Source organism: Cricetulus griseus, chromosome 5, assembly GCF_003668045.3.
Source record: "Cricetulus griseus strain 17A/GY chromosome 5, alternate assembly CriGri-PICRH-1.0, whole genome shotgun sequence".
Classification (NCBI taxonomy): domain Eukaryota; kingdom Metazoa; phylum Chordata; class Mammalia; order Rodentia; family Cricetidae; genus Cricetulus; species Cricetulus griseus.
The window spans coordinates 130,471,892-130,543,980 of record NC_048598.1 but is presented as its reverse complement, the minus strand read 5'-3'; the positions used below and the strand labels follow the sequence as shown (position 1 = coordinate 130,543,980).

The 72,089-nt window shown below is 37.4% G+C and overlaps 1 protein-coding gene across 1 annotated transcript; it reads right to left on the bottom strand.

Annotated features, from left to right (window-relative positions):
• Nucleotides 1-34,103: 34,103 nt before the first annotated feature.
• On the bottom strand, nucleotides 34,104-67,598 carry CUNH14orf39 (chromosome unknown C14orf39 homolog). Its single transcript, XM_027418664.2, has 17 exons — nucleotides 67,550-67,598; nucleotides 67,395-67,451; nucleotides 65,986-66,112; nucleotides 63,395-63,484; nucleotides 59,894-60,081; nucleotides 59,760-59,802; nucleotides 58,223-58,343; nucleotides 56,908-56,999; nucleotides 55,119-55,243; nucleotides 54,034-54,110; nucleotides 50,214-50,299; nucleotides 49,781-49,827; nucleotides 46,596-46,657; nucleotides 45,052-45,236; nucleotides 42,669-42,804; nucleotides 38,521-38,578; nucleotides 34,104-34,303 (listed from the first exon to the last, which is right to left on the bottom strand). The coding sequence occupies exons 1-17, from the start codon at nucleotides 67,596-67,598 to the stop codon at nucleotides 34,104-34,106; spliced, it is 1,743 nt and encodes a 580-aa protein (XP_027274465.1).
• Between the last annotated feature and the right edge of the window lie 4,491 nt (nucleotides 67,599-72,089).

Below are 72,089 nucleotides of genomic sequence, written 5' to 3'. Positions count from 1 at the left end.
TTTGAGAATTGTTAATTGATTTTAGTAAGGCATTATTGTAGAAGAAAAAGTGGGTGTTTGGAGAGACTAGTGGCCTGAAATTATACTTTCTTGTATTGAAAAAGGTTAATTAGGAATTGAGCTCAAAGTTAATTTTTTGAAGGTCAGCTGCTGTGCTATTGGGTCCCGTGACCCTGTCTCAAGCAATCACAGCACTAACGTGCAAGTTATGGCTTTCCTTTCACTAGATGACATAATCTCTTTAATTGGTGTAGGAAAGCCTGCCTGTGAAAGAGCCCTGGAAAACACCTAGAGACTGTAATTTTACCCTCCCCATTCACAGGGTAAAAAGAAACAAGCCTTAAGAATGTACTGGAGACTCATTACAACCCCTAGGTTGTCAACACAAAGTCCTCATGTTTCAACCAAGAGTTTTAGGAATGGTCAATTTTGCTTAGTTCTAACTTTGCCTGGTGAACTATTAACCTTTTTGGAAAAACTGGTGAATGCTTCATGTCAGAGACTCTTGGTGAGAAAGCTGAGAGGGTGGATAATGGGGCTTAAGTGACTGAACATAATTGTGAGAAAGTAATATTTGCAAAATTATTGTATGTTCTCTGAAAGAGACTCTTCACTCGAGACCTTCTACGCTTTATTTCCACAGTGCTTTATGTAACTCTCACTCCCTGTGGATCATCAGGCAGACTTAGTCTTTCCCCACCAGCGTTGTTTTTTTGTTTTTGTTTTTCAAAATGTGAACTCAGTCAGTCATCTAATTAAAATGGCAATTCACAATAGGGAATTGGCATCTCTTTGTTTCCCAGAACGTCTTCTTAGGAAGAGAATATAGAAGTCATCAAGAATTACCTGCTACTGCCATTGCAAAGAGAGTTGTTCCAGAGTAAGGCCTGTCAGTTTCCACAATCCCTTTAAGGCTAAATACCTCTCCAAAATTCAACAAGTAATCCTATCTTCTGGGACTGCTGTCTGTCACTTGAAACACCACGACTCTCCCTTTCAAAAATGTAGTGCTCTCTCAGCCAAGAATTTCTCTTTCTCCAGGACAATCACTAACCACATCCTCTTTGGGCAGGGACTGGGTTGCTCTCTTCTTTCTGCAGACATGTGGACTAACCACGTCTCCCACCAGGCTGCACGTTACTCTAGTCCAGCGGTTCTTAACCTTCCTAACGCTGCTGCGATGCTTTAATACAGTTCCTCGTGTTGTGGTGAGACCCCCCCCAACCATAGAATTATTTTCATTGATACTTCATAACTGTAATTTTGCTACTGTTATGAATCACAATGTGAATATCTGTTTCCCGATGGCCTTAGGCATCCCTGTCAAAGGGTCGTTCGACCTCCCCAAAAGAGCTGTGACCACAGGTTGAGAGCCACTGCTCTAGGCTCTCTCTCATTCCCCCATGCAATCTCTATGCCAGCAACTTCCGCTCCTCTTCGGAGGATTAACGCTATTCCATCCCTGCATCCTTGGCTTCTAGAACGGGACCTGGCAATGCTGAGTGTTGAATACAGGCTCCCTTAGAAGAAAGAGTTCATTTGTTTTTGAAAGTCACTTTGTATGATAAAATCCTTGAAATCTAGAAACCCCCAAATAAATATTAATGTCTCCTAATCTAAGGATAGATTCAACATTATTTAAAAATGAATGATGTAAACGAACTGCTGCCGCGCTGTGCCAGCCGCCACAAAGACCCTGCCTGACCTCGTCCTTTTGATGGGAAATCAACCAGTGGCTTTGCGTCGCCAGATTGAGACGACCAGTTTACCTTCTCCTTGTCGCTCTTGCTTCTTCTCGGCCAGGGGAAGATTTTAACGGGTGTTTAAAGCCATGTATTTTAAATGCGGGCTGAGTTTTGTCCAGCAATGTACTATCTCCCCACAGAGGACACAATCAAGACATCGAAATTCCCTGCCAGTTCCGTCCAGTTGTTGTGCAAATCAATGTGCACGCATAGCCCGTCAGCAAAGCTAGCGTTCGTGACAGCAACTCTGAATAGAAGTTTTCCTGTTTACCTTCTTAGCACTTGTTTAAGTTCTAAGGAGAGAGACCTGGCTATTTTGTTACAGAATGGGTGTTTTCAATGTAAAAGGGGGAAAAAAAATCACAGTTTTGAGTTTTTACAATGTTTGCCCCTTTTCCCAGCAGGGATGTGTTTTGAGTGCCAGGAGACAAAAAGTGTGGCCTCAACAAGCAGAATTTTAAAAAAGAACATCATTTTCATTATGTAGTCAATCTCAATTACAAGCAAATGTTTTCTCTGTGGAGACTCTCCTCCTTTCAGGGCATTATGTGGGCCTCTTTTGTGGATTGAGAGAAAGGATCAGTGGTCAATAGGGAGCAGAGTGCTGTGTTCAGTGGATTTTTGTATCCCTCCGTCTCCTACATAATGCGTTTTGTCAGGAGAACAGCCCGCCATCCTGAGCAGATTTGCTGAATTAAAGAGCGCAGCGGGGATAGGAAACTTGTTGCTAGGTGACTGGCCGCCACTGCTTGGCGGCTCCGGGCCGAAGGTGACTCCGCTTTTCTTCCACTACTTAATCTTGCCTTTTAATCTGCATCTACAATTAACTCTGTTAATGCCACACATCCATTTGTTTCTTCTTTACTGCACTTCAGGCAACCAATTTATTATTATTTAGTCTTTACACTCAAATAACAAAACTATTTTTTCTCCATTAGCGTCACATGAGGCGAAACATTCTTCCATGCAAAGGAGAGAGGTAGTGGCTCAGTAGCTACTGCCTCACTTCCTGCAAGGGTTCAGGGATTCTTTAGCTAATCTGGGGGGAAAAAAAAGAAAAAAAAAACTCAAAAAAACAAAAAACCAACACACACACACACACACACACACACACACACACACAGATCCTCGAGGAAACTCTTGCTTTTCATTATCTCTGCATTTTGAGAGTTTTGGGCTAATTGAAATGTCCTTGGTGACTTTAAATTCCTCTTGGTGGCATATATCAACATTTAAAAAATGCCTTTTTTTTTTCCTTAGAGGCCTATTCAATTGTTTAGCCTAAAACAAATGCATTGTTTACATTAAGTTCTGTGATCATCAGCTATGGAGGCTGAACTTGGGGTACAGATGAGTAAGGACTGTGCAAAAATGATTCTAGTAGCTTCCAAAAGGCAGCTTGGTTTCAGTGGATATTCGTCCAGTGGGAGCTAAAGGAGCTTCCAGGTCAGGCCTGTGCTCCCCTCCAACACTACTCCTGATTAAGTGGCTCCATCCCTGGCTCTGACCTTCCTGGACATTGTGTGTGCTAAGACATGGTTTAAGAACCCTTACTGACAGTTCTGTGTTCATACGGTCTGGGTAGTGGTTAAAAGATGTGATGTGAAGATAAACTCACAGTGCATGTATTCAAATCCCACACAAGCCATCTGCGTGTTGCTGGACCTGAAGCCCTTTATTTAATCTCCCTTTGGCCTCTTCCTCATTAAAACAGAGATAATGGTATCTGTCTCAGTGTGCTTTTATGCCTCATACAGGATTAAATGACCTAACATATGCAGAGCAGTTACAATTAGTGTTTATCAGCTGTTCCATTGATGACACAATGATATACTCATCACTGCACATTAAAACAAAACTGTATGCCCTCAGGGTTTCTGTAACAGTGTGGTCACTTGTTCTCCATCCTGGACTTCTTCAGTTTTGCAAATTCTGTCTGGTTACTTTACCGAATATAGCTTAAAGACACTTTGGGGGTGGGTGGGTAAGAGTGTATGTTTTGTGTGTTCAGTAAGGTTATATTAAAGTTTTGTTTTAAAAAAGTGCTCAATCTCATCCTTTTAAAATTAAGGCAAGGCATTTACGTGGGCTTTTATGCCAGGCATATTTGGAGAGCATTAGGCTATAATTAAACTAACTGGGGCTAGTTGGAGGTTGTGATGGCTGTGCTTCAGCAGTGCATAAAAGCTCCGTGCGCACAGAGAGTTAGGAAGCTGGAGTAAGGACCATTAGGATGTCATTTACTACATTTTCATTTGATCAATTTATATTCTTTAATGTGATGGCCTGGTTTGCATCCTTTATGCAGGTGTTAATTCTTTGCCTTTGACTCTTTAATACATGCCAGTGAATGTGCTGCACGTCTGCTCGTGAGTGGTGATGGAGGTGAGATCACATGGTTGGGTAAGTCGGTCCTGTCTATTGTTCCTGTCAGTGCTGCACACAATGGGGCAGCTAGGAAACATTCTAACATTGGTCCCAGATGAAGCTAAGCTGTGTTGGGCATGAAGAGCACCACAGTGAGGTTGGCTTTGATTTTATTTGAGGATATTGCTTTACTGTTGGCAGCAAAAGCAAACACAACAGCTAACAGTGTTTGAAGCAAATGGTTCAACTGAGGGCTTGTGTGTGATCTCGCTTATTCTAAAGGTCTTCCTGGATAGTAAAGAATGCTCATGTTTGAGTGAGACAATGGACACCCCGTGGTTCTTGCTGCCTGAGTGTTTGAGTCCAGGTCAGGAGTGAGTGGAATACGGACTGCTTCCCTAAGATCCTGCTCCCTGCTGCCCAGTCCCAGTTCCCAAAATCCCAGTAACTATATACTACAATAACAAGATCACTATGCTCAGGGTAAGGGGGTGGGGGTGGGCTGAGGGGTCACCTTAACTGGACTTGTGGAATTCTATTACATTTAGACTTTTGCAAAGGAGTTTGTTTCTAAATATCAAAACAAAACACTCAGATGTGTCTTTTTTGGTTCCCAGCTAAAGATCATGAGACTGAAGTTCATGAGCTCAGGGGTTGAACCTTTGGAGTCTACCAGTAGAAGTTTATCATGGTGAACAGTCAACTAGTGAATGAATTCATTATTCAATGTGCTTAAAAGGGGAAGCAGTCACCCATCCTAGTTTCCTAAAATTCATCCATTTCCAGCTGTTGTTACTTATTCTCTCACCAATCTACACACATACATGTATATTATGTATTTCTGTCATTTCCCATCTGCTATCTCCTCCCACTTCTGACTTTCCCTCAACAAATTCCTCTCCTATATTCATGTCTTGTGTGTATGTGTGTGCGTGCATGCATGTATGTTCTATCTCATTTAGTTAGGGTTGCTTCTATTGGCATGGATGAAGGGTTATTTTCTTGGGCAAGGGTAATTTGCCAGTGGCTGCATGACTGAGGAGTGCCAGGATATTGGTGGGCCCAAACTTGAGCAGGTCTTTAGGTAATTATCGCTTCTGTAGTTCCTGGGTCAGAAGAAAACATTTCTCAAGGCTCCTCCTTGCCCTCCCCCTCTCACATTCTTTCTGCCTCTTCTTCCACTATGTTCCCTGAGTCTTGGAGTGACACAAATGTCCCATTTTCAGTAATTCTTAAAAAGGGTTCAAATGTTGGGGCCTGGAGAAATGGCTCAGTGGTTAAGAGCACTGGCTGCTCTTCCAGAGGACCCAGGTCAATTCTAGCACCTACATGGCAGCTCACAACTATCTAATTGCAGTTCCAGGGGATCCAACACCCATGGCAAAACGCCAATGTACACGAAATAAAAATAAATTTAAAAAATGAAGAAAAGTAGGAGATTAAAAAGGATTAAAACAAAAAAGAAGTCAAGGTATTTAAAAAAAAGTGATCAAAAGTTAATCTTAAATTTGAAGGGCTACTAGAAACTTGACTTTTAATTTTCTCATATGTTACCAGTGAGTTTGTAGCTTCCCAGGGGACCCTAGAAACTGTGGTCATTGGCTTGTCACCATGGAGTCAAGTGAGATCATTGGTGCCATCTTCTCAGGTGGATTCCTCTGTATCTATCTGCAGCTGGATGGACAACATTAAGGCAGGGAATGCTAGAGCCTTTGTATATCACTTCTTCTTGAGGAAAAGTAACTCCAAAGTTTTTTCTCTCTCAGACAGTGTCTCTGTGTAGCCCTGGCTGTTCTGAAACTTACTTTGTAGACCAGACTGGCCTCAAACTCAATGATCTGCCGGCTTCTGCCTCTGAGTGCTGGGATTAAAGTCATGCACCACCACTGCCTGACTCAAAAGCTTTAAGTATTTAAAAAAATTCATCTTATTCTCTAATGTTTAGGTGAGTATAATAATTAAAAATACATAAAAAACTAAAACTTGAAGTTTAAGCTTGGAAGTGCAGCAAGTCTATTTCTTTTCTAGTCTACTGTATCTTTTTAAGGAAATGTAGCAGTTATATTTGTGTTCTAAGAACCTCTACTCAATTAGTTTTGTCATTCTAATATAATTTGAGAAATCAGCATCGAATAAAGCTCATTAATAAACACTAATAATTGGTGGTTGGTTGTCTTTTACAGCAGGGAGAAAGTGTAATTTTCATTTATTCATAAAACCCCCTCAAAACCACCTTTTAGTTAACAAGTGCTGCTAATTGACATCCATATGTATAATGAGAGCTAGGCATGGACAGTATTATATTTATATTCCTTTTACATTTATTAAAAAACTAACAGCATTAATTATTGATCATTTCCCCATAATAGTCATTTTCAACTTTTTCAGAGATTAGTGGATCTTTATTTGGATAAAAGCTTCTGTTTTGCTAGATGCAGAGACCCACAGCCAACATTAGGCAGAATTCCAGAAATCCTGGGGAAGACGGGTTGTAGGGGCCAGAGGGGTTAAGGACACCTCAAGAAAACCCACAGAATCAACTAACGAGGGCTCACAGGGGCTCCCAGAGACTGAAGTGACAGCTGGGGAGCCTGCATGGAATGGACCTAGGCACTCTGCATATATGTTACAGTTGTGTAGCTTGGTCTTCTTGTGGGACTCCTAACAGTGGGAGCAGGGGCTGTCTCTGATTCCTTTGCGGGTTTCTGGGACCCTACTCCTCATCCTGGGTTGCCTTGTCCAGCCTTAATAAGAGGGGAAGTGCCTGCTCTCACTGCAATTTGATATGGCATGTTTTGTTGATATCCATGGGAGGCCTGCCTTTTTCTGAATAGAAACAGAGGAGGAGTGGGCGGGGTGGGGGGTGGAGGGGAAGGACTATGAGGAGAGGAGGAAGGAGAAACTTCAGTCGTATGTAAATAATAATAATAATAATAATATCATTTAAAGAAGTTTCTGGCTTGCTATTTTGGCCATATTTATGTCTGTTGCATACTAATAAATTTATTACTTTTAGAATAATTTCATGTATAATAGAAAGATTAGATTCAAGAAATGCAAATAGAAGGATGTTTTACTATAATGGTCATCTATGTAAAAAAAAGGAATACATCCTATAATTTTATCCATCTTGCTTTAAAATATGAATCATGGGGTAGGTCAGGGATGGGGGGGAGAAATGGGAGTGAGGGGAGGGAGATGGAGAAGGGATTGATATGTGAAACAAGCTTGTTCCTAATTTGAACTAATAAAAAATAAAAAAAATATGAATCATTAGCCACTAGGGTCTCAGTAAAATGCAATATAATTCTGAACATATTTGTTGTATTATTGAACAAACTGGATTACACAAGTGATATTCCAATTCAAAAGAATGCTCCCAGCTTTAAGTAGCCTCCTGGTGCTGCATAGTGAATAGAATGACAGGGTTATTTGGTCTACTGTCTTAATACGTAATGCTGGCCTTAATTAAGTTCGGTTTCCACTGCCAGGTTTCTGTGTCACGTGCACACGAGTGCAGGAGCCCATGGAGGTCAGAGCAGTGTCTGATCCCGATCCCTCCGGTGAAGCTAGAGTTGTAGGCTGTTTTAAACCGTCCAGCACCGGTGCTGGGAACTGAACTGAGAGGTCCCTGCAGGAGCAGTGTGTGCTCTTAACCACTGAGCCATCTCTCTAACCCTCAAGGAAAGTCATTATGATCGCGTTTTGAAACAAGGTCTCACTATGTAGCCCAGGCTGGCCTCAGACTCGAAGAGATCCACCACCATCACCTGCTGCTTTCTGAGTGCTGGGACTAACTGTGCTCACCGCCCCTCCCCCCCAACCCGGAAAGCAGCTATTTCTAAAAGACACAGTTTTCTGTTTTCTTTCTTTTGTGTTTGTTTGTGATGCTGTTCCATGGTTAGGAAACGTCAGTAACTTCTCAGGATCACTTCTCTTGGAAATGTTTGTATGCTAATCTTCAGGCGCGAACACCTCAAGTACACTCACTTGATGACTGGTTTGCTTACTCTTCAGGGTCTGAGACAAGCATTCTGGACAAAGCGTAACGCTGATGACGCATCCACTGCGGGATAAAGCAGACTGAGCCCCGAAAATTCTCTAATTCTAATGGGGGCGATTGTTTGGGAGAAGGGTGAGAGAGTAGGGTAGAAAAGGGGTTTGGGAGATGGATAGTTAAGGGTGTTTAAAAAACATATGGATATCTACTATTTCATAAACTCCCTAAAATATACATATTAAAAATTAATTGGAGTCTCCCTATGTGGAGGGATAATGCTCCTCTCAGAAGCCATAGGTTATCAAAAACAAAAGCAGTACTAGGTGTGAGATACTGCTGTGCAGCTGTTCATAGAGAGGGTTCCAGAGAACCCCAGACAGTACATGATATTGCTGTTGCTCTTGGTTATCCACTAGAACGTCATGGTGAGACACTGTTGCTGAATATACCACACTTTGGTCACAGGACACAGAGAAATCAAGCTGGCATCGACCTGGAAGATTCTTCTCTGATGGCTAGCTCTTACGGTGCCAGATGCTCTGCAGGCTGCTGTAGTGGAAAAGGTATCAGCGGTCTTACCCGGCTGTTAACCCTGAGCACTACAGCCTGGAAAGATAAGTCCAATGGGACAGTAGTGGTATGGATGCAACCAACAACCTTCTTTTATTCTTAATTAAAGCTAAATTTTTCGAGATTGTAATATATCATTTCTCTCTCCAAACCCTTCCATATAACCGCCCTAGCTCTCTTGCAAATTCATGGCTTCTTTTTTCATTAGTTGTTGTTACATACATGAGTGTATATTTTATTTACAGAATACATAAATACAACCTGCTCAGTCTGTATATGTTACCTGTATGCGTATGTTTTCAAGATTGAGCATTTGGTACTGGATAACCAATTGGTGTGCTCTTCCCATGGGGAAGACTATTTCTCCTGTTCTCAGCATCCCTTCCTCAATTGGTTATAATAAAATTTATTGGTAGATTGTCAAGTTTATTTTCCTTTACTCTTTAAAAACTAGGCAAGAAAATGAAGATTTAGTTAAAATAAGAAAACAAATGAAAACCATGTAGAAATTTTCAAAAGCTGAATTTTTACCACAAAATGTAGAAAACAAAATTTTAAGCTTAATTACCTGAAAGTCTTCAATAATATAACCCAAATTGCTGTATTTTTAAAAATTATGTGTGAGTATGTATTACCATTCTTCTGTTGTTGTTCTTTTATTTGAAAACCTCATCCAAGGGGACATTTTGCTCTGCCCTGGACTTTCTATTGGGAATTATAGCTGACTGCCTTAAAGGAACTTCCCAATCAATTTCTGCTGGATGTTTTGAGTGCCTGATTTTGTATACTCTCTCTCTCTCTAGTCTTCTGTTTTGGCTTGCCATATGCTTAATATATTCACTTATTTAAAACCAAAAGTATGATTATTCTAGGTCATTTTCTGAACTATACTGAACACTAGCACTGTGTACGAGACCAGTAGATCCTTGGGGCTTGTTGTCCAGTCAATCTAGACAAATCAGTATTTAGTGAGAGACTCTACCTAAAAAAAAATTGGGGAGTGACTTACAAATATCAACTTTGGCCTCCATCTGTATATATGCATGTATGAACACACTCATATACTATGTATATGTATGTACACACGCAGAGATTCACGTGTGTTTTATGAAAACATTATTATGAAATCTAGTACTATATCCAATGAAAATAATCCAATAGATTTTGTTCTTTAAAGGTTCCATTCAACCCAGAGAATTTTATAGTAAGGCAGCCTGCTTCAGCAGAGTGTGTGAAGAGGGAACAGGCAGCAAGATGAAGTTACTGTCCCTTTGGTGCCTAGTTGTTGGGCAAGTCCTTCTGTTTACGTTTGTCTTATTGGTTGTTGAATAAAGTACTATTGGCCAATAAAGAAGCAAGTTAGGCAGAACTAGAAGTCAAGGAGGATTCTGGGAAATGTAGTAAAGAAGGTGATCCAGGCAGGAAGTAACATAGCAGGCAGACTCAGAATATAAGCAGGGACAAGGAGGAAGTCGCCCTCTTGCTCTTCCTCCTGCTCTCTGCTCTGCAATCGCCATGTGACCGCCAGGAAGACAAGACGCATTCCCCCTGTGTCCTCCATAAGATAAGTCTTATGATTATGGGTGATAATTAAGACTAAGCTAGCAGATAAGAAATCCTAGTCTTTGGCTAAGCAGCATTTGTACCTACTATAAGTCTCTGTATATTATTTGGGGCCCTAACATGGCTGGCAGAACTTGGGTGGAACTCAGGTGGCTGGAGGAAAGATTTATCATTACCCCTAGTCACAGAAGTGACACAGAAGTGAAGCACATTTGGAAGTGTGCTTCAGTCTCACCCACACTCAAAGGGAAGGCAGCATGCTTAGGAACTGTGCTTAAACTGCCTGTCAGTGCAGGAGACAATGCATATGGTTGTGGGGACTCTGGCCTTGCACCCACTGGCTCATAGCTGAGCAGCACCAGGAGCACAGGAAAAGCCAACTTGACATCTATAGATGCCTTGCATAGATATACAAACACTGTAAGCCACCAAAACACAGCCCACAGTATCCAAGGAAAATGTACCTTCACCTGACTCACCCCTTATCTTGGATCCACTCCAGCTCACCTTACATAACTAGCCCTAACAATAAACATTTGTTGAACTGAGTAACTACAGTATAGAATTTTCAAAACTAAAAGACTGTACTTTCTTTGGTACAGAGGGAAATTATACATGGAAAACCTACCATGATTCTATTATATGGACTCCATTTCTACCTTTAAAGGAGATGTTATCATTAGAGAGCAAGGATAATTGATAGTGACTCCAGAACTGACACATTACACTTGCTTCCCATACATTAGGTATTGTTCTAAGTGTTCACATATGTTAATTCATTTAATATGTCCATGGATTCTCTAAATCTGAAGGACAGAGAAACTAAAGAAATTACCGAGGATCACATAGGTTTTTTGAATCCATCTGTTACTGAATTTTTTTTAAACTAGTGATAAAAATTTAGAGCATGCACTATGCTTACTACATACTATCCTGACTAGTTTATGTCAACTTGACACAAGCTAGTGTCATTTGGGAAGAGGGACTCTCAGTTGAGAAAAATGCTCCATAAGATTGGGCTGTAGGCAAGCCTGTAGTGAATTGTCTTAATTACTGATTGATGGGGAGGGCCCAGCCATTGTGGGTGGTGACAGTCCTGGGCTAGTGATCCTGGATTCTAAAAGAAAGCCGGTTGAGCAGGACATTATGAAGTGAGCCAGTAAGTAGTGTTTCTCTATGTTCTCTGCATCAGCTCCTGCCTCCAGGTTCCTGCCTTGACTTCCTGCCCTGACTTCTCTCAGTGATGGCATGTTACATGAAAATTGTAAGCTAAAATAAATCCTTTCCTCTCCAAATTGCTTTTGGTCATGGTGTTTTATCACAGCAATAGAAACCCTAGCTAAGACACATACATATATTCATATATATATATATATATATATATATATATATATATATATATATATTGAGCATTTATTCACTAATATGCAGGCATGCACATGTCAAAGCCTATCAGAGGAAAACCTTTCATTGATTCTTTTCCACCATGTGGGTTCTGGGCGTTGAACTTGGGCAGTCAGTCTTAGCAGCAAGTGCTTTTATCTGCTGAGCCCTCTTGCTGGCCCTCAAGCTGTGTATATTTAAAAAGACAAACATACCTGAGATATCTCTTCCGCATTCAAATGTCCAAAAGAAACATGAAGCTCAGGGAGTGATAGCAGCAGCTGGTGACTATGAACACCCCAGTGAGAACTCCAGAGACATGGTGAGAAGCTACTGAACTCAAGCCAATAGAAAAAGAGATTCCAGGAAAAGGGGGAAGAAAACTCAGGAGTTTGGCTAACCCACATAGTCCAGCTCCCTGTGGGGACCCCACATGTGGAGTCTGCCTTCAGAACAACACAGGTATCATAAGCATCCAATGTTCTAATATCTGGCTACTGATGAAATAATGGTTTTCTGTCTTGCCTGCCAGATCAGAGCTATAACAAAGAAGCCAAGACATGAATACTTACCTAACACATATGAAAGAAGCCAAGGCATGAATACTTCCCTAACATGTATGAGGCACTGAGCTTGGTTCAGCACTACAAAAATCTCATTTATTTTTTACCTATTTATTTTGGAGACAGGGTCTCACTATACAGGCTTGGCTGTCTTGGAAATCATTGCATAGATTGGCATGACCTTAAACTCACAGAGGTCCACCTGCCTCTGCCTTCTCAGGTTTTTTTTTGTTTTAAGATTTACTTTCATTATTTTTTGATTATGTGTTCGTGTGTGGGTGTGTGCATGTGCAGACGCCTACAGAGGCCAGATGAGTCGGATCCCCCAGGAGCTGCAAGTAGATGGAGGTGTGAGCTACCCAACATGGATGCTGGAAACTGAACTTGGGTCCTCTGAAAGAGCACTATGCACTATTAGCCACTGACCCATCTTTCCAGCCCATGTTTTTTTAAATAAAGGGAAATGTAGACTTTACAGGTAAACAAAAGCCAACGGAGTTCATTCACTAGAGTGGTTCTGTAGTGAATGGTAAGGAGGGTCCTGCAAATTGAAAAGAGAGGAAAGTAAACAGCTACCCAGGGCCAAACCCTCATAAACATAGAGGTCAGAAGAGGGTATGGGATGCCTCAGAACTGGAATTCTACACACTGTGAGCCATGTGGGTGATGGGATCTAAACCCCATCCTCTGCAAGAGTAGCAAGTGTTGTTAACTGCTGCACGTCTCTCCAGCCCTGCTCAGGGTGCTTTATCTAGCAATAGAAACTCAACTAAGACACTTAGAAAAACTGTCCAAAAATGAAGAAGAAATTAAAAAGCTTTCCCAGAAAAACAGAAGCTGGGGGAATTCATCACCTATCTGACAGGTTCTCAAGTGAACACTAAGTTGAAATGAAAGGATCCCACAGGGGAAAATAATGCAATAGAAAACATTAAATTCACTGCTATGTAAACATACATGGACACAGGGCACTGTAACACTGGAATTGTAGTGGGGAGATAACAAATTCTTGAATGAAAGTCTTAAAAAGAGTACTAAACATTACTGTAAGTATATTTAAAGATATACAGTATGATTAGGTATAGACTGTAATAATACAGAGAAGAAAAGCTAAAGTGCAAAGCTTTTGTGTTTAACGTTAAGGTTTTTGTGTTCAACTTGCTATTTGCTTAAAATAAATAGAGCTATAAGATATTTTAGTTATGTTTTAAAGTAAGTAATGAAACACCTATGTAACTTCAACAAACAGGGAAAGAGAACAAAATAAAAACATGCCGATTAAAGAACTCAACAAAACAAAGAGGTGGGGTGGGCGGGGAAGGAAAGACAGAAAAGAGCTATAAGACTAACAACCACACAATAGCAATAGTTACTATTTTCCTATTAATGATTTCTTTAAGTTTAAATGAATTAAATGACCAGGTCAAAAGACAGAAATTGGTCAAATGGATTTTAACAATATGATCTAAACATATGCAGTCTAAAAAGACACATGTGAAAAAGATTAATAACAAAATGATAAAAAGGACAGTCCATGCATATCAGAACCAATAGAGAGCAGAGGCAGCAATGCTAATATCAGGAAAACCAGACTTCAATGTTACAACAAAAGGAGTACTCACACCAGGAGTGTTGGCTCAGCAATTAAGCAATCACTTGTCATTCAGAGAACCCAAGTTTGTTTCCCAGAATTCACAGGGAGATTCAACCATGTAACTCCAGTTCCACAGGATCTGACAAACCTCTTCTGACTATGGAGGGCAGCAGACATGCATGTGACACACTTGTATATACACTTATACAATAAATAATAATAATAATAAAATAAATCTTTATCAGAAGTCAATACACATGACAGAGTGCTTATAACAACACATGCAACCAATACAAGTACTTTAACATGGAGAGCAAACACTGATACACCCAAGGGGAGAAATTCATGGCAAAATATAATAGTTAAGGAAACTTAATTGCCACATATATTCAATAGTAAGTGGAACATCCAGCTATGAGATCAATAAGGGAACAGAGGACTTGAACACGATAGACTTTTTTTTTCCCCCGAGACAGGGTTTCTTTGTGACTTTGGAGGCTGTCCTGGAACTAGCTCTTGTAGACCAGGCTGGTCTCGAACTCACAGAGATCCGCCTGCCCCTGCCTCCCTAGTGCTGGGATTAAAGGCATGCGCCACCAACGCCCAGCTGAACACGATAGACTAAAGGAGCCTAGCAGACACACATGGAACATTCAACAACAACACACACACCTCTCAAGAGTGCACCGAACTTTCTCAATGATAAATCACAGAAGCAGCCCAACATTTAAGAAAACTGGTATCATACCAAGTGTCTTTGCTGACCACAAAAAGCAAAGCTGGATAGGACTATCATTTTTTCACTTTTCCTTTTAGAGCCAGAAATTAAAGTCTAGGGCATTCAGAGGAAGAGCATGTGCACCTGTTTACCCATTTGAAACTGCACACATACACACGCACTCTCACACACAAACAGATGGAGCAACACAATAAACCCACAGACAGATACAAGTGCTCTACCTAGCACTTGTATATATAAAACATCATGTATGTTCTTCCTCAAGTATACATGGGATACTTTTCAGAATAAAGCAGTTGTTATCACACAAATCAAGTCTCAATATATTTGAAAATACAGATACCATCCAAAGTTTTTTCTCTTACAGGTATATGAAGTTAGAAATCAATGCCTGGAAAATTTATATACTCTTAAAAACAAATGGATCACCAATAATATTTTAAAAATAGCTAGATAAAATGAAAATAAAAACACCATGAGAAAGTTATGGACCAGAGAAGACAGTGCAAAAGGAAAATTGATAGCAAAAATGCTTACATTAAGAAGATGAGGGCTGGAGAGACAGCTCAGTGGTTAAGAGCATTGCTGCTCTTCCAGAGGATCTGAGGTCCATTTCCAGTATCTACATGGCAGCTTCACAACCGTCTGTAACTCCAGTCCCAGAGGATCTGACACCCTCTTCTGGCCTCTAAAGCACGGATGTGTATGTGATGCACTGCTGGGGAATATTATTTTAAAGTATATTACTTTTGTTTATGTTGCATTTGTTTAATTCTGTGAAGCTGTGTTACCGTGCCTGTCTAAAACACCTGATGGTCTAATAAAGCTGAACGGCCAATATCGAGACAGAAGAGAGGAATAGGTGGGGCTGGCAGACAGAGAGGATAAGTGTGAGGAAAGGAGCTGAGGAGCAGGCAACAAGAGAGGAGGAGGATTTCATGGGCCAGCCACCCAGTCAGCCACCCAGCCACCCAGCCCACCCAGCCACCCAGCCCACCCAGCCACCCAGCCACCCAGCCACCCAGCTACACAGCCAGACACGGAGTGAGAAGGAAAGAAAAGGTATACAGGAATAGAGAAAGATAAAAGCCCTGAGGCCAAAGATAGATAGGATTATTTAAGTTAAGAAAAGCTGGCAAGAAACTAGTCAAGCTAAGGCTGGGCGTTCATAACTAAGAATAAGCTTCCTTGAGTGATTTATTTGGGTGCTGGGTGGAGGGCCCCCAAAAGAGCCAAAAGAGTAAAACATTGCACTACAATGCACAGACTTTTATGCTTTCAGAATACCCATACACACAAAATAATGAAAAGATGTCACCTCGATTTTATAATGTTATATATTAGAAAAAGAAATAAAAAATCCAAAGTTAGCATAAGGAAAAAGTAATAAAGATTGGAGTAGGAGTCAATGAAGTAAGGAAAAGACAGGCAATAGGCAAAAACCAATTATACCAAAAGGAAATTCCAACTGAAAAACACTTAACTGTGTAAACTGAGAAAAAAAGAGAGAAGGTGCCTTTACTATGATTCAAATGAAAACCAGGTTTTGCTGTTAAATGTTAGAGCATTGATTATAATACAATAAAATGATTGCATGACAATGAAAGGATCTTGAGGCTGTGTTATGAACAGTATTTTGCTAACAAGAAAAGGACAATTCCAGCTGGGCATTGGTGGTGCACGCCTTTAATCCCAGCACTGGGGAGGCAGAGGCAGGCGGATCTCTGTGAGTTCGAGGCCAGCCTGGTCTCCAGAGTGAGTGCCAGGATAAGCTCCAAAGCTACACAGAGAAACCCTGTCTCAAAAAAGAAAAGAAAAGAAAAGAAAAGAAAATGAGAGAAAAGAAAAGAAAAGGACAATTCCTAGAAACATAGAATTTATAGGGATTGAATGATAAAGAGATGGACAGTCTGAACAGACCTGGGAATAGCAAGGAGAATGAATCAGTAGTCAGGCTCCCAACAAATTACAGTCCTGGCTGTAATGGTCTCACAGCTGAATTATATGAAATGTTTAAAGAATGAGGAAGTGAGCGTTTTTTTTTTTTTCAAACTTGGCCATGCAAAAGAAAAAGAAGAGACTAATATCTAACCTAGACACCAAAGCCAGACAAAAATACTATTGACCAATATCGTCTACAAACATGAATGTAAGAACAACAACAAATTACTATCAAACCAAAGCAATATATTAAGTAGACTACACCACAGCCAAGTGGGATTTATTCCTAGAATACAAAGATGGTTCAACATAACGAAAAAAAATCAATCAACACAACATTTCACATTAACAGCGTGAAGGCCAAAAGCTACAGAAGCCTCTCAACTCATGCAGAAAAGGTATTTGATAGATTGTAACACTCCCTTGTGATTGGAAAAAAATTGAATGAACGAGGAATAACATGAATCAACTTCAACATAATACAAGGTACCATGAAAAGCCCACCAGTGGCAAACTGGTGGCATTTCCTCTGAGATAAAAAACCAAGTGGGGATGCCTATTTTCACCACTGTCAGCTGTGTTTCTCTACACTACCAGGGAATATTCCAAAGGGGAAGTAAGAAGACAATTTCCCCTCTAATAGCAACAAAAAAGAAAATGCTTAAGGATAAACCTAGTCAAAAAGGGTCTACAGATGTGTTTACTGGCAACTGTAAAATGTCACTGAAAGAAATCAAAGAAGACATACAGAGATGGGAACCAATCCCGAATCCATGATCTAAAGGCTGAACACTAAGATGCCAACACTATCCAAAGTGACGTACAGACCCGGTGCAATCCCTATTGAGTCTCAGTGGGAATTCTGTGCACAAGCAGACAAGCCTAACATAGAATTCCAAAATGCAGTGGATTGCAGAGAATCAAAACAGTCTTGAAAGAGAACAATGCTGGGAGATTCACACTACCTGGTTTCAAAATTTGCTACAAAAGTAAAGTGACTGAGCCACAAGAGGTAGGAAAAGCCACCATCAGAGGGATGGATCCACAAAAGGTGATGCACATATAGTCGAGGACTATTTGGGCTCCATATGGGAGCAGATCATGGCAAATACTACCACAAGGAACCTCAAGGACATTAAGCTAAGTCAAATAACCTTTCTAGTCACAAAATGGCATCCACTTACAAAGGAACTCAGAGTGGACAAAATTTACAGAGACAGAAAATGGAATTGCTACTGGACAGAGGCTCGAGAAAGATGAAATGGAGAGTTGTTTAGTGGGGATAGAATTTCAGTTGTAGCATAGAGAAGGTCACATAGTACTACAAAGGAATTACCTCAGATGGAAATACTGCTGAGAAATACTTCCCATGACACCCTGAATAGCCTGAAACATGTTTTTCTCCCCTGTACATAATCAAGATATAACTTAAGTCATAAATTAGGCACATGAAGAGATTAACAGCAACAGTAACAAAATGGAAGAATTGTAATTATGTATTGTAATATTGTGTGGCTGCCAGCCATCTCTCCCTAAGAAAATAAAGGGACTATGATAGTGTGCCTAGAGTGGATATGCGGGACAAGGAATGACTGACTCTTGGTGAGGCAGAGACAGGTGAGGTGACATCCCAGCTGCTCAGAACAGGGCTCTGCCACTTAAAGCTTACTGGCTGCTTATTTATGGAATTCACATTTAATATTTTAAGCTATGGTTGACTGAAAACATGAAAAATGAATCCCACAGATAAGAAAGGACTAAAGTGGTCAAGATGGTAAATTATACTTTGTGTACATTTTACCACAGTAAAAAATTATTGGAAGGAGTTAAAGTTTTTTTTAAAGTAATTATATTTCCTATTGAAAACATTCTTTTATATAATATAATACAGAAATGTAGTATGGATGCAAGAACAGTAAGATTTCATTTATATTTTAAAGTTAAACACAGAAATAAAATAAAAAGTAACCCAGTGACACAGTGTTTGCCTAGTATGAGTGATTACATTAAAATAAATAAATAAAAACAGTAACATTACAGAGAGTGATTTATTGTTAACACTTTTCATTTGGATCTTTGTATGAACGTGAGTTATACATAAGCATGCATGCTTTTAATTGTTTTAGATAATAGGGTGAGTGGTTCTGTGAGAGCATTAAGCATGCCTTACAAAAAGATGATGTTCTAGAAGGAACTGCTGAGCTGAGGACGACGTGGCTGTGAGTCAGAGGCTATTAGGACAAGGCTTGTCCACCATGAATACAGATTTGATTACATGTGACTCGTGTCAACTTTGGAGAAATCAGGAGCAAAATGTAAAGCGAGGCTATGGAAAGGTTTCTAAATGAGCCGTTGAGCCTCTGAGGCAGGTCACATGGCGGCAACTGAAATCCAAAGGGAAAGCATCAACATGCCAGCTTTACTGTCTTTTAGGTACATATCACTGTTCATCCATTCCTTCAAAAGGTCAGAAAGTTTACCGGGAGTGGTGGCATATGCCTGAAATCCCTCCTCAGGAAGCAGAGGGAGAAGAATTACAAGTTCGAGGCACCTCGAAGTACACAGTGAGACTGCTTAAAAACAACCAGGAGGACAGAAGCCACGTTATAAAAAGGGCTGGGCATGGAGGTGTGCACTTGCAATGTCAGCACCGTAGAGTTGCAACCAGGCTCAGTGGCCAGTGAGCCTAGCCTTCTTGGTGAACTTCAGGGCATCAAGAGACCCTGTCTAAAAAAAGAAAAAAAAGGAAAGCGGGAAGGGGGAATGGACCAACCTGAGGAACAACACACGAGGTTCTGAGGTCGTCCTCTGGTTTCCATATACACATGCATGCATGCTCACACATACACCTAATCATACCTCTAGCACTTGAAATCCTAATACCTCTTCAACTGAAATAAATAATAACCTTATATTTTCCACTCATCAAAAGGATTTGCAGTGGGGTAGTAGAGGCTTAGCTTTTGGCAATGTGGAGCCACACATCCCAAGCTACCCTGTCAATAGCATTTACATCTCATTTCCTGAATCAGCGAAGTGCGCTGACGCTACAATACACAAGCAGATCTTACTTCCAAGCTTTAAAGCGATACGATTTACACTGCTTAAAAATCTAGCCAGATACTGATTCAGTTAAATAGTGAATTGCCTTATACTCTTACGGAATCAAGGGCTCAACGACAATTGAGGTCTCTGCACCTTTAGTGACCATGATGCGGTTTGGGAACTCTAAAGAAAGTTCATCCAATTTAAGTAAACATACTCCAGTGTAAGAGTTGCAACCTCCTGCCTACATTTTAATGTCAAAGATAGATATTTCTAGAGATCAAGCATCCAGGAGAGTACAGAAGAAAGAAGCCATAGTGAACGTTCAACTTTTCTACTAAACACAACTCCAAGTCCACTTCAGTGAAGCCTGGTTCCAGGCTAATTTGGCAACCCCACGCTTTATTCCAGACTCCAGGGGTCGGAGCTACAGACCTACCCCAACACCAGCCAATTGGGGCTGCCTCGGGCTCATTCTTTTGGATCCAGTATGCATATTCTCCCCAGTACCAGGCCAGTGCTCACAATCCCAGGCTCCAGATCATCCAAGGCTGCTCCAATCTGACTATTACCAAAAGACAAAAGATAACAGTGTTAGCAAAGGTGTGGAGAACTTGTGTCCACGTTGGTGTGAAAGTAGGGTGGTATGAACATTATGAACAATAGTAAGAAAGCACTTTTAAAAATTAAAAATAAGCTGGGGGTGGTGGTGGCACATGCCTTTAATCTCAGCACTCAGGAGGCAGAGTCAGGTGGATCTCTGTGAGTTCAAGGCCAACGTGGACTACAGAGAGAGTTCCAGGACAGCCTCCAAAGCTACAGAGAAACCTTGTCTCAAAACAAACAAACAAACAAACAAATTAAAAGTAAAACTACACACAAGAAATGTCACATATATGTGTAAGGAAAATAAAATCAGTATTGAAAATATATCGGCAGAAAACGTTGATTGTAGCACTTCCAACAATAGACAAGACGTGAACACTATGTGTTCAATAATTTGAATGGATAAAGCAAGCATGACACACACAGTGGGATGCTTAACTTTTCATAGAAGGTTGAAGAAAAAAAATCAAAAAGTCATAGAAGTTGAATGCAATGGTGGTTGTCAAGGAGGAACAAAGTGGGGGAAATGAAGAGATGCTGGCTAAAGGGTACAAAGTTTCAGTTAAATAGGAGGAAGTGTAGCAAGAATTCTAATAGGTCATAATAATAAAAACCTGGAATCAGATACTGGGGGTGGGGGGGGGATGGGGGAGAAAGCTGAAAGATCAGAGAAGCAAAGTGGCCAGCCACTAGAAAGTTCTTACCTCTACCAATGCTCAGACAAAAGGGGGCGATCTTGTCCTCATACTGCATCCTCAGACTGCATCTCCCTCTTGTCTCCGCCAGCCTTATGTTTTTCTCTCTGCCTAGCCATATCCCTTCTGTCTCCACCTCCCAAGTGCTGGGATTAAAGGAGTATGATCCCAACTTCTGGGATCACCATTGTGTGAGCTGGTTCCCTTTTAGATAGATTCAATCTATTGTAACCCAGGGTGGCCTTGAACTCACAGAGATCCATCTGCCTCTGTCTCCAGAGTGCTGGGATTAAAGGTATGCACCACCACTGCCTGGCCTCTATGGCTAACTAGTATGGCTAGCTTTGCATTCTAATCTACAGACTTTATTTGCTAGATCATAAACAAAAATATCACCACAAGAAATCAGCTATTTAGTACAACATGGTAACTACAGTCAATAATACCTTGCTACACACTGGAAATTGCTAACAAGACAGATCTTGCCAAATACCTAACAAGCAAATATCAGAATCAGTTATGACACAGACATTGGAATCGTTAAGAAAATTAAAGATGCAATGATTAGTATGCTAGGACTATCATTTAAAATACAGACAACACACAAGATCAGATCGACCACTTCAGAGAAGAAACAGAAGCCTTTGGAAAGACTCCAGGAAAGTGTTAAGAAGGGTAGAACACAGTAACAAAGAAGAAAACTGCTTCTGATGGGCTCAGCAGGGGGCTTTGCACGTCAGTTGGTATAATTTCTGCAGTTGTCTTCAAGGTCATTGGCCTATTATTCTGGTGGCTGACTTTATAATGTGATATACTTTTTTTCTACCCTCCATTTAAAAATTATCTATCTATCTATCTATCTATCTATCTATCTATCTATCTATCTATCTATCTATGTATCTTGGATACAGAATCTCATTTTGTAGCCTTGGCAGGTCTGGCACTCACTGTGTAGACCAGGCTAGCCTCAAACTCACAGAGATCCTCCTGCCTCTGCTTCCTTTTTATTTTTAATTCTTTAATTACTACTCATATTTACATATCCATCCCCCCATTGCCTTGTCCTCCCATCCTCCCATGTTCCCTCCTAACCCCCTGCAACCCACCCCCCAATTCCTCCCCAGGGGACCTTTAAAGTCCGTTGTATCATTTGGGGGAGGGCCTAGGCCTTCCTTGCTGTATCTGGGCTGCAATAGTAACCCTCCATAGGGAATGGGCTCCCAAAGTCCATTTGTGCTCTAGGGATCAAGACTGGCTCCACTGTTAGAGGTCCCATGGACTGTAATAGAGGAAAGGATTACCAGTCTATAATCCACACTGCAGAGGAGCTAGGAAACAAGGAAGACCCCCAGAGAAGATTGCATAGTCCCCCGAAGAAGGGGATAGGGACCAAAACCCCTGACCAAAGTGGGAGGGGGGAGATAGAGGGGGTAAGAACGGAATAAGGGGAGGGGAGAGGAGAACAAGAGGACTGAGACAGGGGAGGAATAGAGGAGGGCAAGAAAGGAAATGCCTTGATAGAGGGAGACAGTACAGGTTTGGAGAGAGGTCTGGCACAGGGAAAATGTTAGGGATTCACTAAGAAGCCAGACAGTGGTGGAGAGGATGCCATTGATGTCCTTCCCCTATAATGAGAGTGATGCCTACCTTGGTTACTATTCCTAGCGCTTCATCCAGTAGCTGTTTGAAGCAGAAACAGGCACCTACAGCTAAGCACCAAACCATACTACTGGAGTCCAGTTGTGGAGAGGGTGGAGGGATGAGCAAATGAGCCAAGACGGGGCTGGAGAAACCTGTAGAAACAGTGGACCTGATCTAGTAAGAGCATGGAGACCCTAGTCATAAAGCTGAGGAACCAGCATTGGACCAAACCAAGCCCTCTGAATGTGGTTGCTAGCTAGGAGGCCAAGGCTGCCTCTGCTTCTTGAGTGCTGGGATTAAAGTATGCAACACCACACCCAAGGACTTTCTTCTTAAGTGTACCTGCTACACTCACCAATACACTCTATATGCTGGACTATAAAATGATCCTTAACAAATATCAAAAGAAACAAGTCATACAAAGTATTCTTTGGGTCATAAAGAATTTAAACTTGAAACCAGTGACAGAAGGATCTCTGAAAAATCTCCCAATCATATGAAAATAACCAATAACTCTTTAAATAATTTGAGAGTCATGGGTGGTCCCAAAGGAAATGTAAGCCTACTTTAACTATTATTTTTATTTTACTTATTTTATGTGTATGGGTGTTTTGCCTGCATATAGGTGCCCATGGGTATGCCTGGTGTCTGTGAGACCAGAAGAGGATGTCAGATCCCCTGGAACTGGAGTTACAGATGATAGATGCTGGGAATTGAAGTTAGATCCACTGGAAGAACAGCCAGTGCTCTTAGCTACTGAGCCATCCACTTAGCCATCTTAGCTACTCTAGCCCTTAGACACTTTTATATGAAAATAAGAATACTAAAACTTGATAAAGTAGTACTTAAAATACATAGAGTGATATATAGATATAGTTAAAGTAGTACCAAAAAGAAAATCTATAGCACAATGTAGTAGAGAATACACTAACAATTATTCAATTATTAGAACTAGAGAATGCTCTCTAACAATTAGCTTCCTATAAGATTTTTAAGACACAGGCAGATCTCTGTGAGTTCCAGGAGAGCCTGGCCTACATAATGAGTTCTAGGTGAGCCAGGGCTGCCTAGTGAGACCCTTTATCAAAACAAAAATTATAAGAAATTAAAGCAAGAGAGAAAATTAAACCTAAAACAAAAAAGAGAAGGTAGGAAATGGTGAGTATAAATTTATGAAATTAAAATTAGAAAATAGACTAAACCAGAGTCTAAATTTACATGGGATAACAATAATAAACTCATAATGCCCTCAACATTAAAAAGAAATCAATGTCAGCTAGGCTTGGAAGGCAGGGGCAGGTGGATTTCTGCGAGTTCAAGGCCAGCCTGGTCTACATATCAAGTTACTGGACAGCAGGACTATGACAGACAGCCCATATCTTAAAAAAAAAAGTCAATGTCACCATTGATAAAATATTTTAAAAAGGGGGGTGGAGGGATTGGATTGATAAAAAAAAAGAAACTTCAAAGTCATTCAAAATAAAAGTTCTCAGCAAACTACATCTTGAAGTTTGTATGTAACCCAGGCTGGCCTGAAGCACATGACCTTGCTGCTTCACTTTCAAACTCCGCATGCATCGCCACATCTAGTCAAACAGCATTGAAAGCACTTAAAGCTGATAATACTAAGTGCTGTCAAGGCTGGAATGCCCACACAGTGCTGGCGGGAACACAAAATGATACGATCACTTTAGAGGACACCCCTGGGCACTTGGATGTGAAAGAAACACTCATTGCTTAGAAGGCTTACATCCCTGTAAATTCCACAGACTGACATCTCAACCCCAGAGGTGATAGGAAATGAGGGCTCTCATCAGATTAGAGTCCTTCTGAAGGAGACAGACCTTCCCTACCATGTGATGGCATAGCTAAAATGGATCACACATGACTAGAGGGCCAACCTCCACCAGACGCCAAATCTCCCTATGGGTTGGACATGGTCTTCCCAACCTCCAAGGCTATGAGAAACAAGTATCTGTTTATAAGCTTTCTAGCTGATGGTGAGCTTCCAGAAACAAGTATCTGTTCATATGTTGCCCAGTGAGATGGTCAGTTTCTAGCACACATACCCTAAGCTATCAACAGAAATCCTAACAAGAATATTTATAGAAGCTTTATTTATAATTATTGATAGTTACACCTTCAATCCCAGCACTCGGGAGGCAGAGGCAGGCAGAGCTCTCTGAGTCTGAGGCCAGCCTGGTTTATAAATCTACAAGAGAAACCCTGTCTTGAGAGAGAGAGAGAGAATGAGAGAGAGAGAGAGAGAGAGAGAGAGAGAGAGAGAGAGAGAGAGAGACTCCCCCTGTGCTACAAGTGACCCTGCTCAGACACCCCTTGGGGGAGGGGGTGAGAAGACAGAGCACCTATGACTCTATGACTCAGGCACTGGGAATCAGTGTGTAGCAGAGCACGCTGCAGACTCTAAGGAAGTTAGGCCTGCCTTTATATCTCTGCTGCACTGTCCCTTCCTCACTGGCATCTCTGGTCAGGTGTCTCTTCATTAGCAGTCTCTAGCACAGAGGTAGGCCTGGCTCAGGGAGGAAGTGCCTGCACATGTGGGCTGGCCTGGGCTCCTGGGCAGGGCGACTGCGGCATGGGTAGGATGGCCACAGTTTTTCCTATACCCCTCTCCCCTATCAATAGATAAACATAAAGTGGACTATATCTAGCAATAAAAATGAACTATAATAGATAGTATTATATTGCATAGTAATAATATGCAATACCATAGCTAAAGTGTGAATAGCATTTTCCTATATGAAAGAAGCCAGACCCCAAAGGATACTGATTCTATATTTCTATTATATGACATTCTGGAAAAGACAAAACTAAAGAAACAGAAAACAGATCTGTGGTTTCCAGGCATCAGAAGTAGAAAGAGGACTTGACTAAAAAGGACTAGGGAATTTGGGGGTGATGGAACTGTTTTGTGTGGTACTGTGGGAGTAGATAGAGGGTTCTTTGTCAAAATCCATGAAACTATACCCCAAAAAGAACGTTTACTGAATATAAAATTATAAAATGGACTGGCCAGATGGCTCAGTGGTTAAGAGCAGTTGTTCTTTCAGAGGACCAGGTTGGGCTCCCAGTACTTCATGGCAGCTCACAACTGTCTGTAACTGCAGTTCTAGGGGATCCAATGATCTCTCCGGCCTCCACAGGCACACATGAGGCACACACACACACACATACATGCAAACAAAATATTAATAGGGATAAAATAAAAATAAATCTTAGAAAATGGGACTGGAAAGTTGGCTCATTTATTAAAGACTAAGGCTCACAAGCAGAATGACAAAAATATATATAAAAAAACTTAAAATCAAGCAGGAAATTGGGTAGCCAAAGGTGGAATGTAAACAAATCCATCCATCCATAAGTCAATGATGTACTCATGCTTAAAATGTAATGGAGACAAGGATCCAACTAAAGACAGTGGAAAACATTTATTTGGACAAGACTGAGGATCAAAAGATATTGTGACCTAGGCTGAAAACTGGGGCCCTCCAAGAAATATATATAACCTATTTCCTGGAATCTGTGAATGTTACTGAATATGGCAGTATCATTAAGTTGGGGATCTTGAGCTGGGGTGATAGTCTAAATCATTATCAAACAGATCTTATAACAGGGAAGCAAAGGAGATTTCATATACAGAAAGGAAACGTGTAGGCAGAACAGAGAGAAATCTGGGGATGCCAGCTGTGTTCAGTGATTTTATTAACTGGATATGGTAACCAATGAGCAAATACCTCTCTAGTTTTTTTTTTGTGTGTGTGAAGATATTTTTTAAATATAAGTAGCTTTTTTTAAAAGAGAGGATTTCATTATGTAGCCCAGCCAGCCAGGAACTCACTATGTAAGCCAGGCTGGCCTTGAACTCAAAGAGAGAGCCTATCTTCACCTCTGCCTCTGTAGTGCCCAGAGTACTGGGATTAAAGGTGTGTGACACTACCACCATTTAAGTGATCAGTCCTGCTATGTTACCCAGGCTCCTCCTAAACTGCTAGGTTCTAAAGTGATCCTCCAGCCATTGAGAAATTGGAACTGCAAGTATGATCCACCAAGCTGGTTTGTGATGAATGTTGAAATCAATAGACTTTGCATAAAGCAAATTAGCATCCACAGTGTGAGTGGGCCTTATCCAATCAATTGTAGACCTTAAAAGAAAAATCCAGGGTTTCCCAAAGGAGAGAGAATGTATCTTCAAGAGCTCAACATAGAAAACCCTGCTTGAGTTTCCTGCCTGTCCTGTCCTGTGTAACTCAATAAATAAAAGACACAGAGACAGATATTGGGGTTCAAGCTTCAAGCTGAAGATCAGAGAAGCAAAGTAGCTGGACACTAGCTCTCACTCTACCTCAGATTGAAAGGCCATCGTGGCTCCACCAAACCTTAGACTGCTGCCTCTCCTCACCGTGGCTGGAGAATCCTGAGACTTCAATGTCTATCTTCAATGTGGCTGGAGAATGAATCCCTGATACTGACTACTGAAGACTCTGCTCTTATCTTTTATACCTCTCTAGTGCTTGGATTAAAGGTTTGTGATCCCTGGTGCTGAGATCATCTTTGTGTGAGATGTTTCTCTTTAGGGCTACATCAATCTTGTGTAGATCTGGGTTGGCCTACAGAGATATGTCTACCTCTTAATACTGAGTCCTAGGATTAAAACTGTGAACCACTCCTACCTTCTGGCTGGGCTGGGATTAAAGGTGTGTATCACCACCTAATCTCTATAGCTTGAGGTTGACTTTGCTTTCTGAATCCTCAGGCAAGCTTTAATAAATCATAAACAACATATCATCACAGTCCTATAGGTTTTAGACTTGACTTCAGTATCAAATTTTACCAGAATGTTCAGTCTGCCAGCTCACTTTGCAATATCAATCTTCCACCTCCACATCCTGACCTTTAATTCTTTAACACAAATCTAGATGGATGGGTGGATGGACATGTGCTACTGCTTCTGTCTCTTTGGAGTGATGCTCCACAAGCCAAATGTCAGCAGCTATCAGAAGATGAAGGCACAGAACAGGTTTTCCTTCAAAGCCTCAAGAGAAAGCAGATCCTGCTGACATCTTGATTCCAGCCTACTAAAACCAACTTTTGTACAGACCAGAATGTTGTCCAATTAAAAATTACTGGGATAATTTACTATAGGAGCCACAGGAAACTAATATGCTCTGGTAGACAAATTCATAACATTTTATACATTAAACTACGTATTAAGATTGAACAAGACAATATTTATACATGGTAGACAATGACATCCAAGTTTCTGACTAGCATAAAAAGCAGTTACAAATAAAAGAAAAACAATCAGGTGTTTCTTGCCACTCAGAATACCTGAAACATCTCACTCAGAAGGAGGAGGTTACGAGCTCATTTTAGAAGTTCCAAGATCAAGCTCAGACACGTAAGAGAATTGTTTCATTCTCTGGTGAGGGAAGCAGATGGGCACACCATTCAGGAGGACATGTTAATACAATGGTCATATCTTCCTTCCTTCCTTCCTTCCTTCCTTCCTCTACCTTCCTTCCACTTCCTTCCTTCCTTCCTTCCCTTCCTCCTTCCCTCCGTCCCTCAGCCCCTCCTTTCCTCCTTTCCTCCTTTCCTCCGTCCCTCCATCCCTCCCTCCCTCCCTTCATCCCTCCCTCCCTCCCTCCTTCCTTCTCCTTCCTTGTTTTTGTTTTTCGAGACAGGGTTTCTCTGTGTAGCTTTGGAGCCTGTCCTGGCACTCACTCTGTAGACCAGGCTGGCCTCAAACTTACCTAGATCCACCTGTCTCTGCCTCCCAAGTGCTAGGATTAAAGGTGTACACCACCACTGACCAGCTGCAAATGGTCATATTTGATCAAAAGCATGGAGTTGGGGTAGCAGAGTCCTACAATCCTTTATGCCACAATGACCCAATAACTTCCTACTCATAAAGCTTGTATCACCTTCTATAGTGGCTTCCTGGAGACTGAGCCTTCATTATACGGACCCACAGGATTTAACACGAGAACAGTGTCCAAACCATACCCATAAAATGAAGCATGTTGCTGAATTACTTGTATAAACTTATGTTTCATTTTTAACAAACATGCACACTGGTAGAGGTGTGTGTATTCCTCCAGCAGTGCTATCACAGAAGCTTCTGTATGCTTAGATACACATGGGCTTTGAAAATGTGAGTCTTGACTCCTTTTGGAGTAGTACTCTTTATACTATAAAATCTTTCCTAGGCAGAGACAAGATTAGCCTAATGTGGTTTGAAGGAAAATGGCCCCCAAAGGAAGTTGCACTATTAGGAGGTGTGGCTTTGTTGAGGAAGGTGTGCTTTTGTTAGAGGAAGTGTATCACTGTGTGGGTGGCTTTGAGGCCTCCTACACTCAAGCTAATCTCAGTGAAACTATCCACTTCCTGTTGCCTGAAAGATGCAACACTCTCAGGTCTAATACCATGTCTCCCAGCATGCTAACATATCCCAGCATGATGACAATGAACTGAACCCCTAACATTGTAAGTGAGCCATCCTACTTAAATGTCTTCCTTTATAAGGGTTACCACTGTCATGGTGTCTCTTCACAGTAACAGAAACCCTAGGGCACCTGTTTCTATTAAAATAGTTTTTTTACCTTACACAAAATGAGATAGCTGGGCAGTGGTAGTGCACGCCTTTAATTCCAGCACGTGGGAGGCAGAGACAGGCAGATCTCTGAGTTTGAGGCCAGCCTGGTCTACAGAGCGATTTCCAGCCAGGGCTAGACAGAGAAACCCTGTCTTGAAAAAAAAAAAGATGCAGAAGCAGAAAAGAAAAAATTAGATATACAGTGATTATTTTCTTCTAAATGTATTAATGGACTCTGGAATTTGTACCCATGTCTCTGAAATTTTACTGACTAAAAATGGGGACAGTCATTGGAAGAGGTGACCCTATGTTCTCAGTATTTGGGAGTTGGAAATAGGAAGATCAGGAGTTCAAGATCATCCTTGGCTAAATACCAAATTCAAGGCCAACCTGGGCTAAGTAAGACTCAATCTCAAAAAAGAAATGGAAGCAAGTTTGTAATTTGAAGACAACAGCAGCTTTATCTCAAGGAATTTTCAGAAAGGAATACTTTCCTTTCTGAAATCTATCTTATGTGGACAGTGATTGGGGAAGACACCTAATGCTAAGCTCTGGCTTCCACGGTATCTGCATATATGAGCATGCACACCTGCACACACCGTCATTTTCCATTAGAAATACTGCACATGCTCCTGCTATGTATGAATGGCCTGATACGTAAATGGAACACAACCTGCAAAAGGAAGTTCTTTTCTCCTTTTTACCTTATACCAGGATGGCATTTAGTCAAATGTATTTTTTTACAGTAAGAGAGTTTTCTAATTTTGGCGCCAATGGAATTAAATCACAGGACAATTAGTTATTATGCCCATGCACCTGGACAATTGCAACTGCATTCTAAGTGGTTTATCCCTAGGTTCTCTCAACACTGACTACATGGCCAGTTTAACTTCCTTGGTTATTCCTTTTTGTGAGTGTGTGTATCCAAATGTGAGTAAGAGGTCAAGCCTAGATATTGTTCTTCAGACACCATTCACTTTTTTTGTTTTTATTGTTTGTTTTGAGGTGGGATCTATTCCTTCTCCAGAACTTACACATTATGCTAGACTGGCTGGCCAATGAGCTTCAGGGATTCCCATCTCTGTCTCCCTGGTGCTGGGCTTATAAGCACTAGGAGTTTCATGTGTACTCTGAGGATTAAACTCAGTCACGCTTGCATGGCAAACACTGATGGACTATTGTCTTCAGCTCTGGACACTTGCTTTCTAGTATTTAAAATACAGGTTCTTTATTGTCCTCAATTTCAAATCCATCATGACCTACATAATATGAGTTTTACCATTTCTATTAAACTTAATTTCCTGTTTTTCTTTAGTCCAGTAAGACTATTTCTTTTCCTTCATACACAGTAGTATTTTTTCCTTTATTGATTGTTTTCTCCTTACATAGATTGCTTTCATTCTCTCCTTTTCCAATTTAGTTCAATTCTATTAATCTAGCACTTATTAAAAGCCTGTTAAATATCAGCCATGAGAGTTGGCCAACAACAAATTCAATGCCCAAATGCCATCAATTGGGACCTGGGGAATGGCTCAGTGGCTAAGAGCATTTGCTATGCAAGCAGGGGGATGGATGTAAGCTCAAACTCCCAGCACCATGTAAAAAGCTGGGTGTGGCTGCATGTGCTTGTAACTCTAGCATTTCAGGGAGAAGACAAAGAGGATCCTGGGAGCTCAGTAGCCAGCCAGCCAGCCTAGCCAAAACAACAGCTCCAGGTTCAGTCAGAGATGAGGAAGTCTTCTGCACATGCATGGCCATACACACCTGAACACTCACATTTATGTATCACACACACGACCCACTCAATACAACAGATAGGTAAACAAATATAAAAATAAACAAATAAATGTCATTAACTCAGAGCTGTAGGTACAGTTTAGCAGTAGGCAAGACTCTGGACCCAATTCCAGAAGAGTTAATGATAGAAAGGTCTCAGATGGACTGAGAAACTCCGGACAGAAACGTTAACTTGACTGATAACACTGTGCAAGCTTCTGACAAGGAGATCCACAACCAAACCCCACTTCAAGACTGGAGGGAAACTGACCTGCTGATGGAATCTTCCATCCCCCTTTCCCTTCTGTAAACCCCCAAACTCCTTGGTAGTAAATGCACACAGTCTACTCTTGCAGAGAGATGTGGTCCTTCAGCTGTTCTGATAAAAGGACAATTCTGCTTCTGGAGAAGCCTGTCGGCTTTCTATTATTTCCAAGTTGCCTCCATCAGTCGTGATCTAACAAGAATCCTGTGTTCAATTAACTAAAAATGCATCCTTAGCAGCATCAACTTACTCTTGAACATTTTATAATTTACATACCTTAGTCCTAATTAAAAACCCATTTCTTCAATGAATCATTCCTTAGGTTTTCCAGTCCATACCTTAATTCTATTTTTTTTAAGAAACTAGTGTCTTTTCTGTATCAGCACAGTCTATGAAAACAAAAGATAACTATTTTATTGTAGTATTCTTTTGTTAGTTCCGGTGTTTTGTCTTTTCAATCACCTTACATGTTCTTGAGTGTAAAACTAAACTATATGTTCTCAAGATGACGTATGCACTTAGATATTTTTAAAACACCATTTTATTTTGCTTCATTTATTGACTTAAAATAAATTTAACCATACCACTGTACTACATATTATTAAAATAAAAATAAACTATGAGATTTCCACTCAAGGCTAAGACAAATTTTGAGTCTCTTAAAACAATCTAATTCCAACTCTTTTTTTCTTTCTCATACAGTCAGTATCTTTATCATACCAAATCTATGTCGTATCATAAAAAAGTATCTGATACCAAAACAAAAACTCTGGATTTTTAAAGTATATATGAATTACACAAATGAGTATGACATTTTCATCTGTGGATATAGTGTGCTTTGATCATAGTCACATTCACACCAATTACCCTGTCTTGAAAAACTTTTATTTTTTTTCCCCAAGACAGGGTTTCTTTGTGTAACAGTCCTGACTGTTCTGGAACTTGCTTTGTAGACCTGCCTGGCCTTGAACTCACTGAGATCTGCCTGCCTCTGCCTCCTGAGTGCTGGGATTAATGGCATGCACCACCACTCCTGGTGAAAAACTCTAATTTCTAAAAAATATTTTTAGAAAAAATGGATTTCCATTCATGACTGGTTAGTTTTGTACTTAGTCAAAGAATGTTATATAACTATACAACCCTACATTTTAAATTAAGTATATAGTTTAGGTCTGCATAGACAGCACGGTGGTTGAGGTCACTGGTTGCTCTTTCAGAGGACCTGGGTTCAATTTCCAGCACCCACATGATGGCTCACAACCATCTGTAACTCCAGTCCCAGGGAAATCTGACACCCTCTTCTAACTTTTGCAGGCACCATACATAGTACACATAGTGACATATATGCCAGCAAACATTCATACAAAATAAATATTTTGAAATACATAGTCTAAAGTGGTCTTAAATTCTATCATTAGTTAGACCAACCTCCTGAAGTCTAAACTGTGACATGCCATGGACCAGACAGACTTTTACTCAAATTTTGTCATGTATGTTGAGAATAATTCCATACACATGCACCAAAATATAGATTTTTTTCCAGACAGGGTTTCTCTGTGGCTTTGGAGGCCGTCCTGGAACTAGCTCTTGTAGACCAGGCTGGTCTCGAACTCACAGAGATCCACCTGCCTCTGCCTCCCGAGTGCTGGGATTAAAGGCGTGTGCCACCAATGCCTGGCTTAAGAAACAATTTTTTGCTCATATAACAGGGACTTTTTGGGGGGCAGTGGTGTCCAAGCTTGAAACATCTTGCAAATGGCTTTAGAAAGCATTTGAGTTTTAAATAATGACTAGTGGTGAGGATTCCCACAAAGACTTCTTGTTGGCAGCAAGAAGAAACCAAGCGGGTATTCTCTGAAGTTTGATCAGATATATGGAAAAAAGTGAAGGCTTAAAAATATGTCAGCAATTACAAATCAAAATACAGAATAATACTCTTTATTACTGGATAACTCAATTAAAAAAGCACATAAAGATATTAAGCAACGCATATAATTTCATCAAACTTTATATAGCTTAATTAAGCTATATCTAATTGACAAATATGGAATATAAAGTAAAACATGAAGTACAAATATGAAACAAATATAAATATAAAAACTAAACATGTTAATATGAAATGTTCCTTGTTGAAGATGGAAAACAGAATTTTTTTATTCTTCAAAAAAGGTTTAACCGAAGCCAGGACAACCAGAGCTATAACAATACAATTTTCAGATATTAGTCTTTCTTTCACTTTTCCCTTTTTTTTTTTTTTTTTGGTTTTTTTCAAGACAGGTTTCTCTGTATTGTTTTGGAGGTTGTCCTGGAACTCACTCTGTAGACCAAGTTGGCCACGAACTCACAGAGATCTACTTGCCTCTGTCTCTCGAGTTCTGGGTTTAAAGGCATGTGCCAGCAACACTTGGCTGACTTTTCACTTTCTTAAAGACATAGTAACATAATTAACAAAATTAGAATTTTACTGTTGTTGCATTTAGAAGAAAATAACATAAATTTTTACTGTCATTGACATTAATTTTTTAAGATTACTATCAGAATTCCATTCTGCATCTTGTAACAATGAAGCATTTATAAAACCCAGTGATTCCAAGACTTTTAATTACTAAATATTAATTTTGCACAGTTATCATTAAAAGGTCTTCTGATCATTTGGAGGCATTCTTGTTATTATCGAAATAACTAAAATACTACCAAACTAAAACATAAATCCCAGGGATAAATGGACTTAATATTATAAAAAAATTAATGGAAAAAGTACCTAAGTCTCTAAGATAGAAGGACTGTCTGATAGGCTTACAAAATCAAAAATCAAAATAAATAATGATTAGTTAATGTCACAAACAAAAATAAAATATTCAATACTTACATAACTTCAATCAAATAATTCAACTGTAGTAACCAATTTCTAGATTAATGGATAATACAGATTTTAATGATAATATAGATTTTTCTCTATTATTAAAGAACATTAAGTAGTTCAAAAATAATAATTCAAAAAAACATAAATTGTGTTTTATCTTGTGAGGATGAAAAATCTTTTGAGGAAGAGGAAGTTACTGTATTTTGATCCTGTTCAAAAGAAAATGGAAAACTAAAGTCATCTTTTCCAGCTCCAAATGTTTGAGTTGAAGAGTCTGAGGGAAAGGAAAATGTGAAGGTATCTTCTCCTTCTGATTTCCCAAATAAGTTTCCTGAAGAATATAAATATTAAAATATTGTATTCATGTTATATAAAAGTTAATCTACTAGATTACAGAGTACTGCATACAATAAACAGATGAACATTGAATCACTTCTCTATTTAGCAGATACTTAAATGTATTCTTCATACACACAAGACATTGTCTTTGGTACTATGGAAAGGTACACTCTCACTTAAGCCCTACTTACAAATAATTTAATTCAAGTGTGTAAATAACTATACATAACAGGAAGTAGGGGAAGACATCTCAAAAAGAGAATAGAACATAGGCTCAGAAACAGGTGTGCATAGGAAATAGTAGGGTAACGTAAATCTATTCAACTTAGCAGGATGTCCAAAAAGTTAATAAAGTATTAAATAAGAATTAATGAAGATGAGTTTGCAGAGACTACTGAATGCCTCACTGTAGAATGTAGGAATAAATACATAACAAGAAACCATTAAGTATTTTCGAGTACAGATAGAACATAACTTAAACTGCTTTATAAAGTTACTTTGGAAAACATGTACAGAATGGTTATAAAGGAGCATCTAGAAGTAGGGATAACTAAAGGGGAAAATATATTATCAAGCTATTATTTATTAAGTAATTATACAATATTTTTATAGCAGTGTTCAAAACCTTTGACAAATCTGTGAAAAGTTTTCCACAGCTTTGAAAGAAAATTTATAAATCAAACTTCATGTATAGATTTGCTTTATTTCAATTTCCATTCATTATTCATTATTTAAAAGTGAAAGCAAAAATATTTTTCAGTATTTTTAAAATCAAATATTATTCAACAATTCAAAATCTCAGCAATACAGAGGCTTATTTGAAACAAGTGGCATAAAGCAACCAATGTCAAATGTGCTGGCTAGCAGGGTGAACTGATTAGCAGATATTTGTGCTCCCCACTCCCCTTTTCTATTTTATTCTTTACTAACTATACTTTTCATTTCATAACATTAAGACTTAGACAAGAATATACAAACTCAGAAAGAAATAAAGCCTGGAATTTCTCTTTCACAAATGAGTTTTATTTTCTTTTTAATTTAAGAAGTTCCTATGAAGTCTTCATAAAATTTCTAAGCATTCTATAAATAAAAGTCTATCACTGTATAAGGCAGTATTTTAGGTGCTCTGAGAAATTCAAAGGTAAATATAAAAAACCCTTGCCTTCAAAGTTCCAAAGGATGTTTTATATCCATTCATAGATACTTAATGATATTATGTAGAATATAAACATTGTTTTAAAAATAAGAGGTTCAGAAAACCGAAGGAGAGATTTTTTTGGGGGGTATGAAAGGTAGAAGGTGGAAATAGAGGTTTTATGAAAAAGAAATCAGTCTTTAAACATAAAGATGGAAGTTGAAGGTTGTAAGAAACAAGCAGGTAAAAATGTCTGGGTATATTTGAGATATGCTCTTCAGTCTAACCAAAGTAAATTAAAAATTTAAAATTTAAAGCTCTTTTTAAAGAGCTTCAATGTTACACTGGAGTTAAAATTTAGAAAAGTAGGAAGATGACACATAAATGACAGTCAATGAGAGCCACTTCCACTTATGTATCTGACTATGGCAGATGGTATAGTCAACATTATGCATAGAGAACATGAAGCTGTGATCTATAGGTAAGCTGAGAAGAAGAAAAGATCAATTAAGATTTCACTGTAATATCCCATGTAAATGGCTATAAATCAGAAACACAATGCTCTCAGAAAAAAAATAGAAACAGTAGTATTTTTTCAAAAAAAAGAACTGATAAAACTTGATGACTAGTTGAGTTTAGTCATAACAACAGAGAAAAGCTAAAATTATCAATGATGCTCTGAATCTTGACAAGCAGAAAAATGGAGATACCATTAGGGATATCAGAAGAATAGCTTTTATTTCAGATATACTGTTTTTAATGTCAAAAGATACCTTACTTAAAAAGAGCTTATCACTAGCCAGTCAGAAATAAGGGCCCAGAGTTTGGGAAAAAAGTTGGAGCAACCACCAGTTTTCATTTGAATTATTTTAATCATACTAATGATTATTTATTAATTATTTAATGCATGCTAATTATCTCCCTGCATGCATTTATACAGTGTTTTCTCCATATATCAATTCGCACTAATCCATCAAACAAACAAACAAAAAAGCCTGTCTGATGGGGGAAGTGCTTCGGTGTATGTTTGTTTTATTCTGGTAACTGTATGGAGGTGTGGGTTCGTATCTCACTTCTGACACCATTCTGTAACAATAAATCTTTACTCCATCCGCTTGAGCCCTGCCACCATGTGGGCGATTTCTGCCAGGCCACCCGAGTTATACCCACTGCCATGTTAAGGTTCCAAATAACACACAGAGACTTATATTAGGTACAAATGCTGCTTGGCCAATGACTAGGATTGCTCATCTGCTAGCTCAGTCTTAATTATCATAAATCTATATATTTTGTAAGAATTATCTTATCTAGGATGCCTTCTGCTGGCGCCCTCGCTTGCCGGTGGATCACATGGCAACTCTAGAGCAGAGACCAGGAGGAAGAGAGAAGGGGATGACTTCCTTCTTGCCCTTGCTTATATATGTGTCTCCCTGCTATGTCACTTCCTGCCTGGATCACCACTTCTTTACTACATTTCCCAGAATCCTCGTTGACTCCTAGTCCCTTGCTGCCTCATTAGCTAAACAGTATTTTATCATCCAATAAGACAAACATACATAGAAGCACTTCCCCCATCACCTGTCAGATCATTTCAGTCAGTTGCTCAAAACCCTCTGGCAGCTTCTTATTTCAATTACAAGACAATCCAAAGATTTTAATGATCAAAAGGTTGCACATGACTTGTTCCTTCTTATACTTCTGATTTATTTTTCTGCACTATTCTCCTTTCTCTCCATTTTAATTGTACAATTTACCTGCATTTCACTGAACATACCAAGCATGTTACCCTGTCAAGACATTTCACTCTTTGCCTAGAATACTTTTTCCAGCAGCTACTACCTCCATCTCCTTCATGTCTGTGTTAAAATGTCTTTCCATGATGTGTTTCTGAATGCCCTTGTGGCACAGCAACCATTTTTGTAAATCAAGAATTTCCTAGACTTCTTATTCTGGTTTATTTTCCGTCCTAGTATTTGTGATCAATAATAAGGGTTAACTCAAGACATGGCTGAGTCAGGCCCACATGAAAGGATGACTTAAGAGATTTACTTCTCACGATACCATATTCTTAGAAAATACAGGATCAGGGCAATGTAGACTGTTGTACCAGCCAACAGTGTTGTGTAAAAATACACCTCAATTAGAGAAGCTATGATTTAGCATACAGGTCTTCAGTCTCATGACTAGAGTGGGATAAATGACTGGTGGGACACAAATAGTGTAGCTTTTGTGTATCAAGATCACCTGCATGCATGTGTCTTGTCCATAGCAGCATGACATGTTCCATGTGGATGAGGCAGAAAAAGAAATCTTATTACTTGAGTAGCTGGCAGGCTTTCAATCAGACAAAAGACACTGTATGTACTGTTATCTCTTATTTAGCATCCTTCTACAAAGTAGCTATATTAAAATTATAATATGAATCTGACTACTACTTCAAGCCTACAAATTATTTGGTGCATTAATATAGTGTACATTGATATTTGTCTGTCTTCTGTCTTTCCCAACAGAACACAAGTCCTATAAGCATCTTGAATTCTTGTCTACTGTTCTTTAACCAAAGCAAAAAGCAGTCCCTTTAACAAATGGAATACACATACATATACAAATACGACTAATCAAAGAATAAAAGAAGAAAGGCTACCCAATAAAAAATATGCACCAGAAAGATAGAAGATAATTTTTTTCCAAAAAGATTGGAATAGTTAATATTAAGTTATTAAAATGGACTAAATATGATAACAAATGCAAGACACACATGATGTTTGGTAACTGAGAAGTCAGTAGTAATACAGGAGGAGACAAGTGTTGGCAAGTTGTGAAAGATGTTTAAGTGCAGAAAAAGTGAAAAAGGAAGAGGGAGAAAGGGCAGGAGGATGGGAAAGAAGATCAGAACAGTCACTGACTGCTTTCTGTGTGATGAGATTGCAGCACTATCTCCTAGTTAACGCTGTCTAGAAATAAGTAGTTTTAAATAAATACAAAATTTGTCTAAAAAATCAATTGGAGGTAAACCAAGCACCATGGAGAAGAAATAACATGTATTTATATGTAGAAAATTTCAAATCACTTACCAATTTCTTCTTGTGATGAAGGCGGATTTAGGTTTCCTGCAGAGTAATGTTCATTAAACTGGAAAACAATGTCCATTAACTATTACTTGTGAAATCAAAAGAACAATGCATAAAGCATTTATATTTGACACTACAGTCTGTACTTTTAGCATATAATATTAGAATAGATATGACAGTAACTTTCTACATAATATATGACAAGACTCTGGGCTCGGGATGTAGCTCAGTTAGAGCCCTTATTTATCATACATGAGGTTCTTGGTTCAATCTCTAGCACTGGATGGATAAATTTGTCATTTAATTATATTGAAACAAGGATTGGTCTGGAGGGCAATACTCAGTGGTAGAGTGCCTTGTCTATAGCATTCCTGAGGCCTAGGGTTGGATTCCTAGCACTGCAATAAATAAATAAATAAATAAATAAATAAATAAATAAAGCTTAAAACTTGATTATAGCAATATATAAAATATTTACACTCAGAGAATCATCCCACTATTTCTTCTGAACACTTCATGGTTAATCTCTAAATTCAATTTAATTCATCTGTTAAGTTTTATTGGTGTAATGTAGTATAAGTTCCTAATTTATTCTTAAAGCTAATGGTTCCAACTTTATCAAATTCTAAATTCTTGGTTTCAAGATTTTCTAGCCTATACCACTGATTATTGGATCAATCCTTATACCTTTATAATACCATTTGAATGCACTCAAGTTTATATAGTCCTATGCATTTAGTTATTATATGTGTGCATGTGTAGGTGCACATGTGCCATGTCGTGTATGTGGAGATCAGAGAACAACTTGTGGGAATAGGGTCTCTCTTTCCACCATGTGGGCCCCAGGTCAAAGAAAGCATCAGGCTTTAAATTCATTGTTGAGCCATTTCACCCACTATTTTAATGTGTAGAATGAGTTTGTTTCACCAATTTATTTTACAATACTTATGACTTATATCCTCTTAATTTCTAATAGAGGTAAGTGGTCTTTTTTTTTTCTTTTTTCTTTTTGACAGTCTACTTACGAGTTGGTTAGTCTTGTTAATCATTTTCAAAGACATAACTTTGGCTTTCTTAATTTTCTGGATTTTTTCAGCTCACTGATTTCTAGTGTTTCTTATTTCTTCATTCACTTAGTATTTGCTTTGCTTTGTTGTTCTTTTTATATCTTTTCAAAAGAAAACCAAAGATCATTAATTTTAGACCATTCTTTTTCTATTATTTATCTTAATAACTGAATTATTTAACTACCTTCTTTGCTCTGGTTGTGTTATCATTCTACAATTTTGAATGCTGAATTCTCATAGTAAGCAATTTCAAAATCTTTTCTGATTTCTCTCATAATTATTTTCATGCCTCACAGCCTAAATGTTTAGGATTTTTCTACGTATCTTACAAGTTCCAATTTAATTTCACTGTGGTCAGAGAACACACTCTGATTCCAATACTTTTATATTTATAAAGATTCATTTAATGAACCAAAACACAGTCTACCTTATAATTATACCATCAGAGATTGAGAACTTAAGAGTTTTGGACATGGTGTTCATCAAGGTCAATGAGACCAAAGAGACTGATTATATCATTCAGATCTTACATGTTTATTATGTTGTCTAATTTTAACAACTGCTGAGAAAAGGGAGTATAAAACCTCCATAGTTGGGTATCTATTTACCCCCTATGCAAATTTGATTACTCAATTTATCTAATTAACTAATTAATTTCATTATGTGGAATTGAACCCAAGGCATTGTAAAGGCTAGGCAAACACTCCACCACTAAGCTCAGTAACATAGCTCTATGTTACATGTTGTAAATCTGTCACTAGACATAAAACCATATTTGTGAATGTTGTATCTTCCTTATAAGTTGAACTTTTTAAAATAAATTATTTACTTCTAGCAATGTCTTTATCATGAAGGTACACAAGTGATATGGCCTTCTTAGACTTAGAATTTTCATGAAATATAGTTTTACATCTATTAATTTTCAACCTATCATCACCTTATATTGACATATGTCTCTCTCTCTTTTTTTTTTCTTTTCTTCAGTTTTTCAAGACAGAGTTTCTCTGTGTAGCCCTGGCTGTCCTGGAACTCATTCTATAGACCAAACTGTCCTCAAGCTCAGAGATCCTCCTGCCTCTGCTTCTGAGTGCTGGGATTAAAGATATGTACCACCACCACAGCCTTTATGCTTTCTTATTCAATTCCTTCTTTATTGTCTCCTTTTGGGCTAAATACTTGTTTAGAATTTCATTCTATTATGAGTTCTACTTTTGAGCATTTTCTTGATAATTCATCATGATGTTTGTCCTAAGAAATGTATTAACTGGGCTGTCTCCTTCCCCAACTCACTAAAACAAAACGAAATGAAACAAAAATTAAAAATACACTGTTTTCCAGGATTTCTTTTTGTTGCTGTTGGTTTGTTTTTATTTTTAGAGACAGGATTTCTCTGTGTACATGTGTATGTCCTGGAACTTACTCTATAGACAAGGCTGGCCTCAAACTCAAAGATTCACCTGCTTTGGCTGCCCAAGTGCCAGGATTAAAGGTGTGCGCTACCACCACACAGCTAATTTTTCAAGATCTCAATTATGTTATGATTACATTTAAATTGCATTAAAAGAAATAGATTTTCATAATATTTCTTCCAATGTAAATACCTCATGTATTTATGTGTTCAATAATTTTTCAGTGGTTTTATAGTTTTCTTTATTCAAAATGTCTATACTTCCTACTAAAGTTACATATATTTAAGTTCATGCTACTATTGTAAAAAAAATTTAGCTCTTGTGATCTGTTTTTTCATGTCTAGACATTCCTTTTAGATATTACTTGTTTATGAAATAAATGTATAAATTTATAACAACAAAGCTAAACACATTAAATACTATAAAATGTATAATACCATAGCTTGTATTTGTAATTTTTAAATTTAATATATTGTAACAAAAATTTAAGCCACATAAAAGCTAGATATGGTTATTTAAATGAGCAATAACAAGAAAATATTTATATTTGTGCTATATAGTATTAGTAAGTGGTACTTCTAAAAATACTTTATGTGTATAAACTCATTTAATATTCATAAACTCTATGGCAGCCACTATCATTATTTCTATTTTACAGATTAGGAAATTAAATTATTTGTATCAACTTCATACACTCCACATGTCCAAATATTGAATAGGAGTCCATGTCTAATTTTAACTACTATATTTTATTATATATTCCTATTAAATCTTGAGTTAATATTGGCTTTAATTACTAAATTTAGAAGTGAACAGTTTATAGTGATTGCATCACTTAATAGTAACACTGGTGCAAATTCTTCAGGTCTTTTAAAATTTACTAATGAAAGTGTTGCCATGAACATACATAACTGAAAACACTAATATAACACAATAGTATTATGGATTAAATGAGAATATGTAGTTTATTTTCACCCTGAAAATGTATACAATTAGTTGTAAAACCAAATTCATTTTACTCTGCCTTTAACTATAATTTAGATTACCCCTATCTTAAGGTTTTGTTTTTCTTTTTATTTACTTTGATTTGGATGCTGGAAATCAAGCTCAGGACCTCATGAATGATAGGCAAGCACTCGACCATATGAGCCATATCCCAGTCAGAGGTTTTCTCTCTTAAGATTTATTTTTATTGACATGTATTTCTGTGTGTATGTGTGTGGGTTCCATGTATGTACAGATGCTCTTGGAGGCTGGCAGAGACTGTTAGCTCCCCGGAACTGGAGTTTCAGGTGGTTATGAACAGCCTGACATAGGTGCTAGAAACTGAACTCAGGTCCTCTGAAGGGCAGCAAGTGATCTTAACTGCTCAATCATCTCTCTGGCCTCAAGATTTTCTTTTAATAAAAAATATGAATATGGGTTGTCTGAAGTTAAGAATGAAAAGGTAATAGGGATTTTTTTCTATACTATTAATATTCAGAACCATTTTCCATGCTGGAGGTGGAACCCAGATCTCAAGGAAACTAGTCAAGCACTATACCACTGAGTTATATCCATAGCATTTTTTAAAAAAGTTGCCTATGTAAATATTCAGTCCCAAGAAAGTTTGGTACTAAAGAACTAAAACTGCTTAAAGCTCTGATGTACAATTTTTAGAAATAAATCACTTTACCTGATCTGATGAGATTTCTGAATCAGATACAGAAGAATCAAATAAATTTAGTCCGGGCGATCTAGAAGTATAACTCATAAGAAATGAAAATCCAGGAGGATCCTTTTGTTTTTGTCCTTCAGGTACATTTCTAGTTCTGTTACAGAAAGATTTAAAAATCACCAAAATGTTATAAATGTATTACTAAACAATGCAGGCTGGGAATCACTATAAGCAATAACATACAAGTAAGAATTTATAAAGTAAGGTTGGAGGTGGGTTCTAAAGTGACAAATTTATCGAGAAAGGATAGTTTGAGTAGGGAATATAAAAATCAATCCTGAGATAATAACTGAATTCTTACTGAGAAATGTTATCAGCACTATTCTAGATACATATAAAAGCAATTTACTTCTTGAAACAATCCATCAAAACAAAGTATTGTTATTATCACTTTCATTTTACAGCAAGTAATTTTTGAAGTTTAGAAATGTTAAGTGATTTGCTTAAAAGAATAGCGAGTGCCAAAGTTGAAATTTAGATTGGAGAATTCACATTCAAATTACAAGCTCTCATCTCTGACAGTGTCTTCAAGATCTTGAAAACTAGTCACAAGGCATGTTTTACAGAGTTTTATGTAAGAGAAGATAAACTATAAATGATCTGGAATAAATAATTAAACAAGACAATATACAATATAAAGCCAGAATGGTCTGAGTTTAAAATCTCAACTTTATGCCAGGCAGTGGTGGCACATGCCTTTAACCACAGAACTCAGGAGGCAGAGGCAGGTAGATCTCTGAGTTCTAGATCAGCCTGGTCTACAAAGTGAGTTCCAGGACAGCCAGAGCTATACAGAGATACCCTGTCTCAGAACAAAACAAAACAAAACAAAAAACTCAACTTTAACACTGACTGGTTGTATTACCTATGGTTCTGTTTCCTCATCTATAAAATAAAAATAATAGTGTACCAATGATTCAGAAAGTTGTTATTAAAATAAAAGAAACAATAATATAAAGTGCCCAAAAGTTGCTTTTACAAAGAGCTCTATAAAGTGTTTTTGTTTTTGTTTTGTTTGTTGGTTGGTTGCTTTTCTAAGACAAGGCCTCACTATGTATCCCTGGCTGTCCTGGAACTCACTCTATAGACCAGGCTGGCCTCCAAATCAGAGATCCACCTGCCTCTGCCTCCCAAGTTCTGGGATTACAGGTGTATACCACCACCAGGCTTATAAAGTGTTTTGTTTTTTTTTTTTAAAGTTTGGAGTGTAGCTCTGGCCAGTGTGTACTTAGCATGAGTGAAGCCTCTGGTTCACTCCCAAGTCCCCCCTAACTGTATTATGTATGTGTGTATATATACATCTATCTCTCTCTATATATATATCCATTTATAATCATATATATATACATTAAATATATGTCTGACAATACTGTCACAATGCTTTCTATGATCATAAATGAATCACATACCTTTACAGATCATAATGTTCTCACCCACAGAGTTTTAACATATAATAACATTCACAATTTTAGGATTTGATGCTAAGTTCTATTCTGAATACATTTTGCTTGAGTCAAAAGCATGGCATTCATACATAAAATTCTTATTAGCAATTTAAAATACATAAGTAGAACACAGGTAAGAGACACCTGATGAAGCAAAATCTGATTTAGGTCTAATAGGAACTTAGGATGCAGTGTTAAGGAACAGACTGAAGTGAGCCCAAAGACTAAGTGCAGCAATGCCTTCTTGGCTGCAAACCCTCTATCGGTGGTTTCCAATGTTGTGTATTTATATTAGAGTCACTTCAGTCTTAAGAAATGGGGATATAGCCAGGAGGTGGTGGTGCACGCCTTTAATCCCAGCACTTGGGAAGCAGAGGCAGGCGGATCTCTGTGAGTTCAGAGCCAGTCTGGTCTACAGAGGGAGTTCCAGGACAGGCTTCAAAGCCATACAGAAAAACCCTGTCTCAAAAAAACGAACAAAAAAATGGGAATTCTTGCTTCAGACACTAGACATATGGAAAACTGTCGAAACATTACTCAATAAGTAGTTTACAACTACTATATGTATCAGTACTTCTTAAGCTTGATTTTTTAATTTTGTAAAGTTTGAAATCTACATATTGTTACACTGGATACCCAGGATCTATATCATCTTCACTTTAACAACAAACCCCAAACAAACTAAAAACGTGGAGCAGAGTCCATGAAACAAGAATGGCAGAACAATAATAACTGTACAAATGGGTGCATGGGTACATAGTCTCTCCCTTGTTTTCATGACTGAAATATTAAAACTTTTCAAGTTCTAATTAAGTAGATATTTTACTACTCCTATAAGTTACTTGTATAACTCAATGTATAAATAAGTCAAGTAGAATTATTAATAAAAATCCTACATTTCAAAGAAGGGGCTTTTAGGGAACTGCAGTTTCTCCACAGATTGAGGTGTCTTCACAGCTTCCAGAGATCTTAGAAATACAGGAGTTTCAGGAATGTGTGGAAAATTCTCAGTCCTTTCTTCTTCTTCTTCTTCAGCCCTATTATTTTCTACTGACTTTCCAAAGTGTTCTATGTACATGGCCTGCAGATGGGAAGCAACAGAACACTTTTCACAATGACAATTATTACTTAGTAAAAGAACATCCGTATAATGCATAAGGTATGATGCATCACTTTAACCTGTTATCACTTCATAGATAAGGAAACATAGACATGGTGACACATATACTCAAAAATAGAAAACCAGTTATTTTGTCAGAAAAGTCTTCTTTTCTTCCCAGCCTCATCTCTTGTATCTTTACACGAAAAAAGTAAATGATAACCAAAATTACTAAAATCGAAGGAAAATACTGAGGAGTGGTTGCTCTTTTAAAATTTCCACATTATATTCTGCTAACTCCTTGAAAAGGAAATTTGCTTTTAAGCAATTTTATTTATTGCTTTATGCTATAATCTGGACCTGTGTTGAAAGCTTAATCCCAGACTGGCATTACTGGGAAGTAGTGAGGAGTCTAGGAAGTAGGGTCTAGGAGTTCTTTAGATCATGGTGGGTGATATGCTCTGAAGGAGACTGTGAGGTCTTTTCTTTAAAAACAATTCCGGGCCATAGACGAGGGGTTTGACTCTATTTTTCACTTCCATCATGATATCTGCACTACTACTGGCCAAAAGCAATGAGATCAACTAATAATGAACTCGCAGACTACAAACTATAATAAATCTCTCTTCATAAGTTATCCCAGGTAACTGTGCTTTAAGGCAAATATGAACAATTGCCTACTTTGCTTTGGTATGTTTTGCCATTATAATTTTATACCACTTTAAAGGTTGAGAACCTGAATACTAACTTTTCCTTTATCTCATTTTTGTACACACACACACACACACACACAGAGAGAAAGAGGGAGATTGAGAGAGATATTTATCATATATGGTTATAACAAATCCTATTACAGAAACAATTTGGGTCTGTATAAAAACTATAATGTGTTCATTACCTGTATTTTCTTCACAGTAAAATACTGCTTCATCATTTCTCATTTTAACCACTTATACCTTAATCTGCATCTGTCATCATTAAAGCAGTCCACTATACTATATTATCAAGATACTTTCATGGCAACCACTGGTCTTGAATTGACATAACAAATCATTCAATCATGCCAAACAAAATTATTTTCTTCAATCATGAATTGGTTTCGATCTCGACATGTATCATTACCTATGAGTGACAACTTTTTGGTAATTGCTCATATAAATTTTTGTGGACTTTTTTAACCTAAAAAATAAAATTTCTAGCTTCCTAAAACCTGACTTCTAAGCTCATAACATCTTACATAAATACTTTTAATTATAATAAATCTAAAATTTAAATAGGCACAGAATTTTGTTTAAATTATGATGCTTTGCTTAGAAACTGAAGACCTAACCTATGGCTTACCTGTGGAGTACATTTTGATTCTCTTAGTTGTTTTAGTGTCTCTTTATTTCCACATTCAGCATCTATTTGTTATACAAGAATAAACGACTCCATTTATGCAATTTCATTATGAAATTAAACAGTTTACTTTAGATGTAAGAAACATTTTGTAAGTATCTATTTACAAAAGTGGCAAGTTCATATGGTTTTCTCAATACATACATATAAAACATAAAATATAACAGTTAAAAGTTTAACTGAATTATCAGAGGACATCCACGTAACCATCACCCAGGCTAAAAAAAAATTCATGAACACTCCAAAAGGGTCATGTTTTCCTATGTCCTCTTCCCCAAAGATATCCCTATCCCAACTTCAGTGACAATTTCCTAGTATGTTTTAACCACCTTCACCTTCCTTTTCTGCTTTAAAATGTCATGCTAATGTATGCATATATCTAATGTCTCTCTCTTTGGCATATGCTTGTGCAATTCCTCCACATCACTATGTATAGACATAGTATTCTCATTACTGGCATAAAAATTCCATATATCGATGTATTCTACAACAAATGGGTAATTGAAACAATATAATGGCATTCTTTTACATATATTCTGTATTTCTATTTCTCTATGTATATATCTAAGGTGTAATTATGAGACACAGAGTATATGTATCTCCCAATATTAAGTCTCAAACTTTTCCAAAATGGCTATATCAATTTTGGCTGAGGTAACTAGCCATTGTAAAAATCATGAAATTTCAAAAATTAGCTCTAACTTAGGTGGTTTCAATATACAGTAATCTATTAATTACAGTTCATATCATTTGCTTATGAAAGTCCCTATTGCTTAACACTCTCATGAGTATTAATATTCATAGGGTATAATATCTCAGTGTACCTTTACAGTTCCATTATTGCTTAAGCACCATTTCACGTTCACCTGCCAGAAAAGCTTCTTTTCAAAGTATCAATTTACATTTCTATTTTCCAAGTTTTAATTTTTTGTCTTTGCATATGTGTCTGAGTAAATATTCACATATATGTGAGTGTGTGTGTGTGCACATGTGGAAATCAGAAGGCAGTGTTGACTCTCAATCACTGCCTTTAATCTTGTTTGAGAGAGGGTTTCTTATTTGTAGCTGGCCTACAAATTTCCAGGGACTGTCCTGTCACCACCTTCCATCTCACTGAAATTACAGACACATGTTAGTGCTTTATGTGAGTTCTAGGGATCTGAACTGAGGTGCTCACACTTGTATACCAAGTGCTTTACCTACTAAGCCACCCCAAGCCTGTATTCTGACATATTCTAATTGAGCCGCCTGCTTTTATCTGCTTGATTTGTAAAAGTTCTTTACACTTTGTGGAATTACTCTTTGGGCAGTTTTATGTATTAGAAATCCATCACCTCCTTCTGGCCTCTGTGGACACCTGAACTCATGTGCATATACCCACACTCTGACACACACATATACAAATTTTTTTTATATTTTATTTATTTATTATGTATACAACATTATGCTTCCATGTATTTCTGCACACCACAAGAGGGCACCCGATCTCATAACGGATGGTTGTGAGCCACCATGTGGTTGCTGGGAATTGAACTCAGGACCTCTGGAAGAGCAGTCAGCACTCTTAACCTCTGAGCCATCTCTCCAGCCCCACATATACAAAATTAAAAATAAATCAAAGGTAAATAAATCTTTAAAGATTTTAGAATCTATCTCCTGAAAGCTTTGTACCTGTTGCCTCTTGCATTTAAATCACAACTAATACTTTTTAGCACATATTAATTTCCTCAAATTATAGATTTAGGGATTGTTGAAAGTCTTTGTTTTTTCTAAAATTATTACATTATTTTATAATTACAATAATTATTCTTGAGTATGAAGCCTCATTACACCAGCTTAACACAGGTAGGATGATGCCAATTATATATATTTCCCAACATCTCTATGTCAAAGGTGCATTGTTCTTAAGAGATTAGCTATTCCTTCGTGTCTAATACAATCAGCTTAGCTTATGAAGAGGATTATACACAGCTGGAGCAGATCACAAGAACAGGAAGGCATAATGTTTTTTCTCTTAGGAGAAAGTAAAGAGAGTATTAAGTTTTATAGGATACATATGTTGTTTCAGCTGAACCAGAAATATTTTAGGGATTTATTTTTATTTATAGGTATATATTTAAGTGAATGTAGGCCATATGTGTACCAGCCTAAGGAAGCCAGAAGAGGTTAACAGATACCCTAGAATTGGCATTATAGGTAGTTGTAAGTTGTCATCGTGGGTACCAGGAACTGAATTGAATCCTCTGGAAGAGCTGATGTACTCTTAACCACTGAGTGGTCTCTCCACCCCCAATTTACTTTTATGTAAGCGTAATACAGAGAATGCTACTCATTAATAGGTTACCAAAATATACATGTATATGCACATGGTATACAATATACAAACATATATTCATATGTATATGCTTTAGTAATTATACACACACACACACACACACACACACACACACACACATATGTATATATACACATCCATATACAGATAATTTGGAAAACATCTGTATGCTATAGTTCCAACAGTTAAGTTAATCTTGGGGAAATAAACTCATACATGTATCGTCTGACCTTTCTATGATGTTCAGTCAAAGAAAATAGTCTAAGCAGCAAAAATTAATATAAAATAATATAGGAGGCATTATTTATAGTAGCAAAAAAAACTGGAAATGAGAAGATATTCAACATAACAGAATAGCTGAAATCTGCTATATTCATTCAGTGGAACACTATGCAGTCATTACAAATAAAATTACTGATATGAAGAATAACCTCATTTCATTATTTTTTAATGTAAAGACTGTGTATTATTGAGTATGGAACTGGGATATAAATTACATATCTTGCGTAATTCAAATTATACACAAAATGTACCTGTGTATTAGAAAAAAAGACTATGAGACTACATATCATGATTATTATGTCAGTTATGTCTGGTTAGTGATATTTTGTTTCCTTTATGTTTTTCTGTTTTCCAAATTTTCTACAAGGCAATGTATTCATTTTATTTTCTGATAAAAAAGTACTCTTAAACCACATATATGTTCATTAACCAGACATGAAAACATTCAGATTTTATTTAGTATAAAAAATGATAAAATTTGTTATTTAGGAAATACATTAATAGTAAATACCTGTATGTCCTTTTTCAATCCATTGACTGTAATTTGATTGATTCAGTCTAAAATGCAACAAATAATTTTTATTATTTCAGAGGCAATATTTGCAAATCATCTCAGAGAGGATAATGTTTCTTTTCTTTGGAGGAGGCAGTGCTAGGAACTGAATGCAGACAAATACACTAGTGCTAAACCACACCCCAACCCTTTGGACATCTTATTTTTTTAAACATTTATTTATTTATTTATTTATTTATTTATTTATGTGTACAGTATTCTGTCTGCATGTATGCCTCCAGGCCAGAAGAGGGTACCAGATCTCATTATGGATGGTTGTAAGCCAATATGCGGGTGCTGGGAATTGAACTCAGCACCTCTGGAAGAGCAGTCAGTGCTCTTAACCTCTGAGCTATCTCTCCAGCCCACATTTTCTTATTTTAAAAATTACCTGAATTGCATAAAACCTTGTGAATTTTTAACAGCTGTAACATGTGAACTTTTTGAGCAACTATCCATACCAGAGTCATTAAATATCTGAAAGAAAGAAATTAGGCATTAGATTTCGTATTTAAAATAACAATCATGTATCATAGCTATGCTGGGGTCTCTAATCACATTAGCATCTCATTCTTATCATCAACACCATTATCAACATTTATAACTACATACATTAACTGGAATAACTACATAGGAAACACAAAGGCAAATCTACTAAGAAACCAAAAGGTTTAGGATCTTACATAATTTGATGTTTTTGACAAGTATGGTTAACTATTTGTGGTATTCCTACATTTAAGGTAAATTATAAAAAATCTTATCTTATTCATATTCACTAACCAAATGTTAGATATTATTATTTATTGACTACCTCATTTCTATATCCTTTTTAAAAACATATATGAAGTGATACAAATGTTCTGAGATCAATGGTAACAGTTGTGCAACCTGTATGCTAAAAATCGTTGAACTTATACTTTTAAATAGTAAATTTTATGAATGTGAATTATGCCTCAAAGAAATACATTTCACTTTTTAAGCACAAAGTGAGTGAAGTTTTTGATTGTTGGCAGTCCTTGGAGAATCCTCTTATGGTTCTTTAAAAATCTCTCTCAGTTGGACATAGCAGCACAGGCCTTTAGCCTCAGGAGGCAGAGGCAGGTGGATCTCTTGTTCCACCAGTCCTTCTACAGAGTTTTCCAGGACAGCCAGAACTACACAGAGAAACCCAATCTCAAGACAAACAAACAAAAAGTCTCTCTTGGAAGGGACAGAAATAGCTCAGTAGATAAAGGTACTGGTTGCCAAGCCTGATGACTTGAATCTGATCCCTGGAACTGACATGGTCAAAGATAGAACTGACTCCTGAAACTCATCCTCTGATCTTCACATGTGCACACACACAGTAAGTAGCACACACATACATAGAACTGGAAAGATGGCTCCATGGTTAAGACTGACCTGGGTTCGATTCACAGCACCCACTTTGTGGCTTACATACTCATGTGGCAGATCATATAGTCTGTTACTCCAGTTCTGAGAGACTGGGCACTAAAATGTTTTACTACTGTGTAAATGCAATGAATTATATTAATAGATTTTTCTAATTTTCAAAGGTCATTGCATTTCCTAGAGATGGCCATGATTATTATTCTATTAACGTTATACTAACAAATTTACTTTGAGATTTTTACAGTCATGATCATTCTTCAAACTGATTACATAAATTATTTTTTCTGTGTCTTTGCTATCAAATGGGTCTTCTGTGATAATTCTCCAAATAGTCTCAATTTTTCTGTATTTAGAATTGTTTAAAGAAATTTAACCCAGTGGAGGAACACTTTTGTTGTCAGGAAACATGTAAGAATATATGGAGATATTTATAATTGTCATTAACTTAGAAGTAGGGTGTTACTGGCCTCTACCCACAATAAATAATTTGTCCAGTCAAAAAATTTCAGTAGCAGCTGAGCATAGTGGTGCAAGCCACTATGTGGTCCTAGCACTTAGGAGGCAGAGGCAGGTGGATCTCTGAGTTCGAGGCCAGACTGGCCTACAGAGTGAACTGCAGGAGAGCCAGAGCTACACAGAGAAATCCTGCCTAAAAAAATAAAATGTCAGTAAATATCAGTAGCATCAAGACTGAGCAGTCTTAATGCAATCCTGAAAGCTTCCTGACTTCACCCAAGAACCTGAGTCTAGGTATACATGCTGAGAGGAGGAAGGGAGAGGGGTAACAACAGCTCTTAGAGATTGGATTGATTTTGCCTGGGAGACTATATACTTGTGTTTTTCTTTTATTTACTTTTAAGCCTGTTTATAACTTAAATTGTCCAAGAGAAATATCCATCTGACCCCAAATCTAGTGGTAAAAAGTCTTACATAGTATTCTCTCAGTATGTTTAAAAATATTATCTTCCATATTTAGGATAATCTTCTGTTTATCCACAATAAACACACTTATTCTACCTTTTGTCTCCCTTGTTTTGGGGGGAGAAGGGCTATTTAAACTTCTGGCATTTTACTGATATTTAAAGTACATTAGCTTTCAATCAGATTCATCAATCCAACATTTTAATATCACTAGTTTTTGTTTTTCTGTTTACTAATCTCTATTATGTGAATTTTGTTCTCTTGAATGTTTAAGTAGAAATACTTGATATTTAAATTTTTCCCTTTATAATGTTTGTTTTTAAATATACATTTTGCTCTGAGAACCAATTTGTTTCATGTTTTATACTATTTTGCTAAATCTTATAAATTGTTGATTAATCTTATAAATCTTATAAATATGTTGATTTCTTCTGTAATCCCCCAAATAATTTAGAAATATGTAAATTTCTTTTCCCTTGGCAGTTAGTTTTCCCAGGAAAGGGCTTTTTTTTTCTCCCCAAGACAGGTCTTACCCTATAGCCACCTTGCTATGTAGATCAAACTGGCCTTAAAACTCACAGAGATCTGTTCGCCGCTGTTTTGTAAGTGTTGCAATTAAAGGAATTTACCACTGTAGTGAAAATGGTTGTTTTTGTTTGAATTCTATTTTTCATTATGACAAGACAGCAATTATTTAGAATTAGTAAAGATAAGGAGTGTGTGTATGTGTGTGTGTGTGTGTGTGTGTGGTCATGCAGGCCTATAATCCCAGCACTTATGAGGCAGAGGCAAGAGGAAATTGAATTTGAGGCCAGTCTACACTATATCTTAAGACCCCCATCTCTCTGTCTCTGTCTCTTTCTCTGTCTCTGCCCAGGGGCTAGTATGGCTTTTGGTAAGTGCACTTGCTTTTGGTAAGTGCACTTGCTATGCATATGAGGACCTGAGTTTGAATTTTCAGTACCCTCATAAAAGTCAGGCATGGGAGGCTGGGACAGTCAGGTCAAAGGAGCTCAATGGACAGCCAGCTATCTGAAATATCAAGCTTCACATTCAGTGAGAGACCTTGTTTCAATGGAATAAAGCAGAGTGATGAACACCTCATTGTTGTAGTTCATAGGTCTTATTGCTAGATAGGAACATTATTTGCTTTTCTCCCTTTGCAGCTTAAATAGCATCTTTGAATACTAAGAGAACTAATTTTCAGCAAGGAGACTTCCAGGTCAGATCCAGCTCAATTCTTCCATGTCCTGTACTGGAAATGTATGGTATTTTCAGTAATAGGGTCTTGAACCTTTAATCTCTGGGGGTCAACCAAGAGCAACAGCAACAACCTATATTGTTACAGGAGTCACATTTTTTCTCTTTATAAATTAATTGTCTCTGGGCCTGTTTGTGCATGCCTTTCATCCCAGCACTCAGGATGCAGAGGCAGTCAGAGCATTGTGAGTTCAAGGCCAGCCTGGCTTATATAGAGAGCTCCAGGACAGCAAAGGCTGTTACACAAAGAAACCCTGTGTCAAAAAACCAGGAAAAAAAGTTAATTGTCTCTTGTATTTTGTTAGTGACAGAAATCCCTATGAAACAGTGCTTACAGCCTGTACAATCAGTACTGTAGTGAAGGATTTAGCAGATATTTCCCAAAAGTTCTGGTCTACTAACTACCAGGCTTGGTATTTAAAAAAAATATTTTATATGAATTTTGTCACATGGTGGAAGTTTATATTGAATGTCATATTGAAACTCTTAAATGCTTTATACCATAAGGTAACAGTATTGGCTAATTTAATATGTACATGTATGTATACACAAGCATACATATACATTCTTGTAGCCTATCTACATTTATTATCTCATTCAATGCAAATACTTATGCTATTAAAAACAGAAATACATACCTGTGAATCATTTTCTTTTTGTTTCAGATCACTACTAGCAAACTTTGAGTGACTGACTGAATTTGCTTCTGTTTTATCTAGATTAAATGTTACATCAAATTAATTCTGAAGACAAAACCAAACATAATCTCAAACCCATTGCCTCATATATGTGAAGCTCACACTCTGCCACTGAGCTACACACCCAGCCCTAGCCCTTATCTCTCCAACATTTAATCACATTTTAGACTTTGGAAAATCAAGTTTATAAGAATATTTAACTTATATTTTTGGTTGTGACCCTAGCCTTTAACAGCTGAGCCATTTGGATGTGATTTAAAAAGAAAATGAAAATCAAATGGAAATAAACCTATTCTGTGGTAACTTAAAAAAAAAAAGAGTATTTAACTTACAATATGAAATTATTTCAAACCTTTTAATTTACTACTATACACTAGTTGTTACAATAATCATGAATGTGAAGTGAAAAAATGGCTAAGTGAAAAAACTACTTTCTTAAAATTGGTTACTAAGGGCTGGAGAGATGACTCAGAGGTTAAGAGCACTGGCTGTTCTTCCAGAGGTCCTGAGTTCAATTCCCAGCAACCACATGGTGGCTCACAACCATCCCTTATGAGATATGGTGCCCTTTTCTGGTGTGCAGATATACATGGAAGCAGAATGTTGTATACATAATAAATAAATAAAATCTTTAAAAAATTGACTACTAAAGACAGAGTAGTGATATTAATGAAAAAATTAAAACAGTATAGTCAAAGTAATACAATGTGATTAATCTGCAGACCCTTGAATTAAATCCAATTTAAACATTTCAATGACCAGCACTATATTACAATAGCTATTTCTTTACTGTATAGCTGCTAGACATCCCCTTCTGACATTTGTGCTACCAGACTGTAACACTTTTAAAAACATTGCACAATGATTTCCTTCTCAAAAATGAAAGAGTTACAATGATACTTTCTCATGCGTACAGGTCTTTAATATTGTTTGTCATTTTTTACACCAAGTGATAACTAAAATTACTTTTCATTTCCTCTCTGTCAAGAAAAATAAGGTTTCTGAATGATAAACAAATGCTGTACCTGTAACTCTTGGTTCTGAAGAATGCATCTTTATTAGTCTTCCAAATTTCTGAGACTCATAAGGTGGTAACAACTGGCTACTTTGAGAGGATCTATTCAGTACATGCTCATCTTTTTCAAAAATTCTGAAGACAAGAGTTTACATTCACTATTAGCTAAGGAAAAATTAAAATTTAAACCCAGAATGGATATGTAGATACTATATAGTTAAAACTTTTCATTTTTGTAGATCATGATACTGGGCTTGCAGAGCATTTAACAGATTTTATCACAGAATTAAATTACTTGGTAGTAAGTAGTGCCAATACCATTCTAATTAAGTCCAACGCTCTAATCTGTGTACCTCACTCTTCCTTTTAAACATAACTATTTTTTTAAAAAAACTAAAACCATTTTATACTTTTTTTCCATTTTATATTTTCATTATAAATAACGTGTTTTAGATTTCAGAGTACTTTAAATTTTTAAAAGATTTATTTAGAAACAAATCAACTATCATTATACAGAAATTATTAAAGCAATATTATAGTAATAAATGTGTCTTTTAACCTTTTTAGTATAAGAATAACGTCCCAGTTTTTTCTAAATCAAATGAGTATAAACACTATCAAAAATACATATTCTCTTTGTGAAGAGAAGATTTATATTCTATGGCCCTCAATCCTCAGTGGCTGCCTAAGCCACAGCTAGTACCAAAGATTATATATATTATACCTTTTCCTATACATAGAAACATACACATACTTAGTATCTTTTCCATCTTAACTAAGCATTTATTTCACACTGTAGCTATAATTTCTGCATTAAGGTATGAGAGTAAAAGTACTATTATTTCTTCCTTCTTCAGAGTTTTACAAATAAATTCAACATCACAAATCTTAACAATCAAAGTATATTGGTGTTTTCTTTCCTTAGGTTGAAAACTTAAGGAAATTTCATCATGAAATTAATGGCAAACTGTCATGAGGCAATATGTGGGAGTGGAGGCATCAATATAACAGTTCCAAAGAAGCAGGATCAGGGAAATTAATTCAGGAGGGGAGTATGTTGGGAATAAATTAGGATAAAGGTAATAGAGTCTAAGAAGTGAAATTTAAGGACAAACAAAAATAGGTTATATGCAGAAACCAAACAGAAGAAAGTTGATTAGAAACAGCAACAGTAATACACTTATTTTCTTCTCCTATAGTAACAGGTAAAAGCATTGTGTTTTTCATGCCTCACTGATGTCTTGCATTATCTCCACAAGTATCAACAAAATATACAATGCTGCAGATTCAGAATTTGGACTCTCATCTTTACTCTCCGAAGTAAAGGAGAATCTAGTCAAGCAGGTGACTAATCAAGTGGAAAAAAAAAGTGGTAAAATTATTGTTTCTTTATTGTTTAACTCTTGCAGTCCTACCACAGAAACTGACTAAATTTTTTGTATACTGACAGGTTACAGAACAGAGGAACCTGGGAGACAAAGGCAAGCAGATAGATCTCTGTGTGTTCGAGGGCAGCCTCATCTACAAAGTGAGTTCCAGGAAAGCCTGGGCTGTTACATAGGGAAACAACAACAACAAAAAGAACAGATGAGTTGGTCTTACCCTATGTCTTGCTGTATGATGTCTTTGGTCTTCCTAAACAACAAGCAGTTTTGGATATTAGTCCATAACATTTAGAGAAATAATATTTTCATAAAATTAATAGAAAAGTAGCTTGCATAAAATTATATCAGATACAGACTCAAAATTTTAGCTGCAGAATATCTGCACATTAAATTCAGTTCAAAAATTAACTATACCTTTCTTTAAATTCTTTTCTCTTCTCTGTATTTTTATTCTTTTCTTCTAGAGCTTCTGAAAATTTCTTACTTTCAAAAAGTCTTGTTATTTGCTAAAAAGAAAATCAAAATAATTAGCTTCATGATGGCTCACACAATCCTTAGCACTTGGAAGACTATGGTAGTAACACTGCCTGGAATTGAAAGAGAGACAACTTGGTGGGCAAAGTGCTTGCCTTAAAGATTAAGAACCTCAGTTCTGATCCCCAGTACCCACTAGGTATAAGGGTGTGAGCTTGTAATCCCAGTACTAAGGAGGTGGAGACAGACAGATCTCTCAAGCTCACTGTCCAGTCAGCCAAGCCAAATGGATGAACTTCGGTTTCAGGTGAAGAGGAATTGAGGAAGATAACCCAATGTTGTTATACACACACACACACACACACACACACACACACACACACACACACACACACACACACACACACACACACACACACACACACACGGGAGGGATCAATCCTTCAGAGCAGTCAGATATATGTACACTTTTCTTAACTAACACATATGATTTTTTCCCTAGAAACTCCAATTTATATTTTTGGTAGCATGTAGTGAAAACTGCTGTGTCACGGCTAGTGAGATGGCTAATGGCACCTGCTACTCTTGCAGGGGACCCAGGATCAGTTCCCAACACTTATATGATGGCTCACAACCACCCATAACTATAGTTCTAGGAAATCTGATGCCTCCTTTCACCTCCACAGGCACCAAGCACGCATGTAGTACACACACATGTAGGAAAAAAACCACTCATACAAATAAAATAAATAAATCTAATTTAAGAAACCCAACAATTCAAGGGATGATACTAAAATATATCTCAGAAAATCCTAAAAGCTAACCTATTTTTAATCTTAGTTATCTAAATATTATAAACTATACGTTTTTCCAGATCCTGAAACTATTTACTATTTTGTTCCCTCTTTCACAGACACTGTTATTCTTTAAATTCTGGCTGAGGGTGTAACCAGTAATGCAGTTGTCTAACAAGCATAGGTGCCTAGGTTTGACCCTTCACAGAACAAAATAAATCAACTCTTATGACTAAGTTACATCCTGTTCTTTCTTCATCTTTCCTCATACCGAAAAGGAATCCAAACTATCCATCCAAAGCAAGAGTTCAGAACCTGAAATACATATTGGCTTCACTAAGGCAAATAAATCGGTCTTTCTCCATATTTGTCTTTAAAAACAGCTTTTCTAAGACTGTAGGCTAACATTATCATCTTATTTACACATTAACAAGATATTAAAACATAATATACATGAATACCTTGTTTAAAGAATTAATTTCTATTTCCATATCACCTGCTTCTTTCTCCAATTCAAATGATCTCTTGGTAAAATCGTTGGCACATTTAAGAATGTCTTGTGTTTTATATCTCAAATTAACTCTTTTTATGTTAAGGAACAGGCATGAAATAAATTTTACATTTATATATAACCATATATTATTTACTATATAACAAATAATATACTATTATTTATTTTCTACAAAAGTAATATTGATAATTGTTATCTGAAAAGACAGGTAATGCTAATATAAATAGTTTACTGATAGTATATTAATGAACTTATTCTATGGAGAATACTTGTTGGTATTTTTTTCTTAATAAAATATTTTTGCAAGGTAGAACTCTGATCTTTTTCTATGTGAGTTCATTGTGTTATTTGGTATAACTAATAAAACATAGTCAATTCAAGAACAAATTTAACTTAAGTTTCTATCATTTATTTATTTCATAGTCAACATTAAAAATCCACTGTTTCCTTTTCCTTTAACCATAATGTTCATCAATGTATCCTGTAAAACTGACAAAAAGCTTCCATCTGGGCTTCCTGTATGAAATAATTTATATTTATAGAGTATTTCTCAGCTATTTATTGACATCCTGTAAGATTATTAAATAATATAATTTCTTTAAGTTAAAATTTAGGAGAATGAAAGCTGATTAGAATAATAAACCATGAATAAAACTCTTAGGAAACCTTTTTTAGTCCTTTCCTATCTTGCCTTATAACAGGTGTGATTTGTATGCTACTATCAAAATTTCAAGTGAATGTTCTATCAAATGTTATTACCAAAGGTGTCTATTTAAAATTTTACATATAAATGCTTAAATCCTAATCTTCAATTCTTTCTACCTCCGTCTACCTCGTTTTGTCATTTAAACTTTGTATGTCATCCCAAATCATATCCAACCCCTTAAACTCCAGTTGAATCTTAAGTTACCTACCAATCTATGACCCTTCTTATTGAGAATTTAATGTGCAGCAAATAAAAAAAAAACTTAAAAAAGTCTAAAACCAAACCACAGAGAAAGCAAGTAGTAGAGGCATTAAAATGATGGTTTTGACAGATAGTAGTATTTATCAGATTTATTTATGTGTCAACTTCCCATGCTAAACTCCAAGTTCTTTCCAAGGGAGTTCAATACATTTCAAAATGAGTAATTATGAATCACTTTCTTACTACCTTCTGTCTTAAAGAGTAATTAATAATCAATTCATCTGGAACTTTTTAAAAGACAGAGAAAAAAATTCTTTGTTTGGTTGACACTTTAAAGCCAGAAGCATATACCATTTTATTTTCTCTTAAGCTATTTGCTTTTACTCACATGGACATATTAGAAACTAAACCCAGAAGACTTTTAAAATCTGAGTTAAAGACTTTTAAAATCTAAGATCTTTAAAATCCGAGTTAAACTGAAAACAAATCTATGAGATTATCAACAGGAAAACATATTAACAATTAAAAACAGAAATTATACTTATCTAATAAAATTATAAGTGAAATCTGTTGTGGATACATGTGTAATGTCCATTTAGTAAGTGATGGGAATGGAGCAGGCACTGGAAAACAAATTTGTAGTTGAGAATGATTATATTCTTTTAATTGTAAAAATGCTGTAACTAAAGCAGTATATAATAAATATGTTAATACCTAGAAGTTCCATAAGTATAGTTTCATTCTGTTTTAGTTGTTCAGTACATGCCAACACTCTGTTTTGAATTTCTTCGTGTTCTTTTTTCTTCTCATAATATTTACATGAAGAATGTGTTTCTGCGTATTTTAGTTGGTATTGTTTCAAAACATCTTTATACTGACATATATAACCATGATACATTTTTCTGTTAAAATGAAAAGAAATTATGTAGAAATCTATAAACCTAGCAAATATCACTTATTAGAATCTATTCCATTAATCATAAACGGCAATTATTTACTCATCTTTACTTCCCTGAATAGTCTCAGTCTTTCAAACTCTCTTTAACGCCTCCACCATAACTCTGTTTTATTACCTGAGTTATTTATTGCATGCCTTAGTCCACTTCAATTTATCATCCATTCCCATCATTTTAATGACATTCTTTGAGAATTTCATGCAATGCATTTTGATTATATTTACTCTGAATTCCTCACAGATCCATCCCCACCTTCCTACCACCCCCAATATTGTGTCTTCTTTTTGTTAATTATTAGTAGTCAACTCCAATTTGTACTGTCCATATATTTCTGGGTGTGGGGCCATCCACTGGATGTCAACCTACCAGAAGCTACCTGCTTAAAGAAAACTGACTCTATACCATAGAAGCCATCAATTATCCATAACTCCTCAGTTGTAGGTGAGGCTCATGAACCTCCTTTCAACTCCATGCTAGAATGTTGACTGTCTTGATAGTGTGCAGGCAACCACAGCTGCTGTTCATAACTGTGGCAGTCCTATCATGTCTACAAGACACTATTACTAAACTCTGTCCTCTTGAACAAGATATGGAAGTTGAACCTCTAAATAAGCTTTTACAAACTCTGTATTTGCTAATTAATCACTTATCACTTGGAGCCACTTGGGAAAATAGTATAAGGGAATAGAGAAATACCTTTAAGCAAGCTAACATACCATATGAGACTAGCATACATCCATTTTGTTCACTATATACATTTACATATACATATAATATACATATATGGCCTAACATACTTTATATAGTAATTCCAGCAGACCACATCTTAAGTTCTGATCTAAGAAGAATCACTATTATCCTACCTATTAGTAGAAATATTAGTTTTCAGGAATGCCTTAAACAGGAATAGGAGATTAGAAATAAGCAACTGGTAGAGTGAGCCTAGAGGATTTAAAGTTTGAAGTAAGGGTGGGCTATATATAGCAAGTTGAAAGCTAGTTGAGGATACACAGTGAAACCATGTCTGGAAAGTAGGTGGAGAAGGAAGTCAAAATGGTTGGTGCATTAGTTCATTTCTTTTTTAAAATGTCTGATAGTGAGTCACCAATTCAAATTACCTCTATGGCTGGTTTAGAAGACAAACAACTGTTTCTACTTTAGTACTTCTGTTTTGCTTGAAAGATATCTAGAATAAACACTATTTTAAAAATTCATTTTGGATTGATTTCTTTAGCTTTTCACTAAAACATTTCTTTTAAAAATTATACACACACACACACACACACACACACACACACACACACACACAATCACACATATATAAATGGGGGCTAGAGAGATAGATGTCTCAGCAGTTAAGAGCTGTTGTTCCAAAGGATCCAGGTTCAATTCTCAGGACCCACATGGCACACTTCACAACTCTGTAATTCCAACTCCAATGCCCTCTTCTGGCCTCCAGAGACACCAGGTATACTTACAGTATACTGCACAGACATACATGCAGACAAAAATAAACAAATAAAAAATCCTTTTTAAAAATCTTAAATGACAAAAATCTTAAATGATCATGAATTACATTTAAATGATATAAGCACACATGCATGTGCACATACACACACAATTATCCAGTTCCTCTTTTTGAAGACCCAGAAAGAAATTTCCTTGACGCTTCAAGAAAATCAACTCATCTTAGGCAACAGAACTGCTTTTTAAATGAATAATATGAGCCCAATCTAATGACATTTCTACAATGCCTTGACTATTAGGAATTCCAAGTCTAATCTGCACCTATATCCAATAAAATAGGCAGGACCACCTGTGTGGATTTCTAACTCATCAATGGTTTTCTACATTATCCTTATTCCCTGGAAGCCTTGATTTGAAAAGCCATGTATTGTTATATAGACCACTACAAATGTTTTGAGGAATGAAGCAGCATATATAAAGAACAGCCTAACAGTTTCCTTTTCCTTTGTTTGCCTTCAGATGGTATACTCTAGTTTCCTCCTTGTCTTAATTACTTTTCTATTGCTGTAAAAAGACCACATAACCAAGGTAACTTATAGGAGAGTTTATAGGGAGATGAGGGTTCCAGGGGGTTAGAGTCCATGACCATCATGGGAACAGCCAGTCAAGCAAAGCCCTGGAGCTGTAGCAGAGAGCTCACACATCTCATCCGCAAGCACAAGACAGAGAATGAGCCAGCTAACTAGGAATGCACAAGCACAAGGCAGAGAGAGCACCAGCTAACTAGGAATGGCCAGGGCTTTTAAAACCTCAAAGCCCACTCCTAATGACACACCTCCTCCAACAAGGCCACAGCTCCCAAATCTTCCCAAATAGTTCACCAAATATTCCAAACATATGAGCCTGTGGGGCTATTCTCACTCAAACCATCATGCTCTTGGTTTTGCTCCATATATTTTCTTGAGGCATCTTACAAATTTTCATGATTTCTAATGACAGTAACTCCAAATCTATAACTTTCATCTCTACTTCTTTGAGAGCTCATCTAAGAAAATACAGAATTACAGGTTTTCTTATATGTAGAACATAGATTTATATGTGTTTTTATACGCGTGTGTGTGTGTGTGTGTGTGTGTGTGTGTCTAACAAAACAAAAAAGGGGAGGAAGAGGTGAGAGAAAAGGAAGAGATCTTAAGAAAGCAAGAGGGGAGCTAACTAGTGGACCAATAGACACCAGATGGAGGCAGGGAAGGAGTGTAGGGGAGAGTAATGAGGAAAGGAAGCAAATGAAAGCAAGGTATGTGTAAACATGCCATGATGAATACCATTATTTGTATGCTAATCTAAATTTTTTCAAAATTTTTACGTGATTGTTTTAAAATGAAAGTATTTAAATGCATTTAAAATGGAAGTATTGCTTTCACCCACTTATGTTACTATAATTTACAGCTTTGCAAAAAAAGTCAAAATACTCACATTTTCATGAGCTAGCTCTACATGTAAGTATTCATTTACATGGTTTCCTAAAAGGATCACTGAATGATTCTGCTATAATAGTTGCTGCTGAGAAATAGTTTATATCTGAGGCAATATCTGAACACACACAAAATTAAATGGAGATTTATAATTAATAGACTTACGATGGTACACAGCATCCAGCATTCATTTACTTAAAACTCTCTCAGAATATAAACTTGTTACATTCAATTATCATTCTTACACAGCATGCCCTGATAATACTAATTTATGGAACTGATACACTTAATATACTATTTATACATATATACTGTACTTGTCTTTTTCACTGTTTTCTTGGTAAACAGTAAGCTGGTCTTGCATATAATCTTCATGTTTATGAAAAACATCACATGTTGACTTCCAGCTACAGAAAAAATTATAGTTATGATTACCATCTAAAAGTGATAAATGAATACAGTGGGATGGGTATAGAACAAAAAAGAAAGTAACCACTGGAGAGATGGCTCAGTTGTTAAAAGCACTGACTGCTCTTCCTTAGGACCTGGGTTCAATTCCTAGCACCCACTTGGCAGCTCATAACTGTCTACAATACCTGTTCCTATTCAGGATTCCAAGGGATACAACATCCATGGCAAAACACCAATGCACATAAAATAAAAGTAAATAAATAAAAATGAATGTAGTTATTTAAAGAACAATGAATCTTTCTCTTCCTAGCAAAAATAAGTTCCCATTAAAAAATAGGGTAATATCCTATAATCACCAATGTCAGCATTAATGTACTCATATACCCAAATATTAATATTCATTAAATTTTACTTAAAACTTGTTCTCATTACTAGAGAAGTATAGGTTAGACTGTGTATTGCTGGGACATTTCTATTGCATACTCTATTCATGTTTTTGTATTAACTTTAGTTATCCTTCCTCATCAGTTTTGTGATTTTAGCAAAGAAATTCTTCAGTAACAAGTTTTCTGGCTGTGGTGTTTTGGAGCTTTTTTGTTTGTTTTTTGTTTGTTGTTTTTGTTATTTCAACACAGGATTTCTCTATGTATCTCTGACTGTCCTGGAATTACCTTTGAAAACCATGCTGGCCTGGAACTCACAGAGATCTGCCTGCCTCTGCCTCCCTCAAGTGCTGGGTTTAAAGGTGTGCACGACCACCACTTGACTCAGTAATAAATATTTAAAGAGCTAGGAAGAGGTCTAAAGAGAAGCTTTTTTTCTCCTTTGACTCTTAGATTTCTATGCCCTTTTGAGATTAAAGAAACTAGGCCAAAATGAATTATAAAATCAGACAATATGAATAAAATGAGTATCTAACTTATACTTTCCATTTTATTGCACAACTTGAAAAGTATTTCCAAAATGAAAAAAAAATCTAAAATTACTGTATACAATGGTACCTCTGTTCTAAATGGTATGTGAATATTTTCTGTTTTCTAATATTTTTCAAATTCAAAATTAAGCATGACTATTCTGTAAGTACAAAAAAGTATGCATAGAAATATAATTATCCACATTTTTCCTTTTTTCTTTTAAATTTTTTTCCAAGACTAGTTTATCTGTGTAACAGCCGTGGTTGTCCTGGAAATTGCTCTGCAAGACTGGCCTCAACTCAGAGGATCTGCCTGCCTCTGCCTCCTGAGTGCTGGGATTAAAGGCATGTGCCACCACAATCAACATTCTTAATATTAGGTAACTAGTATTATTACTTTAATAAGTTATCTCCAGATTTTACTACTATCATATTTTAACAATGTTGAGATCATAATTACACATAACAACTATCCCCTTTTATCATTTGTTGAGCAGAAATTTTAAACCTTTTCCTAGATTTCTGATTAGTTCTTAGAAAATATTCTCAAGAATAGATTTAGAAGTTCAAAGATTACATATACATACAAGAAACTCAATTCAATTGCAACCAAGTAACATATGAGTGAATAAGCGCAAAGATATATTTCTTAAAAGAAATCTTTATCTGGAAATTTTTAGGTTGTTTTCCTTTTTTTAATGTGTATGGGTGTTTTGCCTTCATACTGGTCTGTGCACCAAATGCATTCAGTGCCCATGGAGGCCAGAGAGGGCACTGGGACCCTGTAACTGGAGTTACAGCCAGTTGTGAGCTACCATGTGGGTTTGGGGACTGACCCCCCAGACTCTGCAAAAGCATTGAGTGCTCTTAACTGCTGGGTCATCTCTTCAGTCCCTAGGTTAAATTCTTACAAAAATCTAAGACCGTGGAAAGGCAAAGATCAATAGCAATCTTACATACCAAGCTTATACTCAAAATCATTTGTTTATTTGTACACAGGATCTTATAAATCTCAACCTGGCCTGGAACTCTATATAGCTGAAGACAACCTTGAAGTTCTGATTTTTCTGCCTTTATCTCCCAAGTGCTAGGATACAAGCATGTGCCAAAACTCTCAGTTTACAAAATTCTGTTTAGACTAAGTAGATCTGAATTAGTGAGATTATAACCTTTATTTCTGCTTTTCTGTGGAATCTTCTGTAAATCCCTCAACATTTGCATATAACTAGGCAATGTGACTTGACTAATTTGCTAATACGGATACTAACTTGGGAGTTGGGTTTTGGTTCAGTTGGAGGGAAGAATGCAAAAGGCCTTGGGTTCAATTGGTGGGTGGGGGGACGAGTAGGAGGAAGAGGAAGACAAGGGAGGAAAGAAAGAGAAGGGGGACAAAGAGAACTTTGTTACTTTAAAATAGAATGTATGTTTGTCTGTGATAATCAAAACAAGGGCGTTTCACATGTTAGGCAAGTGCTCTACCATTGCGTACATTCCCAACTCAACATTTTCTGCTAAAAACTCTAAAACCTTGAGTAAAAAAATCAAATGATAATAAATGCAAGATCATTTTTGTCAAATACTTACTTACTACAGCAGTCTTTGATTTCTTTATTATGTTTATAGTAATAAGCAATTTCCTCATCTGTTTTGTTTATAGCTTCACATATCTTAGAAACATTTGCTTTGTTTTCTTTAATACTTTCAAGGCATTCTGAAAAAGGAAATATTTGTTTTATTTACCTAGAAATCATAAATTCAAAATAAACAAGCATACCAGGTAAACAAAATATATGGCAACTGACCTAAAAGGAGGAAAATCAGAAAATGCAAAGGAAACAAGCTATAAGAGAGACAGGGATCTATACTAAAAATCAAGAGAATCAAAGCCAGGTCTATTCCTAGATCCAGAAGCTAAGAAGGACAAAGACTAAAGAAAAACAAATGTCCATGTTTCCCAGTTTTTACAATAGAGGGCTAGATTAGATAGCATTTAAAACTAATCTATCTTGTGATACTATAAATTCATGTAAATATTTATTCATTAATGATACTACCAAAGACTTTTGTTTTTGACAAATGTGAAATTTCATCCATTGCACATCAATTATTAAATACACCAACACACTTATTACTCGTGATTAACTAAATGCTAAAAAGATACAATTTCTTTTAAAAATTGGGATACTTTTTAAAAATTTATGTGTATGAGTATTTTGCCTGACTGTATACACATGTACTATGTGTGTGCTTAGTGTCCACTGAAGACTGGAAGAGGTCATCAAGATTCCCTGAAACTGAAATTACAGGCAGTTGTGACTCACATGTGGGTGCTGGGAACTGAACCTGGGTGTTTTACAAGAGAAACAAGTGCTTTTCACTACTCTCTCCAGCCCCAAAATAACTGATTTTCTATTTTCTTTTTGATTGCAGAAAAGATAATGAAATTCATTATAGAATACTAAGAAGTTAACAGTTATATTTTATTTTTTCTTTTTTTACTTATTATTTTATTTTTTATTACATACCAATCCCAGTTTCCCCTCCCTCCCGAACAGTTATGTTTTCACAACTAAAATTAGAACTAAACCATTTTAAGAATTCAAAACATTGCATTTACTTAATTTACCCTGATATTTTACTTATTTTTCAGAATCATTCTTCCTGAAAGCAGGCAACTTACCAACCTCTGGTTTTTGGTTATTTCTAGAGAAAAAAAAATCAAATATTTGAAATGATCTTATTATTTGAAGGGGGAAAATGCTGTATATAAGGGATTATTTCTGAGAAGTATCTCACAAAATGATTTGAATGCAAACATTTATCATTGTAACACTAAGTAAGTTATAACTATTGAAGATAAAAAGCTCATTATTACTCAAAAGAAAGATTTCTCTCACACAGAAACAACTATAGGTTGCCCTTAGCACTACAATTATGCATTATGCTACATAAAATAAAAATCTAAAGTATTTATTTTGTTCAAAAGTACTTACTATTAATTCTTTGAATCATATCTTCTTTAGTACTTTTGTCTTGTTCATACTGGAAAACTAAAATAAACATTTCTTTTGTGATTTTTACTTCATGGTTAAATGTCAAATGCTAATACAAATTGCCATTTGTTTCTTTGTTTTCATTTTATACCTACCAAATTCTAACAAAAGCCTGTCCAAACTGACAAACAGGTTGTCATTCATCTTGGATCCTGAGTAAAATAAATAATAAAACTTTCAGAAACCATACATAAAACAGCATTCTGTAGACCAGGTTGGCCTTGAACTCACTGAGATATGCCTGCTTCTGCCTCCCATGTGCTGGGACTAAAGGCATGTGCCATCACCACCTGGCAAATATAGCATTCTTCAAAAACAAAACAACGCAACAACAACAAAAACAAAAAACAAAAAAACACAGGTGGATTAAGACATGGGGAGGACCATTCCCACCTGAGTGGCCATTCCTTCCTCCCAGAGCCAGGATGTCATCCCAGCCCAGGCTGCTGCCAAGGACCATGGCTGGATCTGTGGTCCAGCCTAGGTGGGGTCCAGGTTGATGTCTAAGGCCAGTAGCACCTCAGGAGGCCTTAGGAACCATAGGAGAAGAAATCAGAGGGTCATGCTGAGCAGGCCAGCCCTTCACTGCCCTGGGAAAGATGGCCTTGCCTCTCTCTGGCCACTAAAGCAAGAGAGCTGGCCCCTGCAATCGGGAGATAGGGTTCCTACCCCTCACCACAAGTGAGAATGAAACTATACTGAGGGCATACATAGGGGAGCTGACTCCACCCCTGCATCCTAAGCAGGTGGCCCCAGGGCTCCATCTGACTTGCCTAACACCCAGGCCCACAACTGGGCCTAGGATTGACCTACCCTAGCATCTAACTCATCTAGGACCTGCTGGAGCTGGTGAAAGGACTGACTGGTCCTGTGGAACGAGAACCGTAAGATTTCCAAGACTCGGGGTGGCCACAGGATACCCCAGAGGACCCAGTGATGATGGTGTACCAAAAACCAGAGGCCTTGAACCAATGTTACAATGAACATTCCCCAATCAAGCTGAGGAGACAAAGGGGTATACTGTAAGACACACCAAAGCCTCCAATGCCATCAGGATGGATGAAGAAGTGAAGAGGCGGGAGAGAAGGAGAAGCAGAGATTTTTCTGTTTCTGGTGTGGTTTTCCTTGCTTGTTTTATTTCCTTTGGGGATGGGGGCACAGTAGGAATGTGGGGGGAGGATATGGCAGAACTGGGAGGTGAACACAATTGGGGTGCATGATGTGGAACCCCCAAAGATTCAATAAGGAAGTTTTAAAAAATAGAATAATCAACCAAAAGATTTTAAAATAAATTTGAAAAAAAAAAAAAAAAAAAAAAGAGGACATGGGAAGGAGAGAGTCTCTTGTGGTCAAGGGCTGAATTCCCAGTCAGCGCTTCCCAAGCCCGGATAAGCAACTGAGTGGGCCTTTAGAAGGCGCTGCAAGGCGGAAAGTTCTGGAAATGTTCTTTCATGACTGTTTAAACTGGGTTTATACTTGCAAGAAGTCTTTGGATGACTAGAACACACAGACATTCAGAAAACCTGACATGTACTCTAAAACTTGGTACCATCTGACGTGTGTGAACTCAACATCATGACTTTTTTTTTCTTCAGGTTTCCCACAGCTCTCGCTCCTAGACCCGCCCCAGGCTGGCTTCGCATCCCGGGCTCCTGCATTAGTGGCGGGAATTCGCTCCCGGATGACCACACCCCCCAGTCTCCGGTCAGTGCGGGCCTCTGCCCCTCAGCACCAGGCCCTGTGGCGGTCTGTGGAAGCCTGTGGAAGCCCGACCGCCCGGCCGCCCCCGGCCCGGCCCGGCCCTCACCAGCCGACCCACCGCGGCTCCTCCCCTCACCAGACCACCTAACGGGTCCCTACGGACCCCGAACGTCCGCTCTCGCTCTTCCTGGGGTCCCCAACTTGCAGCTCTGCGGATGCGTCTAAGCCCTTTGGTGCTGGACTTGTGAGACGCTCCACGGACCATGTGGTCAGCCGCAAGTCTCGCGAGATCGTGCGGGACAGGAAGCGCTGAGATGCTGCAATCAGCCCTTCCGGAGATGGAGGCGTCAAGAGTGCCAGTATGGGTGCCGGAGTCCGAAGGCAGCGTCAGAGCGAGTTCACGGCTTTCTCGTCACTAGCGGTATTCTTTAAACACCATCCAGCCCTTTAGGATGGCGAATGTACTGGAAATCAGCAGTAAAATGGACATTCACACAAGGAGAAACCTGAATTCAAAACGTCCCAGAACTTCCTGCAAAGCAGAACTTAAGACGGTTTCATTTGCTTTTTAAAAGACGAAAACCCAAAATTTCTTTTTAAAACTGCTGTCCCGGGGCTGGAGAGATGTCTCAGGGGTTAAGAGCACTTGACTGCTCTTCCAGAGGTCCTGAGTTCAATTCCCAGCAACCACATGGTGGCTCACAGCCATCTGTCATGAGATCTGGTGCCCTCTTCTGGCCTGCAGGCACACATGCAGACAGTAAATAAAAAAATCTTAACAAAACAAAACAAGAAACCCTAGATGTATGGTAAAGGGTCAAGGATTGACCCTGACTTGACCTCAAAACCAGGGAGGGCCAAGAAACAGAGCCCCACCAATCCCAGACCGCTTCTGCCCCGAGGAAGCCCCAGATAAACCCTGCCTTCACCTCAGCTCCCTGCTGCTTCTCGCCCCCCCCCCCTGCTTTTTTCTGTGACTTTGTGACATTCCTTGGGTCCTGATTGCCAATACCTTTCCATCCGAACTGTATAACACTTGCATTGGGGGAACACGAGCAAAGTGGAGCACTTCTGTTGGGGAAGCGTTTCCCCTCAGAGCTGTAGCATAGGAGATAATTTATATTTTTGAATTTGTAAACATACAGGTGAAAAAAAAACCAGCAAATCCCCTAAATTGCCTCTTTTTATTTTATTATTTTACTTTATTTTGATTTTTTTGAGACATGGTTTCTCCATGTAACATCCCTGGCTGTCCTGGAACTCACTCGCAAAGATCCACCTGCCTCTGCCTCCCAAGTGCTGGGATTAAAGGCATAAACCACCATCTATTTTTATTTTTTAACCTGTTAGTGATGGGGACTGAACCCAGGAGCTCACGTTTGTTAACTGTGCCTTCTACCACTGAGCTATACCACTTCTTGATTTTATGTTTCTAATGGAAGTGGTTTATCATCCTAAATGATCTCAACAGTGGTGTTTTCAAAAATTTATTTAAATGAAAAAGCAGACTTTTAGTATTTTTCTTAAATGCCTCAAATCACACACACACACACATTCAATTTTGTTATAACATGTCATATTACTCACTGGTATTAATGGTAGCAAGCCATCAAAGCTAATAACTTTTTTAATTTAAAGTTTTATTGAGGGGGAGGTAAGAAAATAAGGTAAAGAGACACAGAGACAGAGGGCAGAAGAGAAGAGGAAGACAGGAAAAGTCCTGTCTGCCCCAGGGGAACAGCAGGAAAGAGCCAACACTAATAACTTTTGATAATATAAGAATTTAGTTAATTTATTCTTTTTGTGTATGAGAATCTTTTATTTTTCCAGGTTAATCTGAGAATAACTTAACTTACAGAGTATAACATATAAACTTGAATGCATTAGTGTATTCTCTGTCTATTGCTAACAACACAATACTACTGAGTAGTAAATTTGCCTAAATGATGTATATTTTGGCTCAGACTTCCTGAGGCCCAAGCCTGAGGGGCCATATCTAGCAGTTGTCCTCTTGGCAATAACATACCAAAGCAGTGCACAGCATCACACTACAGGATATCAATCAACCATGCATATCAATCAACCGTGTCCCTTCCGGTCCCTCACCTTCTTTTATATATCAACGGGATTCAATTATGAAGGTTCCATTTTGGCAACTGTATCTTGTAACGATAACTCTTTCTGCCAGCTGCCCGAGCCCCACTACCACCCTAGGGCCCTCAAACAACACACAAGAGTCTTACGTTAGTTACAATACTGCTGGCCAATGACTAGGATTTCTCATTTGCCAGCTCTGTCCTAAGTATCAACTATAACCATTAATCTATATATTTTATAAAGACTTATCGAGGATGCCAGCAGCAAGCGTCCTCTCTTCACAGGATCACATGGCAACTGCTGTCTTTACTACATTTCCCAGAATCCTCCTTGACTCCTAGCCCCACCTATCTTGCTTTCCTATCGGCCAAGAGTGCCTTATTTATCAACCAATAAGACAAACATATACAAAGAAGGACCTCCCCCACCAATATCTAAATCCTAATTTGATCCTCAAATCCCCACTTCTAAACAGCAGAGTCAGGTTAAATGTCTACTGTCTTAATATCTCAAAATGGGGATTAAATCTCAACACATGAAGCCTTGAGGGAAACACACTCAATCCATCTACAAGCCATAGCAATTATGAAATGACTATGAAATGAAATGAAATCAAATCAATTTATGTAGCAAATCTACCACCTCCATACAGCTATTATCTGTGTGGGTAGTGAGGCCATTTAAGATCTACTCTCTTATCATATATCCAGTGCAAAAGGCAGCATTATTGGCTCTAGTCGCCATGATGTACACTAGTTTTCCAGAATTCATTCATCCCACCTAGCTGAAATTATGTGCCCTTTGATTAAAAATTTCCTGCTTCTATCTCTCATCTCT

Coding starts and splice junctions, on each gene's coding strand:
- CUNH14orf39 (XM_027418664.2), bottom strand. CDS start 67,598: ATGAATGACAACCTGTTTGTCAGTTTGGACAGGCTTTTGTTAGAATTT. Junction 63,485..65,985: donor ATCAAAGACTGCTGTAGTAA/GTAAGTATTTGA, acceptor TTTTTTCTGTAG/CTGGAAGTCAACATGTGATG. Junction 57,000..58,222: donor AAATTAATTCTTTAAACAAG/GTATTCATGTAT, acceptor TTTTCTTTTTAG/CAAATAACAAGACTTTTTGA.